Raw genomic sequence first — 71,599 nt, 5'->3', positions numbered from 1 at the left:
CAGGACAATAAGCCATTTCACTAATAGTAAAGAAATTGACTAGACTGGTTAATGGATGCCCAATGTCTAAACCCTCTTCTTAAATTAAACAATAAGTTCAGAACAGATACAGTTATACAATCGCATTATTTATTTCCTGATGCGGTGGACTAATAATAACTGAGAGGATGTCACATATCAAATGCATGATGAAAAAAAATAAAGACTAGCCTGATCATTGCCTTCTGTTGCTGATGTAAAAAGTGTCCACGTTGCTTTTCCAGCCAAAAATCTGTGTCACTGTGTGGCTGTGGCTCGGGGTGCGGGATGCTGTGCCAACAGCATGCATTTATAGTCCTTTGTGAGGCACCTCATTATGTGTGAGGCCGATTCATTAAGTAATTGGTCTTCAGTTGTTTACATGACTATTAAGGCGTCCCATTCAGCAGCCTTTGAGAGACGCATTGTTTGAATGTTTCATGTTATGAATGCAAAATGAGATTCTAGCGGGTGAATTCTCATTGGCCAAACACTGCACTCCACTGAATAGCGGGGGCAAGGCATTGGGTGCCGCACTGCATAGCAATGACTGTGGTGTTAAACAGGCCGTACGGATTAAATGCACACTTTCACTACAAAGAGGCACTCTCTGCACATTTATATGTGCTCATTTCACATTTATGGGACTTGTTTTTCAGAAAACAGAAGTGACGGCTTCCATATTTGTTTCATACTTGATGTAATTTGTAATATCTGAATATTTAATAAAATATATCATCTGGATTGATAATTTAAAGATCTCTGAGCATATGTAAAATTATAACTGAGTACATTTTCAAATGGTAGTGTTTTACCGTATGTGTGTGGGGTTTTTTTTGGGTGCAACCAATAGGTTGTACTAGTTGTAGAACCTGTAGTAAATGATTGTTTAATTAGTTTCTTATGTGCAATATCTGTATATAAATCTACTCTGTACATATATACACAACTATATCCTATGTGTACATATGTACAGATATTTATCTAAGCTTCTATATACAGATATATACATTTATATTTTATTATACACTAATCCATATTTAAATTTTCCATATCCAAATTTATAATTGTTTGTAAAGTGTACATTTATACTGTATTGTTGGTACAATACAGTACAGGATAAGAGTACACAATAGAAAGTGGACAATACAGGATAAGAGAACCAAGTATAAATAGAATAAAAACTATTCTATTTATACTTGGTTCTCTTATCCTGTATTGTCCACTTTCTATTGTGACATTGCAAATTTCCCACTCATGGGACTAATACAGGATTATTTTATTAGATTTTTAACAGGGTGCGATTACTGTGTCACAAGAGGTACAAATTATGACCAGAAGAGGGCCCTCTTCTGCCCCAGGGTATCAAACCCCAGTTTATCTCAAACTTAAAACTCAATTTGTCTTACAAAATGTATTATAATTCACTTCTTACATTATAAAATATATATTGGATACATGATTACATATTTATCGTTTAACGTCATAATTGATATGGCCCACTGCCAAAAATAAGGCTCTGTGAACATTTTTCAAGAAATGAATGAAAAACATTTTTAATTAAAGAAAAAGTACAAAATGTATGAATTTTACCCCTTTCATTTTCTCTTGGATAACTAAAACAAACTGAATCAAAAATCTTCAAGGAGTGAAGTCAAGTATCCTGTGGACCACTAGGGGCCAGTCAAACTTTGAAAACCAAACTTGGCCTGTGGCTTCAGATGCTTTGCTGATGACAAACTGTTCACTGCGTTACTGTACTGTAAACAGCCTGTGCTGTAAAGAGGTACAATTTAAATATGCACTGATAATGCATGACTCATAAAATTGTGAATCTGTGACTAACAAGAGGAATTAATATTCATTGCATATAAATGATTTTCAGCCTGGTTCAGCACTGAATGTTGCAGGGAGCATATGTTCTAGCTGTAGCTCTTCGCAGTGATGATACTGAATCCTGCTCGCTCTGAAGTGAGCCGACTGATGGCCTGTTGTCCCTGAAGGAGAAGATGCGCTGGGGTGAGCGCTGTTTTCTCTCAGAAACATGTTGTTACCACAGCTATCATCACGGTGCAACATGTTGTTATTGGCATAATCTTTGGAAATTGCCCCGGATGTGTGAGACACATTGAGCTGAGATTGCACTTCTGTGCGTAATCACATGTCCTCGAAGGGCCCGTATCGTTTAAATATCCATCCAGTGTGCTGCTGTACAATCAGATTTATGCCTTTTTGGGGAAAAGAGTGGTCAAAAATATTATAAAAGGGTTAGCAAAAGAGGATGTGGACTTGATGATGCAAACATCTGCACTGAATTAATAAGAGTACATTAACGTAGCAAAAACGGCATCAAATGCCTTGTTCTGTGCAATGAAAAGGACCCACTGCAGTTATACAATACAGGGCTTGTGTCTTCAAGAGTGAAGAGTCTATAAAGGGATGAGCAGACTGCTGCATATGCATCAAGCAAGATCAAAGGCCATTTGGTTTAATGAAGAGCTTTATTTTTCCCGGAGCATCTATTTCTAATTGAGTCCTTGTATCCCAAAGGGGCAGAGTCTTGGAAAGTTTTTTTCAGTGGAATCACTACATCTGAACAAATGGAGTTTGCTTGGAATATTCAAATATCAACTCAGTTGGTGGAGCATTTTGAAAAACTCCACTACTTATATACAAAAAAGGCCGTTTATCTGCATATCTAGGGGGGGGGGGCATTCTAACATATTAAAATCATAAAATATTAATATGTTGTCCACAACAAAAATATAAGGAACAGTTGAAAACCCACTTATTTAAAAAGTATTTCAGATGAGTCTAACAGTAACACACGCACATGCACACACTGCACAAACTCTCTTTTTTGTGAATGTGCTTGTAATCAATAATTCGAATCAATAATGTAGTTGTATTTACAAATCCACCAGATACTTTAAAATTGCAGATTTATTTATTTGCTGTAATATTAATGGTTTTATGTTCAAATATAAATTAGCCAACGATTGTCATGTGCATTTAAGAGATCACAAGTTATTATTTCGCAAACGGTCGCTGTAAAATACATTATTAAGAATTTAAAATCTTTACATTTACTTCCGCGTGATTGGGAACGATGACCCGGAAGAGTATCTGCGCACGCTTTAACCCGAGCTAGCTAGCTCGCCGAGGTTTGCTTGTATGCGCGGTGCTTTTCTAGCTTCCCGTGCTTTTGTTTTTTTTTCTTTTATCGAAACGCTTTTAATCAAGTAGCCGCCTTGTTCGTCGTATTTTATCGGATATGGGGGTTCCAGCATTTTTTCGTTGGTTAAGTCGGAAGTATCCTTCCATTATTGTGCATTGTCTGGAGGAGAAGGTACATGCTAATCCTAACAATAACGAGCGAGGCGTAGCGCGGCGGCTAATGTTGTGAAAAACGCTGTTAAATGTTGTAAATCGCATTTACAACATTTACCAGAGCGACTTGCGATCAGTAGTCCCCCCGGAGACACTCGGGGTTACGTGTCTTTCTCAGGGTCACAATGGTAGTAAGCGGGGTTCGAACCTGGGTCTTCTGTAGGCTACTACAGCCCCTATAATCACACTACCAGCCTAGAATCACCTACGTTCAGTGTCTGATTACGTTTCGAGCGTAGACGTCAGTGCAGGTGAACTCTGAACATAAAATTAGAGTTTTAAACCCAGGACGATATGTGCATGATGTGCTTCATGCAAGTTGCTACTGTTCTTTGATAATATGCCGCATGTGTTTACTTTTTGAAATGATGCTCACTGCTTCTCTGTTGACAGTCCAAGGAATGCAGTGGGGTTCGCGTGCCCGTCGACACCAGCAAGCCAAACCCGAATGAGGTGGAATTTGACAACTTGTACCTGGACATGAATGGAATTATTCATCCTTGCACACATCCTGAGGACAAGTGAGTTCGATTTCGTTTCTGAATCGACTAATGCAGACGGACTTCACCGTTTACAGCGGTTGGATCTTTTTTTGGTGGGGACCTGGGGGAATTGAATCGTTTTGTTTGTTTTTATGTTTTTGTGGCCATGACATGAATGCTGGGAAGTCAGTGATATTGTCTGGATGGCTTTCAGTACTCTGTGCCACACATGCTGAAGTTAAATAATTGTTTTTGAACCTGACAGGCCAGCCCCCAAAAATGAAGATGAGATGATGGTGGCAATTTTTGAGTACATGGACCGGCTCTTCAACATTGTGCGTCCTCGGAGAGTCTTATACATGGCCATAGATGGAGTTGTAAGTTCGTTATTTACTTAAACATCATCATCATTATTTTTTTTTTCTTGGTCGTCGTCTCTCTCAACCTCGCCAGTTGTTGCAACGTAATAACTGACATGTTTTCTATTTAGGCACCTCGTGCAAAAATGAATCAACAACGTTCTCGCCGGTTTCGAGCCTCTAAAGAAGGAGTGGAGCTAGCAGAAGAGAAGCACAAAATGCGTGAAGAAGTCATTCAAAGAGGTGGAGAGAGAATTTTCTTTGAGTTTCACATAGATTTATAATTAATTAATATTTCAGATTTATGTTAAGGTAATAAAATGACCTCTTCAATAAACCAAATAAACTTTCTTGGCTTGTGGCATCTGTTTGTTTCAGGAGGTTATCTTCCACCTGAAGAAATCAAAGAGCGCTTTGATAGCAACTGTATCACTCCAGTAAGTAACTTCAGGGGACATGAACATTTTTTTTTTTTTTTCATGAATTTGTGTGAGGTATTTATCATAGTAGAGAGAGGATATTGCTTAAAAAGATGATCTTCCCAGGGAACTGAATTTATGAACAATTTGGCCAAATGTCTTCGATACTACATCGCAGACAGGCTTAGCAACAATCCAGGATGGCGAAATATTACAGTAAGTACTACTCTCAATTTTGATTGCAGCGTGTGGAGTTTTATGTATGGCAATGATAAACTAATATTGTATATATTTGGTTAGGTCTTCTTGTCTGATGCCAGTGTTCCTGGTGAAGGCGAACATAAAATTATGGACTTTATTAGACGCCAAAGAGGTATATATATATATATATAAAAAAAAAAAAAGTCCTGTATTTCTTTTAATAATTAAAAATGTAGGGTTTTTTTTTTTTTCACAAACTTAACTTTGCTGTTTTCCACCAGCCCAACCAAATCATGACCCGAACACCCATCATTGTCTTTGTGGAGCTGATGGTATGTCTTAATTTTTTCTTTCTTGCTCTGTCACTCACTCGCACACACAACCTCCTGTTTTAACAAATAAGGATAAATTGCTGGATTGGGTTTATTTACTCTTTTACGGTTATGAGTAATTGAAATTGATGTACAATGGATGCATCATTTTGTCTTTAGTTTAGTTGACATGTTAAATGCAGTAACATTAATACAATGGAAATGCAACCTAAACTATTGAACTTCACTGCTTTTTATGATGCACTTGTTAGACAAAATGGACCTTCACGCTTTTTTTATTTATTTATTTTATTTTATTTAAACCCTTTTCAGTTTGTTCATTAAACTGATGTTGCTTTTCAGACAGGAAACACACGGTTTAATTTTCTGGCATGTAAATGAGTTAATGACCTATATACCTTTTTGTACACACCTGAAGTCTTGAGCTTAATTAATTACATTTTTTCTATCTGCTAGTATTGCATGTTTAGGCCCACCTCTGTGTTTGACTCGTTGTTTTGGATTTTAATAAGAATTACAAGCGGCCATTGAGGATGTTCGACATCTTGAACATTTGTATTCCTTTCGTATTGTAGCGGACTTGATCATGCTTGGCTTGGCCACTCATGAGCCCAACTTCACAATCATCAGGGAGGAGTTCAAACCCAACAAGCCGAGGCCTTGTTCTCTGTGTGGGCAGATGGGCCATGAGATCAAGGACTGCCAGGGCATGGCAAAGGAGAAAAAGGGCGAGGTAAGTTTATTGGGCCCTGCTTATCATAATTAGCCAGTTTAGAATCATTCTAACTGCCTTTTCTGTCATTTCCTCAGCATGATGAATTTGCGGATTCCATTCCTGTGTCAGAGCAAGAGTTCATATTTATTCGGTTGTCAATCTTGCGTGAGGTGGGTTGAGGTTGGGTGTTTGTTTTTTTTTCTCCGTCCCCCTACCCCTCCTTTCCCCTCTTTTGACTTGAGCATTTTGTGCTCTTACCTTCTCAGTACCTGGAAAGGGAGCTCACTATGGCCAGTCTCCCCTTCCCCTATGACTTTGAGAGGAGTGTTGACGACTGGGTCTTCATGTGCTTCTTTGTTGGCAACGACTTCCTACCACACCTGCCATCCTTAGAGATCAGGTTAGTGTGTCTAGCTGTTGAAGGCAAAAATCATTTTAATCAGAGAGGCTTCATGTTTTTATGTTCTCACTTGCCAGAGAAGGGGCTATTGATCGATTAGTTGGCATTTACAAAGATGTTGTCCACAAGACCGGGGTGAGTATTGTAGGTTACTGTCTGTATTCAGGCTGTGTGTCTGGTTTATATTTTTTGTCTGGAACGTTTTTTTTTTTTATTTCTCCCCCCATCCAAAGGGCTACCTCACAGAAAGTGGGTTTGTTAACCTGGAACGTGTGGAGCTCATTATGCAGGCAGTGGGAGTGGCTGAAGACAACATCTTTAAAAAGCGCAAAGAGGACGACGTAAGAAACCAAGCTTGATGGTTATGTAGTCTGAAATGAGGGAAATTACATGGTTGTGAAACCTTTTTAAATATATCTGCAGGAGGGCTTCAAAAGAAGAATGAAAGAGAAGAAAAAGCGAATGAAAGTATGTAATATCTGTTCAAAGCATTTAATGGTAAATTGGTTTCGACAAACATGGTCTGTCATTCTGTGCTACTTCAAATGAGCTAGAGTCATTTGAATATCTGTTTCCATCTGGGTTATGGCGAGCAACTCTACAAGCCATTAAACTGCCTACCTATCTAGGCTCTGTGCATTTCTGTTTTTCCACAGTTAATTAAAAAAAAAATTCTCATTTTAAAAGGCAGAACAGGGCCCAGCTTACCTGCCCACTGGCCAATTTGCACCTCAGGCTATTGGGGGTCAAGGCAGACCCCATGCAATAGAGAACGCACGCCACGCCGCATATGAAATGAGGATGCAAGGCATGAACCAGCACAACATGGTAATGTTAACTCTGTGTGGTTAGATAAATGTTATTTATTTATATAATATTATGTGAACTTTAAGAGTATTATTTTACACGGTTAAGACATTTCCATGTGTTCTCCAGAATGCTGCACAGTCTTTGAAGGCCAAGATGAGGAATGGGAATAAGGTATGCACATTCTGGGATTAAAAATATATAAAATACGATCTTTTATTCCCCTCTCTCTCTGAATTCTTGGACCTTGCAGAAATTCTATTTTTCTTTCCCCGATGAACAGGCTTCAATTAAAATGTATGAATTGTTAGATGTTATAGTACTTCACCCCCCTCCCCAGCGTGCTCCATACATGAGGACAATAGCAGAAGTTGTGATTAGCACAACAAAGGCAGGGGTTAAAAGAGTAAGGTCTGTGGTCTTTATTTTTTTTCTGTGGGTTTTCCTCAATATCATGTATGCATTAGTAGAGCACACATAGTGTATTATATCTGTTTATTTATTGTTGCACACCACAATGTTTAAACCCTTTGAATTTCCACATGAATAGCTCCTGAAATTCACATTTTTGGCAATGAATAGTTTTACATTTATATTAAGCACAGTACTGAGTTCTAATTGAATTTGACCTGTTCGACCATATAGAGCTGCGCTTGGTAAACTTACAGTATATCACAATTGGAAATACAAATGAACAGACAATATGAAAAGGTTGGGGGGGGTGCTTTGGCGCTGGTCCAGATCCACCGTGAATGTAATAACTGGGAGGAAATCACGTGTGTGTGTGTGTATGTGTGTGTTAGTGTGTTTTTCCTTTTCACCCTCTTCCTTTTCCTCATCTGGTGGTGTGGCTTTTCCTTTTTTAGTCTTCTGCAGGGCCTGGTGACCAGGACAGTCGTGGAATGAAGAGGAAAGCGGAAGACAGTGACAGTGAACCAGAACCCGAGGACAACGTCAGGTAACTGCTGCCGTGTTTTGGTGGCTCTGTTCTGCTTGCAGAACTTAAGGCATGGAACCAACTCCATAGGGCAGTGGTGGCCTAGCGGGTAAAGGAACGTACCTGTGCTCAGAAGGTTTCTGAATACCGCAAACCTGCCACTGAGCAAAGTTCCATCCCTACAGACTGCTCCCTGGGCGTCCGTCATGGATGCCGACCAAGGGTGATTGGTTAGAAGCAGAGGACACCTTTTGTTGTGTGCACCGTGTTTCACTTCACTTTCTAAGATGCCTAACACCCAGACATGCTTAAAATCTGTCCAATAGTGACATGGCACCTCTGGAACATGCTGCAGTGGTACCTTCTACCACCACTGATTAATATGGGAAGGGGAAATAGTCTCACCAATTCCTCAGTGACGCGGCAGCAAAAGCTGTTAAATCCGACTGGCTAAATTGGTATTCATGGAAGCTTTTCTTTCCCCAATGGGACATGGGAGGATTGGGCAGACAGATGCCGTTGCTCCTTGATTATGTGAGCGAAATGGCACTGCGTCTCACTAGCATGTCTGAAAATGCTGCCGCTGGAGCTGCAAAAAAAAAAAAAAAAGTTGCACTTCTCTGTCTAGCCGTTATGTTACATTTGAACCGTTTAATAAACCATCCCATCCCAACAGGTTGTGGGAAGAAGGCTGGAAGCAGCGCTACTACAAAACCAAGTTTGATGTTGATGTGACTGATGATGAGTTCAGGAAGAAAGTGGTCAAGTCTTATGTGGAGGGCCTGTGCTGGGTACTCCGGTACTATTACCAGGTAGGTCTTCATCTCACTGCAGGCATCTAGAACTTGGCTAGTTGCTTGTGTGTTTTGCATGTGATTGGTCAGGACTGATCAGTAATGGGTCACATGGGTATAGTCTAGCTAAACATATTTAAATCTTCATAATTATTATATTGTATTATTATTAATATTAATTAATATTCACACATCTCCAAGGGGTGTTAAATATTGATACAGCAATATATCGGGATATTTTACATGGTGATATTGTATCGATACAAGGACCTCAAATATTTTTATATACAAATTGTCCAGTTATTTTGGCTAAATGTATTAATTTAATGTGATTCACACCGATCGTAAACTGCATCTTGTATATCAGCTTTGTTTTTACATTTTCTGTACATAACTGTAGAATATCTACAATATCGCAACGCATCATGATTTAATAGTCTTGTGACCCATGATGCGTATCATATCCTGAGACCCTTGCCAGTACACACCCCTACTATCTCCATATTCCCTCGATTGGTGTCACTGATTGCACCTGTTGCCAACACATAACTTAAATTTTCATGTAAGAATAAAAACACGTTTTATTCTAATTCTTTTTACATAAGAAAAAACACTTTGCAGTTCATCTGATCGCCACAGCTGACTTGTTGTGGGCCTTTTGTCTGTAAATCAACAGCATCCAGCCAACGCTTCCTTTTTGTTTTTTTGTTTGCTCTGTCATTTCAAACACAAGTGCGAGGTGCGACGCCTCCGCTCCATCCATCAGGTCACAGACGCAAGTCTCGATCTTTAGCTTTACATTCAATAATTAGCCCGGGGTTCTCTCCAGTAGATCCCTGTCTGATTAGAGACCGGCTCAGGGATTTGCTGGAGGTAATTGGGAGCTGTGTTTTGCGGGGCCCGTGTGTTGACTCCACGTGCTCGGCCGTGGAGAGCCTTCCCCGGGGAGGCCTGAATGGATTCATTATAGAGTCCACACAGCTGCTGCAGAACGTGCCTGTTCCCCTCCACCTCAAATTTTCACATTTACCGCCGGGTTTTGCGCATGCTTATGTATGCACACACACTCACGGCCACATAGCACTAGATAATTCGGCTACATGGCGGGAATTTATTTTATTTTTAATTCCTGTCTACACACACCCATCCCTCCCTGTGGTCTTCTGTGCATGCCTGACTTGGGTTCAGCATTTGAATTGTTTGTGTGGCCCGGCGTTACTTGGGGGGTCACGCAGTAACAGAATTGTCACATTAGGTTTATTAAGACACATTGTTGAAGGGTTGTTGAAATGGTTATAATGAAAACACAGGCCCCCAGAGCACATTATATACTCTTCTGTGTTAAAGTGAAGGTCAGCCCTTGGTAAGGAAATGGCAATTCACTAGCGCAGCATCCACTTTGTGGGAGGTTAAAATCATTTAGGCTCGGGCATATCTGTGCAGAAGGCATCTTCAGTCTGTTTGCAGGGCTGGAGGTCAGGTGTGCTTTTGTATGGTAAAGGGTTGTGGAGGGAAAGTGACCTTTCTTTACACTGTATTGGATAGTGGCTTAAGCCCATATATTCCTAATTTTGAGGGTTTTTTTTTTCTCCCCAGGGCTGTGCTTCCTGGAAGTGGTACTTCCCCTTCCACTATGCTCCTTTTGCCTCTGATTTCAAAGACATCAAAAACATGTTCACCGACTTTGAGAAAGGGACTAAACCGGTAAAGTTGTTAATTTCCTATATCTTTGTTATTCTTATTGTTCCTTATATGCATGTGTTATTTATTTTAACTGTGTGTGTGTGTGTGTGTGTGTGTGTGTGTGTGTGTGTCTAGTTCATGCCTCTGGAGCAACTGATGGGAGTGTTTCCTGCTGCCAGCGGTAACTTCCTGCCAACATCATGGAGAGCGCTGATGAGTGACCCTGTGAGTAAATAAATACAGGGTTAGACTGTTGTAAATATGGTTCATGAATACAGCAGGAGTTCTTTACTATAAACTGTCTAGCTGTGACCCGTTGACCTTTCTTCTGCAGGATTCCTCCATCATTGACTTTTACCCAGATGACTTTGCCATCGACTTGAATGGAAAGAAATATGCATGGCAAGGTAAGCAAGATGCTGGGGTTAATATACTGGTATTGGTTTGAGTCAAGGTCGATTTAATTTTTTTGTATATATGTATGTCCTTTTTATTTTCTTACAATGATTCGCACAGCCCTGTGTGTAACCCGTACTAAGCAAGTTGAACTGCAAACTCCCACTGCCATATAATAGGTGTAATATATAAGTTCATATGGGTTCTTAGCCTGATGTATGTGTGCTCACTCTCTCCTTTTTCTTCTGCTGCTGCTTCTTAGGTGTGGCTCTGCTCCCGTTTGTGGATGAGCGCAGACTTCGGGCTGCCCTGGAGCAAGTCTACCCAGACCTGACGACTGATGAATGTAAGTGTTCCAAACTGTGCTTTGGATGAGTCTTTCAAAAAACGTTCGGTCACCCGAATTTGTGATTACTTTCTTAGGTAAAGGCTGTTGGTGTGCATAGCTTTGTCCCCTCAAACCAGTTTTGATGAAATGTTATAAGTGATGATGAATGTGACACCTGCCTGGCCCTTGCAGTAATAAATTGCCTCTTGATAGTCAGTGAAAGTCCTTGATTTTAATATGTTGAAAGTGTCTGAATCACAAAGGGAAGTTCTATGGACCTGGTTACTACAGCAACTGCTTGTATTTTTTGCAGCCAAAAGGAACAGCCTGGGAAGTGATGTGGTGTTCGTGGCGAAGTCCCACCCTCTGTGCGACTTCATCATTGAACTATACCATGCAGAATCTCATGAGGTATGAAACATGAACAATTGCTTTAAAAACGGAAGCATCCTTTTCAGAATTAGATATTTATTCTTTTCCCCCTCTTCTCAGGGCACTGAGATCCCTGCTGAATTATGCCATGGTATCCTGGGGACATTAAATCTTGATGACGACCCTATTCTACCCAATAAGTAAGGAACAATGTTTTTTTTGTCTCCCAACAAAAAAGGGGAAATAAAACCACTTTAATTGTTTATAAAATGTTCGCGACAACCATTCTTACTGATGTGGGTTTTGTTTCCATTTAGACCAGTGGAGTCTCCGATTCCAATGCTGCGAGACATATCCCAGAACAGTGCGGTTGGGTCAGTTTTGCTTTCATTGCTTTAATCATTTTTTGGAAAGAGGTAGGAAAGCTGCGCCACTTCAGTCGGCCGCATGTTTTACCATCTGGCCGCTAATCCTACTGGTGCTGTAATTACATGCTGCGCCCTGCGGAGGCCGCTCTGCGGGCAGCGATTTGTAAATTTAAGCGTGGCTGCAGCCCAGGCGCTCTACCGGTCATTATCTACTTCAGAAGCAGAATAAAATTGATAGTAAGTATATTGTTGTGTGAAACGGCGCTTATATTTATTGTCTCCTTTTTAGAATCAAGTTCATGGACCCGCAGTACAAGGAGGATTACATTTTTAAGGCTGTGGTTCTTCCCGGGGCCAAGTAAGTCATTCCTGCTTGATATGGTTCTTGGACATGGAGTTCGAAGCTGTGATATAATGAACAGAAATTCATTGTCTCTTGTTTTCTTTTGTTTTTGAAGAATACCAAACAAAGTCCTGAAGCCTCATGACTGGGAACAGTCCAATCACAGACCCTGGAGACCCCAGCTAGGGTTCAACCCCAACCGACAGCAGGCCCATTTGGATCAGTCAGGGTTCCGTGCTCTCGGGTATATTTCTTACTAAAAGCAGCATCTTTCTGCTGAGAGAAAACTAGCAGACCTTAAAATGCTTTAAGCTTCATCTCTGGGCCAGCAAACTATTTTCGTCCATTAACGACTGCTCTCCAGCTAGTTTTGAGCTGTTTTGTACAGCCGTAAAAGTCTTGGGGAAAATTGGACCCCGATACACGTGTGTAATTACACATCTGTGCTTTTCCTGTTCTGGCTTTCAGAGGGTTATTTTGTCCCCCCACCCACGTGATTCATGCAGATCCACAGCCTCCAAATTCCTAATTCTTTTAATTAAAGCCCTTATTTGGTTTGATTAGGCCATACGAGCAGGTGTTCAGGGAGCCCTTGTGAAAAGGCCAATACGGCCTCTTTTGCACCACAGGGTAGGTGCACATGGCTGGAGCCATGGGTAGAAAATGAACAGTTCTCAAAACTTTCAGATATGAATTATGTCCACAGTCCTGTGCACCAGTCCTGTGATATATATATTTTTATATATTTAATTCTGGCGTGTTCTTCTTTAGCCATCATGTGAACAGAAATCGAGGCGGTGGCCAGTACGGCCATGGCCCCTCCCAAAGCCAGCACAGGGGTGGCCCTTACAGCAACGCCCCTCCTCCCAGCAGTTATCACCAGGGCAACTTCCACAGAGGTCAGCCCTCTTCCTATTCATGTAAGTGATACATTTATTTTAAACTACGCTCTCTACTACTTTCAGTATAATCGGATTATTAATTATTCTGATCAAAACACTACTGTAAAACACCACACTCCCCCCAAAAGAATATTATATGGCTATAAAAAAAGTGATTGTATATGGATTTGCTTGTTCTGTCTTTCTGAATGAGGTGCTGCATTTTGTTATGCCAAAAGTGACTCAATAAAAACAACGCTGGAATGGAATCTGTAGTTTGATGATAAATATAAGTGATTTTGAATACATTTGACAATCAACTTTTAAGAGACTGAAGGGGTTTAGCAGATTCCCAGTAGGAAGCGAACATTTAGTCAGTATGTGTCTCTCTCTCACGTGCTGTCTATGTGGCTGGGCAGCTGCGTGAAACATCAGGATTGGCGTGTTTCGATAATAAGCCTCAGGATTGGCAGCGCCGGGTCTCTCTTCCTTGGCCTGCGTGGTTCATTCCGGATGGTTAATTTGGCAATTACAAACTCCCCGACTCCCATCTCTCCTACCTTCACTCCCGTGCGAGTGAAGAACATTTTGATTAAGGTAATCAATGTAAATATTCCAGACCACTCGTGTTTTTAACGCCTTTTTTTTTTTTTTTTAAATACATCTTGAAATTGGAGAATTTTTATTTATCTGCTTTTAGTGAAAAGCGCTGTAATTACTAAATTCTAGATTAGGTGCTTGGTGTGGTGTGTGTGTGTGTGATTTTTATATATATATATATAAGTAAATTTTAGTCCAATTGAAGCAGAATTATATATTTCTCACAATTTGCATGTTAGTGTGATTGCCAAAACCTAGATATGCAGTTAATCATTGTTAAGAAATTAAACATCTGGCATTCAGGATGAAGGCTTAGCAGGCAAACAGTCTAATGTAAAGTGGTAGAGCCACTATTGCTTGTCTGATGTAGCTTTTATTATGATGATGGGTCATCCTAAGTGGTGGCTCTTAAGACTATCCTCTACAAACTGTTTACAGGTATAATTCCATAACTTCAGTCTAAATCAGTTTAACACGTTTTTGGCAAAAGGAAAAATGAACAAGTGTAAAATGCATCTCAGAATTTCATCGGAGTTGCGCTTCCCTCAGGTGCGTAAAGGTAGTCTGGTTTATGTGTGGGTTTGTCACATTGGTTAGTCTTATGTTACACACGCGGAATGTGTTTTCCATTCAAGTTTTTACAAAAGCGCAGCGCAGTGCCGTTAAGTCATTTTAAAATTAATCACTCTACCTCTTCCTTTTGGCACTTTGTTCATTTGTTATTACGTGGGCTTGTTAGAATATTTCATATGTATTGCCGATCTTTGAGCCGTGTTCCTGTACCGTGTGACTTCAGGCAGCTGGGGTAGAGCGTCGTCCTCTGACAAAAGCCTGTTGGTGACAGGAGGCCATCGGGGCGGGTGGGGGGGTTGCGTTCGTCGAGTGGCCGCCGTCCACTGTGACGTTGAGAGGGAGCCGTAGCCAAAGTTAACTTCCCCTTTCTCTCCAGGCCCGCGCCCCCTGCAGTGACCGGTCAACACGCCACCTCGCAGACGCACTGCTGGCTATTGTGGCTGCTAATCAGAACAGCTGGTGGTAAAGGACCCCAGTGTGTGGAGTCTGTGAGGTGGCCGTGGGCATCATGGGGTCCAGTTAGCTTGAGTTAATTAGTCTTTCAGGCAAAACTTTTATAGCTACATGCATCTCATTTTCAAATCGTGTGTATTTATTTATATTACGTTCACAAACTCCTCCCTATACATTCAGCACATAAGATATATATTCTGTTCTTGTTCGGTAAACATGTGTTTCAACTTTCATTTGCCAATTTTTTTTTTTTCTTAAACTATTCTTTTTAAGCGGGGACTGAACTAAAAGTAAAAAAAAAAAATAATAATTACTCTACGCGTTTTCAGCTGTACGTACAAGTGAAGGGTTGGTAGTTTCCCAAGGTGGCGTCGGGTCCAGGGGCTTGTCCGTTCTGTCTCTTCTTGACTACCGTTGTAATCCTTGTTAAGTTAATGAGCAGACAGTCTGTGACTGGATCTGTTTTTCAGCCCCCTCCCCTTTTATGTAATCCTACTTGGCTTTTGTTTGTGTGTGTGTGTGTGTGTGTGTGTGTGTGTGTTCATGTAGTATTACAAGTTGTCAGCTACAGTCTGGCGTTATTAAAGAGGATGATTGTTGCCTATTGTGAAGGCCTGTTTAGATGGTCCGTCTGTCCGCTGGCCGCGTAACAGAGGGGAGATGTCCGGGACGAGGCGGGGATAATTGGTGTGGAAGTGGGTGGTCCCGCTTGTGTTTCTGGCCCCGCGGTCATTAGGCTATGTCTTTTGAAACCGCGGTTGTTGATTTGAGGAGATTATTAAATGTCAGATTAGCACGTCTTTAGCCGCAGTTAATGAAAGTCATTCAGCGGGGTGGGTTTCAGCCGGACGTCCACACAGCAATTTGCCGCAATGAGTCTGAAGCCGTACCACCGCGCCCACGCACGTACGCTTTCCAGAGACCTGGCAATTTTACGGTGGTTTTGATGGAGCCATTTTTGTCGGGGTGGAGATTTGTTTTTGCCTGATTTGACCCATTTTGTGATGTTTGTGTCTGAGGAAGGCTGATCACTGTACATTTTAACCACGTTCATGTATGTCAGCGCTTATAAAGGGTGGCTGTTACAGTGAAATCAGCACCTACAACCTGAACCACTGTGAACATCACCCGTTTATTAATTTATCAATCTGTACCAGTCATTACCAATCCTGTAAAATTCTGGGAGAGATTTACTCCTTTTCCAGAGGTGCTGGACTACAATGGTAAACCGCAATCTCTGCAAAACAGTCTTTTTATCTTAAATAGTGAAGGTTTCTGGGTTTTTTTTTTTTTTTTTTTTTTTTTTTTTTTTTTTTATTTGGGCTTGTTCACCTAGCTTGCCAGGCTAGGCTTCGGACTACATTAAACCCCGACCTGCCATTAGAATCTGGTTAAGATAACGGATGTTTTTTGCAATGTTTATACAAAGCATGAACCAACGTTTAAGAATCAATATGAAGAGGGGAACTGAGAGACGTGGGCATATATATACCACATATTTTAATAGGGAGGCTGAGGGCCACTTTGATCTCTCTGCGGGCCACATTTTGACCAGGGCCGTACTTCAAACGTCACAGACGATTTGCTGATGCGGACCGGTGTAAAATCATGTAAAAGTGTCCAGTTGTCCATTTATACTATAGTAACACTTAAATGTGTACAATGTCTGGATTTTAAATGACCGTTTATTTATTGTTCATCAAACCGCGAGTGACTTTCAGAGCCATTTGCTTCTTTCTGTTGCCTTTTTTTTGAAGACTCTGTGTTCAGTATTTTGGATGTCGCCTGGTCACACTGCGTGTACCCCTGCCATCATCCGTTCTTAACACTGGCCGCAATTTTAAGTTTGAGAGTGAAGACGACTTTTTTTCTCTCCTCCCCCCCCCCCCCCCCCCCTCTTCACTCTCCTACCTTCATCTTCCCCTTTTTAAATTTCCCATTCCTTACTGTCTGCCCTCTCACTCCCCCAAAACCACTCACCGCCGCTGCCCCTATAAAGAAACCAAGCCTGAGGCTCGCAGCTGGTCATCGCCTTGGCAACAGCAGATTGGGAAGAAGCCGCGTTCGCTACTTTTTTTAAAGTGTGGCTTTGTGAAGGGCTTGTAGCGATGGAACCAGGGGTACTTGAGGCCGTCACAAAGCCGCCAGTTGAATGCTTATTTCATTTTCAGCAGAGGAAATGCAAATGCAGCACTTTTTTTTTTTTTTCCCTCCTTCAACCCCCCCCCTCTTTTTTTATTATTTATTTTTAAATAACCCAAATCTTATTGGGATCTGATGCATTCATATAACAAAATGGGACTTAATTGTATCACAATTGAAATGAGGGGTGGTGATCTTGGGGTTTGGTGTTGAAACGAACTGAGGTTAATTAACATTCATGTTTTCGGGCCCTGCCATTCCGCACCACAACTTTGCCGTTTTCTTCTCAAAAAGGCCTTTTTTAGGTTTCAGGTTTCACAATAAATTAATCGCTTTATTATGCCACTTTATACACTTGAATATTATTGATGGTTTCTTTTTATAAAATGTATTTATTTATTTTGCCTCCTTAGCTTCCAGGCAGCCCGGTTTCCCCCAGAATCCTCCACACTATCAAAGGTAAGATTCTCTTCATAACTTCGTCTGTATAACGGCACTTTGTATGGATACGCGGTGATGTTCCTCGCTTTCCCCTCAAGCTTTTCTTGCAGGTTGCAGCACCCTGGGGGGGCTTTCACTGGAATGAGTTTCTGGTCGGGCTAAACAAATTTCTCTTGAAGAGGTTCGCAGGACTTAATGAGGCAGCACTAACGCAGTTCCAGCTCTATCGTTTCCCTGCCTTGACCACCGCGGGCCGCACAGACCGGCCATTGACGGGTGGCTCCAGACCTCTTGAGGGACTAATCAGCTTCTTTTGGTCCAACTTTTCAGGCCTGCCAGGCCCATTGTGGGCCTCTGTCACCTTAGGTCACTAGTTATTAGCGGTGCCCGAACACAGTTTCTTTAACTGCCTACCAACGAGGCCGACTGACATGCATAAGCAACTTGGATGAGGGATTATGGATTCCAGGGCACTGCTGAAGCAGCCACAGGGGAGGATGTGACAGGATTCTGTAATGAGGGATGGACGGCGTTTCGCGTGGAGCGTAGATTACCTCCTCCGGTTCCGAGTGACCGCATAGTTGTATACATGCACACAGAGATCGGCGGTAAACTTTGTCGAGTATTTATTTATTTATTTATTTAATCACAGCTTTGTACGAATGCATGATTTTTGTCGTGTATTAGTTGAGTAGCCTGAGGTTTCGCCCAATAGCTGTGATGTTGCCGGGTCACTGCAATCCATTGAAACAATGGTTCGATGGGACTTGATGGGACTTGAAGAGACGAGCCACCCCACCACACACACCGATCAGATGGATTAATAAAGGGCTCCTACAGTGTGGGTGGTTTTAGTTGGATGTGAATCTGTTAAAACTGCTAAATTCAGTTTTTAATTATGCTCACGTTCCAGACAGCAGTTTGGCGGCCGTGGCGGAAGCAGCGGCTGGGACCGTGCAATGCAGTCCCAGAGTAATGCCTACCAGCAGAACATGCAGAGGGGTCCGAGAGGGGATCACGGGGGCCACATGGGCCACAGGGGATTCCACCAGCACCGGGACGAGCGCAGAGATGACCAGAGGCAATCACAGGTAACTCCTCACGTCTCACCACCCCCTTGGCACCACTCCTGTTTTTCGGGCTGGCTTATACATTTGTTATGGCTAATTGTTGAACTATATTGACTGGGAGACTTATATATATATTTTCAAAGTTAGACATTGTTGTTTTGACCAATAATTGAGCCGCTGTTATTTAATCATTTAACACTGTTATGTTTTTCATCTTTGCAACTTTAATTTTTCCTTTTCTTGTTTATTTTTTACAGGGGTATAATTCTGGACGAAATTATCCTTTGCCAACAACTACAAGGCAGTACATGTGGAAATAATTTTTTTTTTTTTTTCCCTCAACCAATTTTTTCCATTTTTATTTTTTTATGTTTATGAAACTGGGTGGTGGTCTTAATTGGTTTAAAAAAAAAAAAACAAAAGAAAAAGAACCTAAATGTTTTACTGAATGTTCTTATGTATGATTTTTAAGAATATTGCTTGTAAAACCTGTGAAATACAAGTGGTCCGAATCTAGTTTGTGTGTTGCTGAGTTATTTGTATGTCTGTGTGGGTGAGGCTCTTATTTACGACTATCTCTGAATTCATAATTGAACGAATTCAGATAAATAGAATGAGCATCACAGCATTTTTTTTTATCTGTTCTTCTCTATAATAACTCGTCAGAAATGTAGATGGATCATTTGGAAGGTTTCTGGGAAACGGGAACCAGACAATGGCTGGTTTGTTTTAATTTGTTTTAAAATAGCATCATAGGGTTATTTCAATAATTATTCTCATAAGGATGGAAGGATTGTAATTTTTCCAACAAAAAAATTCTGTATGAATTTATTGTATTTTATATAAAATATATAATTCTCCTTAGTTATCCTAAAGTAACAATTGAACTACCAAACTTTTCGTTTGTAAATATAAAAAATGTTTCCTGTGCTTACATGATATGGAATTTGCATGATTCATGAGTTTTTACTTGCCTTTTTTATGGACTATTTTGGGATTGAATTTTTATGCTTATGGTCGCTGAGAGTTGTTTATTGTAATTATTATTGAGGATTACTAAAATATAGTAATAGTCCGGTTTAATATTTAAAAAAAAAAAAAAACTTTTAATAACCGCAAATGTCAATGTCTTATTAAAACACATTTAATTTGTCGCATCTGTTCAAAAACAATCGGAAATAAAAGTAATGAGAAACATAATAAAATGGATTGATTTTTTTTTCTTTCCTTTTTATATATATTCATATAACGCAGCAGCAATCGCATTTATGATTAACAAAAAAAAATGAAGTAAACACAGTTTGCATTTGAACCAGAGTAAATCGTAAAATGCGTCCTTAGTTTTGAGGGGTACAGTCCTTCCCTTTATCTCGGATTCTTTTTTTTTTTTTTTTTTTTTTTTTTTGTCTTCAGGTACGATGAGGGGTGGGGAAAAAAAACAGTTTTCGGTTGGTATCCATTTCCAAACTTCAGATATAATGTCCAGCAAATAAAAAAAATAAAATAAAAAAAAAAAAACGTTCCCTTGAGTAATAAAATGCACGCTTATTTTTACGGAGAACCTCGCGCCTCGCGTCCCTACCAAGTTCTGCCGTAGAGCAGGTTCGAGCTGACCATGCTGTTGGTGTACTCGATCAGCGCCGCGTCCGTCTGCGACATACTGTTCATCTGGCCGTGCAGGACGGGGGGACTCGGCGACATGTCGTCCAGGTCGTCGGCGGCGGCCAGCGCGATGGCCTGCTGCTCCTGCACCTGCACCTGCACCTGCTGGCCGGACCCGTTCGGACACGGCTTCCCGTCCTTCACCAGAACCGGGACGGCCACCCGCCGGGGCGACTGCTGCTGGGGACACAGGCCGCCGCCCTCCTGCTGCAGCTGCTGCGCCACCTTGTCCTTCGCCTGGCGCTTCATCTTGTAGCGGTGGTTCTGGAACCAGATCTTCACCTGGGTCGGGGTGAGGTGGATCATGCCGGCCAGGTGCTCCCGCTCCGGCGCCGACAGGTACTTCTGCTGCTTGAACCGCCGCTCCAGCTCGTACACCTGGGCCTGGGAGAAGAGGACGCGCCGCTTCCGCCGGGGCGCGGCGTGGAGGGTCACCATGGACTTGGCGGCGTCCATCCCCGCCAGCGCGCCCATCCCCGCCATGTTCATGGCCGGCGACGAGCCCATAAATCTGGAAACTAACCGAAAAAAAAGCACATTAATCACGATTAATCGATTAAAAACCATTTTAGAAGTGAAATTACTGTTTCTATGAAATTGCTGCAATTGGAGAGATTAAGCATTTCATTGCATATCATACCGTGTATGACTATGTATGTGACAAATAAAATTTGAACAACCAATCGAAATTCGATTCGCACTCACTTGTCGGGTAGCGGGGCTCCGGGTTGGCTCCGTACCACGCCGTGGCGGCCGCGCCGTTCCTCATGGTCTCCTGGTAGGACGGCAGGTCGCCCCCGTTGCAGTACCCCCCCACGGCGCCGTGCGGGAACTGCGACACGCCGTGCGCCATGTGGTACGCGCCGGCCACCGCCGGGTTGTGGCCCACGGCGTGGTGGTGCCCGTGGTGCCCGTGGTGCCCGTGGTGCCCGTGGTGCTGCTGCGCGCCGCCCTGAGGCGCCTGCGGCTGGCGGTACGCGGCCAGCGGAGACGCGAGGCTCCCCGCAGCGTCCATGGCGCCGAACTTTTTGTACGTCTCCTCGATGGGGCTCAAAATGTCTGTCACTGAGAACGGAGTTGAGTGCTTGGGGCTCAAGGACATGGTGCAGCAGCCCGCAGGTGACGAGTGGGCCTCGGGTTTTTTTTTTTTTTTTTTTTGTTTAGTCGGGGCTCGCCGTGGGTGCCGGTGCGCCTCTCTCCGCGGCAGCACGGGGAGGAGAGGTGCTCGTCGTCCGCGCCCGAGATCCAATTGATCGCCGTGGAGGAGGCGAGCGGCGGACGCTCTTATCTCGGGGTTTATTCTCGCCGGGCGCCGGGTTTACGACAGACGCGCGGGGGGGCGGAGCCTCGTCCCCAACGAGCCAACAATGGCCATTGACATTTTTACCGGGGTGATCGGAGGGGACGCTGCTTCTCGCGACAAAGACGAGCAGGACACGGTGCCGGGTTCGAGTCTGTTGCCCGAGTAAAATAAAAATAAAGAAACGTTTATTCTACCTGCACACGGCGGACTTCTGTTCTTCGATGAGAGAAAGACGTGAAGAGAACAAGCAGCCGCTTCGAATTCATTCCAATTCATTTTAAATCCTTTCGTTCGTTTGGTTTTGGTCGATTCACCTCTACGAAATGCACGCCGGGTCATTTTTTCCACTTCGCCGTGGGAAAAGTATATATATATGAATGAATTATGCGTCTCTCTATACTTCTGTGAGGTTAATTATAAATAATTACTCATTTAAAGTTATTTATAGACCCCCCCCAAAAAAAATAATATGTTGTATTTCCCCATCATATATCACAATTAATAATACTTGTAATGCCTTACAAGCAGATCCTTTCAATCTATCAAATCAGTTCATATCTAGAAATAATGGTTATTAAGATGGTTATTAAATTTGCAACCACGTGACTCGCCTGATTTCTAGCAGGATGAGCTGTGAACGCGCGAAATTAATTTAGTGAATAAAACCCTGAAACAGCGTCATGTGGTGGGTTCTACAGGTCTGTAGACCGTCTTTACTGGTTTTAGAAGATCCGTTTCGGGTTTGGACCAAGTTTGGTCGGATTTTACTTTCTAGACGTTTTTTTTTACGTTTTACTTGCGCGCTTCATGATCTTCGGAGTTTGGCGTTTGTGACGATCCGTCACCGTTTTTGCGCGATATAAACACGGTATGCAAATGGCGAAGCTCTCAACCCCGTGGACCATTAAGTCAGAGGGCATGGCCACGGGCCACAAAACGCGCCACGGGAGTGCCAAACTCCCCAGAGCGCACGGGACGAACCGGCCGTTTAAAGACTGTCCACGCGTGGCGTTTAAATTCCATATCGGAGAAAACAGCAAGGTAGGATCCGCGTCATCAATGCAGGTAAATTATTCTGCTGATTAACAATTAATCTATCTATCTATCTATCTATCTATCTATCTATCTATCTATCTATCTATCTATCTATCTATCTATCTATATACTATTTATCTATCTATCTATCTATCTATCTATATACTATCTATCTATCTATCTATCTATCTATCTATCTATCTATCTATCTATATACTATTTATCTATCTATCTATATACTATCTATCTATCTATCTATCTATCTATCTATCTATCTATCTATCTATCTATCTATCTATCTATCTATCTATCTATCTAGATAGATAGTGTGTGTGTGTGTGTGTGTGTGTATCTCATATCCACGCTGACCACAATGGCGCGGTTTGTAGATGCAGTTCTAGTTCTGGTCTGGTTCTAGAAACACCGACGTTTTTTATGCGCCGTTACTGGGAAGACTTGAAGGACGTTAGAATCAAACATCTCCCGATCAATGGGGCACTTGATCCAGCCCGGGAGAAGCGACGTGGAGAGGAGGGCCCGGGTCCTGAACTCGGCCCCTCCACCGGCGCGGCTGGAAATGAAGCAAATGAGCCGCACGCAGGGTGCGAAAACGTCCGGCCCGGGTGCGCGTGGGTACGCCCGGGGCTAAAACGTCTCCAAACGTCTCCCGTTGCGCGAAGGGTACCTGCCCCGCGTGGCTCTACTTTGCGGCTCAGTGGGGCGTTACGCGCTGCTCACGGTCCGATTCGAACGGGAAAACGGCACGGGCTGGACGTCGGGACGCGCGTAAAGTGTACCGGCGGCGCTGCTCGGGAGCGCGCATGCCTTCCGGCGGAAGGGTGAAAGGTCCCGGCGCGCGCCTCTTGAAAGCCCCCTTTCTTCCGAGCCGCCCTTCTTTCTCCCGCAATTAATGTTTGTCGGGGACTGAAATGACGCTAATAGATCGCCGATAACGGGCCGTGCGTTCAGCTCGCCAGGTAAAAAAAAAACGTTTCTTTTGCATTTCTGCTCCCGACATACTTTAGTTTTTCTCGTGCGGTTTGGGGAGAATTGTGAGTGGAAGTGAAGAAAGTTGAACGAAATGATCCGGGCACGAAGAGAGGAGACGCGGTAAATGTGCGCAAAAAGCCCAGTTCCTGGTGGAAATTAATTTCACAGGTTCTAACTACACATGATAATCATGTTTTTCTGCATTTGGTACAAATTGTTTATAGTGTATCTCTGACTTTTAGATCCAATTATGCATGAATCAGATTCCAGATATTATTGTTGTATGAACTCGATTTATTGCAGAATAATAAATGTTAATAATAATCATTAACACTGTTAGTAATTGCTATTTCAACGTTAAATACGACAGAAAAGTTCAATTCAATTCAAGTTGAGTTTATTTCGCGCTCGTTGACGTCAGCGTTACGTAAATAACTTGGTATATGGACACGTAACCATTTTATAGCATTTTTAAAATTACAACCAATTTACGTCAATTGCTTGAATATTAAAAACTTTTTTTTCTGCCGTCAACATTTACCAGAGACAGAACATTAAGTCGATTCCTCCAGATAACTCGACGCTTGTGAGTTACATACCTTAATATCCACATTAACACCTCATATTACAGAAGATCTCGCGGGAATAGAAGTTATTTTGGGGGAGATCTCAGTGGGTCTGCAGTTGCAGTCAAGTGGTTTTGTAAGACAAAACAGAGAATATAAATCATAACCTCCCCCCGAAAAAACAGATCCCAACAAAATGGAATTTAAACGTTTTAAAGTGTTTAAATGTTTTGGCCTTTAATCAACACGGTGCAATTTTATGTTTCACATTCATTTTATTGTCACGTCGTCTCCTCGTGTAAATTTGGCTCAGATTTTCAACATTCTGACTCCAGTGAACCAAAAAAACAGAAGTAGTTGCTCATTTTTAACCGGATTCACCTTTAAACATAAAATACATTCATACACCTACATTTTCAAAAAATTTTTAGGCTAAAAGATAACGATTGAGACAAATAGATAGATATATGTTCTTCATATGTTACAATAGATTTTAAATATATATATTTTTTACCACCAATAGCAAAAATATAAGTTGAGTATAAGCTTAAACGTGATTATAGAAGTAATGAAATTCTTTAAACTATTTCCAATGCTGACTTTTCAGAGCTCCATCCTTCTACAGGGTGTGAGGACCATTCGCTGGTGTTTGCATCTTAGTGGCTGGAAGTGTTGAGGACTGCTGGAGCCTGACCACATATTCCACATCTCCAGCAGGATGGGCCTGCTGGAGATTTTTGGTCTATGCTGATGTGCTGACGAACGACGTCATTCCGTCCACTCTCAAATTCGGATGTTCGCCATCCCGTCTGCAGACTGGAACGGCAAACACTCTGTGTGATTTAGCAGCGCTCAAGAGCTCCATTATTACCGGCGTGGACAGTTTGTGGGTTTCTGTGATGTAACTGCAATCGCAGAGGAGCCGGACGTCCTTCAAAAGTTTCAGAATTTCAGGTTTAGCCCTCCGCACTCTGAAGGGTGGTGTGGTGGTCTGGGGTCATGTGACCCAAAATCCGGGAGACAAAGGGATCATGTTCACCGTGGGCAGCAATGTAATTCCGGGAAGCCGAGGCTCTGGTCTCACCGGCCAGTCTCCAAAAAGCTCCAAACATGCAGCGAGACGGCCAGAGGACAACAACGTCACACATTCACTCACTTAACCCCGAGTGTCTCCAGGGGGGGGACTGTCCCTGTAACTACTGATTGTAAGTCGCTCTGGATAAGGATGTGTGATAAATGCTGTAAATGTAAAATAAATTAAAAAAAAGCCAAACGGCCGCCAAATGCGAATTAAACGCACAATCAGACCTGATCATGGAGATTAATTGATTTTAATAAATTGAGACGTCAGTGTCAGTTCGGTGGCACTCCTCTCCCTGCGTATGTCACCCGCATGCGCCAAACAGGAAAACGCAAAGCTGTCTTGGAAAATGTTTATGAGCTTACGGTCTTATTCTGTGCCAGGAGAATAAAAAACAGATGATTTGTTGCAATGTGACCCAAGCGGGAGAAGAGCACTTCACCCGTTTCTCCTCCATTTGCCTCTTCTGGGTGGGGTGGGGGGGATTAACAGCCATTTTAAAACTGGAAACCTGGGCCCTTACTTGCTTCAGAATCAGTTCCCACAGAAGGTTTTAATGAAGATGACTCCAGAGGTTAAAGGTCAGATGAGTAGTCTTCCTGTGTACGTGGCAGGGTCTCTGTCGCATACGAAGCCATTACTGCTGCTGCATGCTGGCATCCGGCATCCGCTGGAGCTCATTGTTTATTTGATATTTCCTACAAATGTTTCATATTCAATGTCTTGTTCATCTTTTAATAAAAACATTCTAATATCAGTGAAGGATTCGCTTATTTGGGTGGTATGTCGGTTAAACAGTTTTTTAAACAGTCATGAGTGAGATAAAGTGCCTTAAAGACAAAAAAAAAATGAAATGTCACAAACGATTTGGTTTTATTTTATTTGTACGTTTTACTCACAGATGTTTTTGTCATGTAATATGCATCACAAACAGGAAAAAATATTTTTACTAGAATCAGTACAATATCATATTACTGGAATTACATTGTTTACATTTTTAAATCTGAATTATTGTCCCACAATTTTTTTAAAACAGTATCTTATCTTATCATGAAGTGTCTTATATAATCCAAATATAAAATGCAGCATTTCTCTTTCTCAGGGGAGGATACATCTTCCTTTTTTAATTTCAGTTTACATGCAGTGTGTTACGGTTCTGCCATATTGTTCGCTCGTGGTTTGATCAGTGAGACAACGACCGTGTGTTCCTGTGCCCTTGACAAGGCAGGACTTTCAGAAATTGTCCTTAATGAAGAAAAATGGAAAGCAAACATGTTAATTATGAATCACGTATGTGACCTTAAAAAAGTGCAGGAATAAAAGCATGCGCTCCTCTTGTCAGAACAGAAAAGAAAGATGCCTGTCCGGGGCTTCGCCATTGTCATTCAAATGGCTCCTCTGTTGATCTTGGTGTACGATGGCGACTGTTAATCCACCGCTTGACAAAATGGAAAACCTCAGCGGGAAAGAAGGCTGAGGGAGAACAAACAGGCAGAGCTCGTATAATTAAAGCGCCACTTAATCGAGCATGAATATTTAGTTAGATGTCCATCTCGGTTACCAAAGATCTTGGGTAAATTTTTTTATTTATTAATCTGTTTATTTGGACAGGAAAGGGGGGGGGGGGGTACTCCAAACTCTCTTTGTTCATAAGTGCATCGTACTTTTCCCCTGCAATTTTTAATATTCTGTCACATCAAATTCAGCACAGAATGTACGTTAGCAAAAAAAAAAAAACCCTCCTTCCCTTACTTCAGATGTGGCTGGAGCTTGACTTCCTGCAGGTTACCTGGTTATTGAGCTTCTAATTAACATGCCCATGTACTGCCTTATGGTCTCTTAGCCACCTAGGACAATGGGTACAGGATCCACCAGCCACTGTACTAAACAGCCACAACATTAACCCCACAGACATAAGCAGGTTACGCTGGCACCTGTCAGGCAGCCGCAGCATGTGACACAGGTTCTTAAACCGCCGCTGAAACGCTGCTGGGGTTCGTTCGTGGAATTGTTTAGCAGGGACTGTGGTGGCCCAGCGGGTAAAGTAGTGGACCTGCGGGTCCTAGGACCAGAAGGTTGCAGGTTTAAATCTCGAACTGCCAAGGTGCCACTGAGAAAGGTAACACTGCTCCCCGGGTGCCTGTCATGGCTGCCCACTGCTCACCAAGGGTGAGGGGTTAAAAGCAGAGGACAGCAGTCACTACACAGTAGTGACTGATCACTGCACGTCCGTCTCTGGCAGGGCAACTCCAACCTTCCTGCTTTGTTTTATGGAGGAGAAAAGATGTTTCTTACAATTTTGCCCACGACGGCACATAGGGGGCAGTGGTGTCCTCTAGCGGGTAAGGAAGCGGACTCGTAACCGAAGGGTTCAAATCCCGATCCGCCAAGATGCCGCTGGCTGGCCACTGCTTGCTAAGGGTGATGGGCTAATGCAGAGGACACAGAGGTGTGCACCATGTGCTGTGCTGTGTACCACAATGACAGATGACACCTTTACGTTCAGCATATGTAAGTGGGTCTGTGGAGGCAGAAACAAATAGCTTGGGGCAGTTGTGGCCTAGCGGTTAAGGAAGCGTCCCCAGAAGGTTGCCGGTTTGAATCCCGAGCTGCCAAGGTAAAGTAAAAAAGTGTAAAGTGAAGTGATACACAGCACAGCACACGGTGACACAACGAAATGTGTCCTCTGCTTTTAACCATCACCCTTAGTGAGCAGTGGGCAGCCATGACATGCGCCCCGGTAGAGCAGTGTGTAGGGACGATGCTTTGCTCAGTGGCACCTTGGCTCAGGATTCTGGCAACCTTCTTATTAAGGGGCCGCTTCCTTAACCGCTAGGCCACCACAGCCCTGGACAATCGTGGCCAGTACTGGGTTCAAACCAGCAACCTTGCCTAACTGTGCTAACTGGCCTTAATAAAGTGTGTTTCTGCCCGTGTGCCACTGAGGTGTCACTGAGGTGCCACTGAGCAAAGCACCATCCCCACACACTGCTCTCCAGGCACCTGTGATTGCTGCCCACTGCTCACCAAGGGTCAAAATGATGGCCAAGAGCAGTGTCACCGTGTGCTGTGCTGTGTGTCACAATGACAATCACTTCACTTTCACTTACACTCCAGGTTCTATGTACTTTCAGCTCCAGGCCGGGTCAACTCGCCTGCTTGTTGACTGCTTGCGCTAAGGCTTCAGGGGAGGGACAGGACAGCATTGTTCACAGCGTAGCACAGCACAACAGCTATGCACAGGCCATAATTAGTCTAGTGGTAGTCATCACACACGGTAACAAGGCTCCATTGGATCTGTCAAGAACAAAAGCCATTACAGGCATCTCAGAAGCTGCTGAACGGTCTCCTGTTGCTCCGGTGTGATGCATGGCCCGGTAATATTTCTCAAAAACGATTTTTACGATGTACATGGCACAAAGGGTCTAACATGGGGGAGAAGCTTTACTCAAACCCACCATGAAGCACACCACAAATGTAACCAGGCTCTGGAAGGGGAACCCATACTCTTCTATTTGAAAGGTATACAGAGTGATGCCAGTGTCTAACATGTGCAGGCATCAGGAGAGGAAGCATCGATTCAGAAGATGGTTCGGTGTGCTGCAGGCACATATAGGTCCAAGGTCACATGGAGGTCACACCAGTGTGCCATAGCTGTGGTATTTCCCGAGAAGTGGGCCTCCTCACACCTGAATACTTTTTAGCTTTAGCTTTTTGCTAATTTTTCCAGACAAGCTTAGCAGTACGGTACTTTTCCGCATTGTAGACCTAACCGGAGTTATATTACGAACACTTGAAGAATCTTTCTGATTTGAGTTTTTTTTTTTTTCTGTCAATGCAATTTTCTGCTGTTGCTTATTTGATTTGGCATCCGTGCCACTCAGGGAAAACACTGCAAGACACTTATTCTCCTTTTGCCGTCAAAGTGCTCATTGCTACGCCAAAGCTAAGAGGTAATTTGTAATGCTGGTATCTCAATCAAATTTATTTTGCAGGGCTCATTCTTTAAAGTCACAATTCATTTGCCAAACCAGATAAACACTCAACTCGGCGAATGCGATAGCCTTTTTATCCAAAAACGGCAATTTCTGTGTAGAGGACAACTTGAGAAGATTACATTCAGTGCATTCCGAGAACTCCGCCAGTGAGGTACAATGGAGGAAGAACAGAGGGGCGGAGCGGGGGGGAGGGAAGACATGAGAAAAATAATATTGATTTTGTTCTTTCCAGTGTCAGCATGTCTGCGCTGCACTGCCATTGAATGGCCGACAGAAAGAAAATGGTGAACTGAATTAAATGACCTCAGTTAGTTATATAAAAAGGCCTTAGAGGTTATATATTAAATCCGTATATACATATGCAGCAAAACATCATATATGGTATAGCAGTACATCATTTATGTGGCATATATTTATTCCTGGGGATTCTTCCTATTTCCATATTTTTGTTGCATTTACTGTACAATAAGGCATATGTACATGATGTATAGTATTTTTTCTTCCATTTAATGCCATAATACATATTTTGGAACATAAAGGCCATTGTCATCGTGATTATCTCCATGACATTCATATTCATTCTCTGACAGAAACACCTCTTCGCTATTTTAAAAATTTCTTTCTCCGCTCCTGCCTACCTCTCTTGTTCTCCGCCCCTCATGTGCACTTTCTCTCCTTAACCTCCTCCACCTCATCTCTCTCCCTCTCCCTCTAATCCTCTGCCATTGTGAAGAGCAATGGGCCGTGCAGCTGTGCTCCCGTGGCTCTTGTAGAGGCGGCCACTCTACCCCCCGCTCCCAGGAGGGGTCCAGACCACCTGGCTCCGGGGCAGCTGACCTCCCATTCAGACGAGCGCGCAGGCAAACCCACGTCTCATCTCATCTGGCGGAGGCGGGTGTGTGGGCCTTCGGCGGGGACCCGCGTCCCCGTGTGCGCCGTGAGAGGATGAGTGACCGTTTACAGAAGCACGTCCACGGCCGGACGTCAGAGAACTTTTTTCGAGTTACTGTTGACTCCTGTCGACAAACGCGAAGCCAGCCGGCTCCAACAAAGGTGGATAATCAACTTAGAGGTCATTTAAGGAAAATGATGTGTATTGCTCTGAACATGAACTTGTCACCTTAAACAGTCACACGGTGTTTATACAGACTTTATTGTTCACTAATAAACATGTGACTTCCAAACACAGTCAACTCACTTCAATCTTAATCAGATATACACGTGAAGATGTTCTTTATAAAGCACAATAAAGGAAACCTCCTGTCTGTACTTAAATATGCGTGCGATATATGTAGAAATGTGTATAATATGTGTATATATATATAGCCCATTGAGTATGTGATTTTGGGCTATATAAGAAATAAATGTTGTTGTTGATATATGTGTGTCTGTGTGTAATATATGTATAGCGTTGTCTAGGACACACACAGTTATACAGACACTTTTTTGGTGGGTCGAGGTAATTTAAAGGTTCCAGAAATCAATTTTCCGTTGATTCTGACATTTAAAACACACACATATGCAATCAGACTGTAATATAAAAGAAGCATGAATGTTATTAGAACAAGATGGATGTGTTCCTCGCAGCAGATTTGGACGCAAAATTAATTAATTGCCCTTTACCCTGAATGGTCAAAGGTACTTTCCAGACCTTTATTTTATTGCGCTGATTATTGTCTTGACGCCCGTTTCTGCTGAGCTGATCTTCAGCCGAAGTCACGAGGACCAGTGCGGCAGATGCTACGCCTGGAGCAGAACTTCATGCTTTTGCACTTCAGAGTGTGTTGCTTAATGCGCGTCCCACTCCAGAGAGCGCTGGATCGCCTCTCTTAATGCTGCATGCTGAGGTAAGCAGGGTGCAGGTTTCTTAAGCAGGTCACTCTTCGTTTCGCCTTGCAGCATCAGCAGAAGGGCTCTTGAGAAGGCAGGGATTGCACTCAGGTGAGACCGCAGACAGGAAGAAAACACAAAGGGCCCTCTGAGCCACGGCCGGCTGCGGCGCGCAGGGGATCTCGGTGACCCGGCACTCTTGTCTCTCGGTGTGATCGTATCAGGGTGCGGTTTTATTAAAGGGACACCTGACCAGAGCAATGAACTTATGGCATGAAGAGGAATTTCACACACTTTTCAATGTTGTTTCCCACTTCTGTGAAGTCTCGGTCAATTTTAAACGATTTAACCAATTTGATAAATTTCATTACCAAGGCAATATCTTACAATATTTTATGAGTCGAAGGCAAAATATGAAGGCATAACCATATAATTCAGAGCTGTGAAGATCCAAGGGCATAAAAACATTACATATTCATTTCAACTAGGAAAAACAATTATCTGATTGTTATCACATGTTGATAAGAATCAAAACATGAGTACAAATAATAGAACATCTCTGATCTATTATTTGTTATGCAGTTAACCCAGCCTACAGGGATGGTGTGTTTCTTAGTACTTGTTCCAAACCCGGGTAAATGGGGAAGGTCATCCAGTGTGAAACATTTGTCAAATCAATTGTGCGGACAACCATCCGCTGGGAGATCCACCCCTAATGGGAGGAGCTGGAGAAAGAAGAAGATATCAGTCATGCAGCTACATAAGCAGTGTGCGAGGAGAATCCAAAAGTGGAACGTGTGGAATCCAAAGCTAATAAATCCACAACTAATATTGTGCAAGAAGTCCCAAGCAGCCCTGACCTGTTCAGACATGGACTCCACAAGACCTCTGTAGGTGTGCTGTGGCATTGTCAGTGGCAGATGATGGTTTGAGATCTGGAGAATGTGCTGACCAGTGTTGCAGGGCTCATGATCCTGCTTCATCAGCAACCGTGCTCAGGTATGTTTCAAAGTAAAATCCAGAACATTGTCCAAAGGATTACACTGTCTCCATCCGGGTGCCACTCACATCCAGTCATCAAATTAATATAAAAAAAACAACAACCACACAATTCAACCAGGGGCATGGCCACAATGGTGGCCAGGGGTGGCACCCCCACCAGAGCTGTTCATCGATTAGTTAAATTAGAGTAGCGTTTCAAAATCTGACACGTCTTGGGGTGTGTTAACTGTTGTGTGCAATATGTTGTGTTTAATGATTTCCATATGTTGACTTGATAAGTTGATAAGTAAGTTGTGTAGAGTTAGCATAGCGCCACGAAGCTAGGGTGACCAGATCTCCTCTTTTCCACAAGCATGTCCGGCCGGGTTTTTAGACTTGCCACACACCCCCCACCCCCATCCCTTATATACTCTGGGCCCCTGTCTGCCCCTCCCCAACAAAAAAGTCCAGACATGGACCTGAATTCATCATGCCAGGACATTTTCTTCCAATGCTCGGGTTCCAGTTTGATGCATGAGTGTTTTTTCTTTCTATCTATCTATCTATCTATCTATCTATCTATCTATCTATCTATCTATCTATCTATCTATCTATCTATCTATCTATCTATCTATCTATCTATCTATCTATCTATCTAGCACCACACAGACACTAATTTGAACACACCATAAATGGTGCTGTGTACCACAATGACAGTAGACACTTTCACATTCAGTATATGTAAGTGTGTCTGTGGAGGCAGAAACAAATAGCTTGGGGAAGTGGTATATAACTAACTGTAATCAGAGGGTGCCACTGTGGTGCCACTGAGCTAAGCACCGTCTCCATACACTGCTCGCCTGTCATGGCTGCCCAATGCTCACTAAGGGTGATGATGGTTAAAAGTAGAGAACATATTTCGTTGTGTCACCTTGTGCGGTGTACCACAATCACTTCACTTTCACTTTCCACTTAAAAATCTTCTAATGCCACATGCACGGATGCATTACATTTTACCTGCTGGTTTCTTTACTATTTCATTAACAATAAGACATGTGTCGAGCAGACGTTCATGTTGGTTTAACCCTACATGTCGAGCTGTGAATCTGTATTCTATGGACTTTATTTGACATTATTTATGTTTATGAATACTTTATTTCAGTGCAGTGCATTAAACTTGACGTGTGCGAGAGGCTGTAAAGAAGCCTGTGGATTCAGAGATCTACGCGAAGCTCTAACAAAGAAATTTGTTGGCTAATACTGCCACCTTGTGGTTACTTGTATATTGAGCAAGAAAAACCACCGCAGACGCGCAGCGGCGGCTTTAAATATTTTTACGGAAAAATTCGATTTCGTCATTTCGTAATTTCGTCACACAGGTGGTCGGTGAGGATGATAAAAACCAGAAACATAAACCAAGAAACATAAATATTTACAAAATTAACTGAAATTTAATAACAGGCGGTATTACATCATTTTAAATCGCCGAATAAAGTAAAACATGTTTTAACTAATTAATTTGTTTTTATGATTTAAAAAACGGGTAAGGTTGAATGCATTTCTCACGTCCACTCTAGAGGGCTCCTGGTAACAGAACAGCACTTGTTCTTCAGTAAGACCATCTGTTCGAAGCCTATACTGAGGGCTGGGCTGACAGGCCCCTCAAACACACGATTCAGATTCCATCATCAGCCGAGGTAAAAAAAAAAAAAGGTCATAACGACATAAAACACGCCAAATAAACCGTTATCTGTCGCTTTCACTATTCAATAAATAACCGTTGTCTTGCAGCGACAAGGACGGATGCCTTCCAACCGGGATCTACCGGATAAAAACAATACAACTCTTAACTACAACACGAGAGCAGTTTAAATGTAAAAGTATTAATCCTTTTACTGCTTACAATAATGGATTCACTTTCTGCATTGGCCAGTAAAAAGCAGAATCGAACACTGCAGTTCAAAACCACGCTGCATTCTTGACCATTTATTCTCCGTCGGTACGAATACATTTGGTAAATATACAAATTGGCGACGTCAATTTAGACAGCTTGTACCGATAATTGTTTTTTGCAAATTTGCGTTTGCAAAGGCGGATACTCAGTTTTACACTGAATTCGACAAAAAACGAAGTTAAGCCACATTGCTGACGTTTTATTAATATCAATAAATATTCAAGTTCAATGTACAGTACAAAGATCACAAAATAAAAACTATTTTCCAGTCTTCACTCAACTACGTCAAAATATGCAACTTCGAGAGCACAAAAAAAATAAAAAATAAAATAGAGTTCAGAAAAAAAAACCGCGAAGTGAAGTCACCACGTCCACTGCTGCACGTGCGCCAGGTGACGCACGGCGGAAAGTCGCGACAGGGCGTCGGCCTGCGCCCCGTAGGGCGCGAAGGGCATCACGGCCACGTCCTGCGGCCGGAACGCGTGGCACGGCTTCCCGTCGCGCACCAGGATGGGGATGGCCACCTGGCGCGGGGACGCGGCGGCCGCCGGCTCGGCGCGGGCCCTCTTCATCTTGTAGCGGTGGTTCTGGAACCAGATCTTGACCTGGGTCGGGGTGAGGCGCAGCAGGCCGGCGAGGTGCTCCCGCTCGGGCGCGGACAGGTACCGCTGCTGCCGGAAGCGGCGCTCCAGCTCGAACGTCTGCGCCTTGGAGAAGAGCACCCTCCTCTTCCTGCGCTTGCCCGCGTCGCCCGGATGCTCCTTGTCCAGGTCCGGCGAGTCTTCGCTGGACAGCTCCGGGGACTTCAGGTCGCGTCTGGCGCCGTGTGCTGTCAAATCAACACGTCCAACTTAGACACGAAGACTAGCACTCACATCCAGTGACACACTCGCCTATGAACCAGAAGTCCCAGGTTCAAACCCCACTTGCGACCATTGTGTCCCTGAGCAAGACACTTAACCCTGAGTGTCTCCAGGGGGGGACTGTCCCTGTAACTACTGACTGTAAGTCGCTCTGGATAAGGGCGTCTGATAAATGCGGTAAATGTAAATCTACTGATCTGACTCTCGGTAAACATACTTATACTTACATGCTTATTTATGTTATTACTGATTATCTTTAAATTTTTGACAAAACTTTTGAAGAGTAATAAAAGCCTGATTCCAGTAGCAAAATGGCCAGAAATAAAGCCAGTCTATTAAACAACACATCATAAAGACGCAGTGGCCAGAACTAAACACGACTCACGTGAATACTGGAGCGCGTTTGGAGAGGTGAGCCACCTCGGGCAGGGGCTTTCGGCGTGGACGCGTGACGGCTGCGGCGGCTTCCTCTCCGGACTCCGGCCGGCGGCTCCGGCCGCCTCCCCCTCCCCCGGCTCGTCGTCACTGTCCTCGGCTGCGGTGAACTCCTCGCTCGCGTCGGGCAGATCCAGGAGGTCCTTCACGGAGAAGCCCGTCTTCGTGTTGCGCAAAGTCATGTTGGTGGAAGGTAGCGGAGTCCCGGATTTCACATGTGAAGGGACGGCCGCAACTTTAATGTCTCCTTTTTTTGCTGTCCTTCTCTTTATTATTATAATAATAATAATACTAATTATTATTATTATTACGGATGGCTCCCCGGAAGCAGCCGTGGCGCACGGTGCCGGATCTCAGCGCCGGTGGAGAGGAGGGCGCAGCTCATGGGTGCAGCGCGCCTGAAACAAGCCCAGAGCTGGAGACCGATCGGTCCATATAAGGTCGGTGTCCACAGTCCGGGACGCCGCTGCGAGAGCGTCCCCATAACGCGCCGGAGCGCGCGGACGCGTGTGGGCGGGTCTTCGGAGTCAAGTGGATGGGGACGTGAAATCGGGGCCGTCCAACACCCCCACACCCCCCCCCCCCCCCCCCGGCAAAGGTCCACCGGACGCGACACGGGACGGTTTTGTGGCGCTCGTTCCATTAGATTTGGACAGGTCCAGAGAGCCCGTTTTTTTTAAAGTTGACTAATTGGCTGGACGGCATTAAATTATTCAGTGGTTTCGAGAGGCAAGTGGCCACTTCATGAAATCCGTTCGGGTCAATATTTTGCTTCGGGCTTAAGTCAAGGAGTCGCAGTTTTTTTTTCTCTGTTTGAGAACAAGAACAAACGGGGTAATAATATTGGACGAGCCGATACAAATCCTGTCAAGTACCATAATAAACCAGTTGACGACTATTTCACGCCTTGTCTTCAAATAAGATACCACACATAGTAAAATGTTTGGAAGGTCGCTGTATACGTTGAATAAAGGGAATTTGTTGGAATTCTAACGTTTAATCAACGTTTATCGCAACATTGTCTCCCGACTTTGGCCAGATTGAAACCTCCGACCTTCCCGAAATTTCCTGCATGTTATGTAGGACCAGGTCATTTTCCAGCCAGCCCTTCATCTCAGTCTTCTTCCTCCTTTTTTTTTTTTTTTTTTTTTTTTTACGCGCCCGTAGTATGTGACGTGGGTGACAATGCGTCCCGGTTTTCACCCGGGCTCTGTGCGCGTCCTGGGTGGTCGGGCCGAGCAAACACAAATACAAACCGATTGCTAAGCTGCGGACAAAGGGAGAAGTGCAGACAAATGTCCGGCTCCCGTTGGAAGTTTTTGTGCGGGGCCGAGTTTTGCATTTATTTCGGGGGGCGGAATAATGGGGTGATTGACGCCCCCGCACAATGCGGCCGAACTCTCTGGAATAAATCTGAGCTCGTTTCCAGTTGTCATGGAGTTCGGCCGCATTCAACCTCTTCATCCGCCTTCAACTTTCCCATATTCCCATATTTATACATTCGCACGGTTTCGATAAAGGGAAAAAAATTGTTTGTCGACGTAATGAAGGCGTGTAATATTTCTGCATAAATGATGTGACTATTCTCAAACACGAAGGTTCCAGGAATCGAAAATTCGTATTTGACGATGATTCAGAGTGGCCTCGGATCTTTGGGGTTAAAGACAACGCTCATCACTCCAACAAAGAGGCGCATTTTTTTTCTTTGTTAATTTCATTTTAAATGCATTTGAATTCGCTCGTAACACGTTTACGTTGCATAATTCGTGTAAAACAAAGAAGCCAAACGTAATTCCTAAATTATGTAAATTAATGAACAAATGAAATAATTACCAAGCCATTCGGGAAGGCTGCCGGTTTAAATGTTAATATTCTTAATCTGTGATGATTGCGTCATTAAATGTCAGTTCAACGCGCGGCCTGACCTTTTAAAGTTAGGAGACAGCGCCCTCTGCTGGGATGATTTAAAAAGACCATTTTTACGCTTGTGCACGAGATTTCAAATCCCAGTAAGAATATTTGTCATCTCTGACTTGAGGTCAGATATTAGTCTCTTGAAGAAAAAAAAACAGAATCTATTCATCCATTCATACCTCCATTCTGTAAAGTTAGCAGTTTTTTTTTTTACTTTTTCTCCATTTTCTCAAGCACTTTAGACAAGATAACTGACCTGTTTTGCTTTAACTCATTTCAAATGTTTGTACATTTTTCTTCTATGATCGTGTATAGGTAATGAGCAAAAAACACGTTTTATATCTGTATATGATTAACTTTCACAATGTTCCAGCGAAGGAACATATTTTTGCCACGAGGGGGCGCCGCTGCTTTACTTTTGAATGATCAGACAAGCTTTATGGTTTTGAAGAAATCTGTTTGTACAAGATGACGTGGTGGTGTAACGTCCTGTGTGAAGAGGGACAACGTGAACCCGGCTGTGATGCTGCAGAGTCATGTTAAGACGGAGGACAGAACAGCAAATGGGGGTCTCCCTTTGTTTACCGGAATGGGGCACCATGATAGGCGAATAAGAAAAGATTAAAGACCTTAAAGTGCGTCTGATGCAATTCAGGTCAAAACCCACAGACGGACGCAGCAGAGACGTAAAAAATACACACAGAGAAATAAAAGTACACACAAGGTAGAATATTAAACTTCCAGGTACAAAACTGTTCCTTACTGTTTGTTGTACATCAAAAAGACACAACTGATCATTTGTGGTACCATGTTGTGCCGTACATGAAGCTACGTGATTTGGGAAAGTGCATATTTGTATCCATGAACCTGCACCACATGGAAATGATCCCAATTCCCCCGACAAACCCAAACAATGTTTGTAAATGGCCAGATTTCCGTTGCTCAATGGTGATAGAATGGCTACTGGATTTGACCAATTGTTTTTCGAAAGTGGCTAATGTTCAAATAAATACAGTACAGGCCAAAAGTTTGGACACACCTTGGACACATGTGTTTTCTTTATTTTCATGACCATTTACGTTGGTAGATTCTCACTGAAGGCATCAAAACTATGAATGAACACATGTGGAGTTATGTACTTAATAAAAAGTGGAGACCTGACCTCCACAGTCACCGGACCTGAACCCAGTTGAGATGGTTTGGGGTGAGCTGGACCAACAAGTGCTAAACACCTCTGGGAACTCCTTCAAGACTGTTGGAGAACCATTTCAGGTGACGACCTCTTGAAGCTCATCGAGAGAATGCCAAGAGTGTGCAAAGCAGTAATCAGAGCAAAGAAACTAGAATATAAAACATGTTTTCAGTTATTTCACCTTTTTTAAAGTACATAACTCCACATGTGTTCATTCATAGTTTTGATGCCTTCAGTGAGAATCTACCAACGTAAATGGTCATGAAAATAAAGAAAACACATTGAATGAGAAAGTGTGTCCAAACTTTTGGCCTGTACGGTATTTGTAAAAGTAAACTGGATTGGAAAGTTGGAAAGTTGGCCGGTTCAAATCCCGGTCTGCCAAGGTGCCACTGACAAATTTCACTGTGTGCTGTGACAATCACTTCACTTTGAACATCCGTGGCTCCTTGTGGAAGGTCTTTAACCCCCTGCTCCCCAGTGTGCTGCTCGTTGCAAACCTCTACATCGTATTTATATGTAAATATCATTTTTTGGTTACAGAAGAAAGCACCTGCGAGGACAGATACATCCGCAGCGACGAGTGGTACTTCCACGTCTCTGTGCGTACACCAGCGCAGCACCACAATATCAGCACCACATGAACAGTCACAGTGCGTCAAGCATCGCTTCAGCACTGCAGCTTTTTTCATTACTTTTGGTTGCAACGTCAAATGTGATGGATGCCCCCCTTCCCGTCTACAGCAGGATTCGTGTAACGTCCTGACAGCAGCGAGCACATCCAGACTAGGAATGTGGAAATTCCGCCTGGAGCACGAGCCCAGCTCTTGGAAATACTGCCAATGGGAGGCCTTCGCTGGCATGAAATGAGTGACATGGACACGGAGACCAATGAAGTCATACTGGGAGCAGCTGGTCCCACTATATATAGAAAAAATTACCAAAAATAAAACACTTTTTAATACAAATTCCAAAGGTGAAAGGAAAGTTTTGGCAAGATGTTTAAAACCTGCTGATTGGAGAAAGTAGAAGGTCTGCTGGGTTCTTGCTGGGTTCTTACTGGGTTCTCTGTTTTTTTTTACCTTCAAGCATTTTGACCTTTTTTTTTTTTAATTGAAGGTTGAATCGCTATCTTACAGAACAACGCGGCAGTGTATGACCATCATGACGTGGCTCGACAAAATATGCTTCCATAGAACAAATATTGAAGATATTTGGTTAATAAAAATATTAGCATAACATTAGCAAAATTATTAGCAAAAATATTAGATCCATAACATTGGATCCTGGTTCACTTCTAACAGCAAATAAAATTCAGCCTCCGTTGGTGAACTATCACTAATTTCGATTGCGAATGGTTATTGTTAGTATTTTAACAATAGAAAACTGCAACAATATCCCGAATAATTCCCTTTTTTAATATAAAATATCTCATTAATAAATATGATAACGTATTTTACTCATATTAACAACAATAGTAACTACACATTATAAAGTCGCGTTCTTCTGGCCGTGTTCGCGACAAGAGGAGCAATCCGTCCTGAAGTTCGTAAACGTCGTAAACTGGAAAAATATCGAATATATCTGAATGTTTATGGTGGATTCAGGGCCCTTCGATAGCTCAGTTGGTAGAGCGGAGGACTGTAGAGGCAGTGCTGGCATCCTTAGGTCGCTGGTTCGAATCCGGCTCGAAGGAGGCGTTTTTCTGCCCGCGTGTGTGTGTGTGTGGGTGTGCGCTCCTGGGTGCTGGAGTGAACTTCCAGATGTTCGTACAGATGAGTGACGTAGATTTTTGTGGATTCCGTTTTAGGAAATGCTTAGATTGCATTGTGCTCTTTTGTATATATTTTTTAAAATTGTGCGTTATAATAAAAAAGCTTTATTTTCTCAGATCGGGTCCTACAGTCACCCAAAAGAGGGATTACAATCTTAAAGCAATTACATCTTAAAACATTTATGACAAGAGCGTCTGCCAAATGCTGAGAACGTAGATGACACGTAATAAGAGATTCTCTTCTCTCCGTGCGAACACGGCAAGCTGCCCGAACGTGAAGGAAACGGTCGGACTGGAGGTGAAACGTTTTCCGTTTCGACCGAGAATCGACTTTTCGATGTGAAAAATTGCGAAACGCTCACGGAGCACATTTTAGAATTATTTAACGACTTACGTTTTTTCTTATTATTCATTTTTAAACTATGACGGTAGAGAATCTTTATAAGAGAAACGAGAGGTAAAGCCATACATGAAATATTAATGTGGCTGTCATCAAAGTCATCGTCATGTTTCGTTATTAAAACGACCCGCTCCGAATTTCAGGACGATTAGAGTGGAGCACTAAAAAAAAAAACGCGAACCAATCTGAACGTGACATTGAACCCGTCCTGTAATGCTGCGTCCTGGATGATGATATATATTTTTTTAAATATACGTTTTGAGGTTGATTAAGAATGAACGCCACGAAAGACGATGTCGTAAAAAATATTTTAACGCGTTTTTTTATCGCTTTTCTTTTTTTATGGAACAGTCTATGCGTCTTCGACGTACATCCAGATGCGCGAAGATCTACAGGAATCGGCACGGGTACCTTCTGTTCCTGGTGTTTTCTGGGAGATCTTCTCGTCTTCTGCAGTTCCCTGCTAATCCAGGAGGGGGCTCTCCACCAGAAAGAAAACCAAAGAAAAATGATCATTAAAAGAAACGGTCATGATGTTATTAATGATATTTCGGAGGACAGTCTGCGCGAAACCGTCGCCGCACGACGCGGACGCGCGCGCGTGTGTGTGTGTGTGGTGTGTGTGTGTGTGTGTGTTTGTGTGATAATTAAATCCGGATGTTAATGTCCTAATGCATGAGTAAACAGAGCGGCGCCAGCTCCCGTTGGACTTGACCGCAGTAAAAACACACACACACACACACACACACACACACATTTACATATACATAGAGAAATTAACGAAGATAGAAGTTGCACGTCATCGTGGTGCATTTGTATTTGAGTCAGGGGAACCTTTTTATAATTAGCGCGGAAATTAAATAAAATAATTAAACGTAATAACTGAATTATAAGATTTTTAGGATAGTTTAGGATGATGAAATCCGAACTTCATCTCAGCTTTCTTTTTAAGGGGGTGGGGGGGTATGAAAAAAAAACCCGGAAAGGACGGCGCGCGCACGCGGAAGCGGACCAATAAAAAACCGAGGCGGCCGCGACGTGACCGCGCGTCAAAAACTCGAGCGCGGGTCCCTATACCAGCCTCCGAGATGGAGCGCGGGTCGCCGTAGTCTCGCCTCCTCTTCCTCCTCGTCCTCCTCCTCCTCCCCAGATGTGCAGCCAGCGGGGTCGGCGCGTCTCCGCCGCCGGGAAATAACCGCGAGTCGCGTGGATCCTTCACGACCGCGACCAGATGGGTGCAGAAGCGCAATTCTTCATATCCAAATTCATATCCGTGCGATATGTTCGTTGTCGCGTTGTTAACCGCCGCTGCGTGTGACTCTTGTCCCATGTCGCGCAGATCAGACCTACGGCGAGGTGAACCAGCTCGGTGGCGTGTTCGTCAACGGCCGGCCGCTGCCCAACGCCATCCGCGTCCGGATCGTGGAGCTGGCGCAGATCGGCATCCGGCCGTGCGACATCAGCCGCCAGCTGCGCGTGTCGCACGGCTGCGTGAGCAAGATCCTGGCGCGCTACAACGAGACCGGCTCCATCCTGCCCGGCGCCATCGGGGGGAGCAAGCCCCGCGTGACGACGCCCAACGTGGTGAAGCGGATCCGGGATTACAAGCAGGGCGACCCGGGAATATTCGCGTGGGAGATCCGGGACCGGCTGCTGGCGGACGGCGTGTGCGACAAGTACAACGTGCCCTCGGTCAGCTCCATCAGCCGCATTCTGCGCAACAAGATCGGCAGCCTGTCCCAGCCCGGCCAGTACGAGGGCGGCAAGCCCCCGCCGCCCCCGCCGCTGTCCTACAACCACGTGTACCCCTACTCCGTGTCCCCTCCCGGGGTGCCGGTGGCGGCGGGCCACGTCGGCCTGCAGAGGGCTTGGCCCTCGGTGCACACGGTCAGCAACATCCTGGGCATCCGAGCCTTCGTGGATCCCACGGGTGAGTAGACGTGTCGACTAATCGACGAATCGTCGCGATGATTGTAAAACGATACACGCTGTGCGAATACAGCTGGTTGTTCACTTAAAAATAATAACAAATAATAAACGAATCGATTTTTTGAAAAGGGAAGTGTGCATTGGGAAATTAGAACTTTAAGCCCCATTGAGACAGTGTTGATTAAATGTTAATATTTCAACCATCTGTGATAAAATGTTGATACAGTGGTATCTGTATTACTAATTGTGAATTTTGCAAAAAAAAAAAAAAAAAAAAAAAAACGTCTATCTGATCACAATTCACTTTCCGATCGCTTTTCAGTCGACTTGCAACTTTTTAAAATAAATAATTGCTGGTTTTTCCACCAAGGCTGTAAAAAACAATCATGTATTTGTGCTGATTTTATATTTCTAGAAAGTTTAGAAGTAGCATGAGAATATGAACTCGCTGTTAGTCGTTCGCTCATTTGCTGAAATTTAAATGGCCTGAATGCTTATCTTAAAAAAAAAAGTATAATAAAAAATAAAAATAATAAAAACATATATAAATATATATACAGCAGCCATCACGGGAGCCGACGGCTACCAGTCGAAAATGGAGGACTGGACGAGCGTGAACAGGGGCGCGTTCCCGTCAGCCACCGCGGTCAACGCGGTGGAGAAGGCCGCACTGGAGCCGGACATCAAATACCCCCAGGTGGGCTTCCTTCCCGCCACACCGCCGCTGTCACCGTCACTGCTCCCGTCACCCCATTGTTCCCTTTACAATGGCCTGTGTACCCAAGCTAATGAATTCATATCTGACCATTGATGCCATGAATAGGGCAATTATTACCAAGCCTGGGGAATAATCAGTCCGAACATCTCAACATCTTTTTATGGTTATTTTATACATATATACGTACGTTTACGTATATTATATTAGATTATATATCGTCTGTGTGTGTATGTATGTATATGTAATATATATATATATTAATGTTTACGGGTGTAATATATATGTATGTATATGTGTGCGTGTTTTATTCCTGCAGTCTTCGTCCAACTTGTCCAGTTACGTCCAGGCGTGCGCCTACTCTCCCGCCAACCAGTACGGGGTCTACAGCGGCCCGGCGGGGAACTACGTGGCCGCGGGACACCACTGGCCGTCGCAGGGTGCGGCGCTGACCCACTCCCACACCGGGCCCAGCTCGGCGCTCCACTCGGCCGTGGGTCTGAAAGGTGCGTCCCGGAAAACCACGAAAATTAACGGAGCGTATTCCGATGATATATATTCTACAACATATATTAATAATAAGCAAAGAACTAACGAACTTTTGGGACTGAACGACGTGGGTAATTTTACCTGCAATTTAACGCCCGCTTTCCCTCCGTAGACTTCTGTGGTTAACAAATGGAGTTCAAATATACCTAAATATATAATAAATATATCTCGTTTGGTGGTACCGTGTTGAAATGAATAAAGGGCGTGTTGCGAGGTGCGTCATAAACGTCTGTGATAAGGGACAGTGTCGCGTGGCGTGTCATGTTGCAACCGAAAATGTCACGGAAACGTGATAAAAAACAGATTAAGTTTATGGTTAGGTTTGGGTTTCAGGATATTGATGGGACGCGATGAGGATTTCAGTACGAGCGCCTGCTTTACGAACTTCGTACGTGACACGTCCGCAAACTTTTAATCGGCGACTTTTTTTTTTTGTCTCTAATTTGGTTTTAGGGGAAGACCGAAAACCCCCGAGTTCCCTGAGCAAACACCAGCACGGGGTGCAGGGGCTGTCCCTTCCCACATCCTGACACCCCTGCAGAGGTACGACGGGATGTCAGGTGAAAGGAAGAAAAAAAACGAATCGCAGGAACAATGTACGAATATGGGATACCTTGTCTTAATTTCTGCAATATTTGCAGCGCCGTTGTCTCAGTATCTCGTTTCTTTTGAGAGACACTCAAAACGCACCATTCGAAACAACAAGGTAAAATTTATTTTTTTTGCCACGAAATGTAATATTTTTGAAAAAACAAATCACCGGGGAAAAATTCAGATTTCCGCATTGAACTGTACCGTTGTTCTATTTTGTTATGTTATATTTTTATATGTACGTTTGTAAATAGGCTTAATAAAAAGGCACGTCAAGTCCAGAACTGTCTCATCATATTTAATAAAAAAAAATCTCAATTTTTTTTTGTACATGCGATCTTGAAGCATTGCCGGTTTATATGTAATATTTTGTCTCCAGATATGCTATCTGGCCGCGATAAATCTCGTTCGACGCAACCCTGCTAATGGAATCATTAGTTTTTTTATATTAAGGTATGTTTAATGCTTTTTTCTTTCTGCAGCTATTCCACTAATCTATTACAAAAATATAATATCAAATGTAATCGAAATATTCATGACTAATGCGGTAGGGTTGTAATAAAAATACTTTATTTAGTATTAGAACAACAATTATTTTATTGACGTATTGACGCATTTGGAAATATCCAGGTTAAGGTTTGCAAGCAAATTAGAGAATGGACAGAACGGCGAGTTGCGTTTTAAAGCGTCGCTACAGACATACAGTGATGGCTGTGATGCACGTTGGAGGACGTTCAGGCCAGAGCTGAATAATAATTTATACAGGAAACCCCCCCCTCCAAAAAAAACAGGCATACGTCCACATCCCCCAGGTTAAACAAGAAGGTGGCGCTGGGATTCACGTGACTCCAGGGACCCACTGGTTCCCCCCTTTATCTGGCATTTACCAACCCTCACATTTCTCGTAAAAGGCTTAAAAAGAACAGCCACCCTCCTTCTACCATCACTCTAAGGACCTTTTCCCAAATCCCCGATGCCGGAACTATTATCTGCATTAATCCTTTAAGCGACAGGTCATGACACTAAGTACATTTAACGTCGCGGTGATTTATAAAAATGCATGTTCCGAGGCTTGGCAGTGACATAAATACTGTATTTAAAAAAAGATGTTTTGGGGTTTTTTTTGCTGCCACACCAAACAGTTGACGAAGTTCCAACACAGAATGAGGAGTAAAAAAAACAATTAATAATTTTCACAGAGGTGACTTTTATAGGCGGTTACATAATGACTTTGTTTTACTGCAACAGCAGAAGCGTAACACTGGCGGTGTTTCGGTGCTCATTTCGGTCCTGCGCTGCTGGAGCATTTGTAACATGCTGCTGTGGCTTCTCTGGCCTTCCGACAGCGCAGGGTGGCTCAGTCACCATCGAGCATGGACCTGTAAAGGTTCACAACCTGTCACTTTCCTGCATGGACCTTGTCACCACGGCGAGAGGACGGTACCATCGTTCACGCTTTTCGTAATGTGTGCTATTGAAACACCCACACGTTGGCATGTAATTACAAGCAGGAGGACTCGCAAAGCGGATCGGACAAACTGAACGCTTTCAGATTGTGACCTGGTGCAACGTTTTCCTGTTTAATTTCCCATCCTTGGTAAAAACGGTCCTAAAAAACCATTACAGCACAAAAATCTGCAATATATTGCGTTTGATTACGTGAAGCTGCTATTTGCATTTACATTTACAGCATTTATCAGACGCCCTTATCCAGAGCTGTAAATGTAAATGTATTTAGATGTTCGATTGAATCAATGAATTCTCTTAATTGTCGACTTGAGCAGTGAGGTAGGGCTCCAGGTAGGGGTACAAATGTCAGCGCTGGCAGTGGGAGTAAATACCAGGTTTCCGAAGTTTAAAAAAAAAAAAAAAAAACCCTCTCATTGTCCCGAGCTTGGGCTTGAGCCGGACTGAGGTTTCCTCTAAAAGCTCCTCTTGTTTGCTGAGACAAGTCCGGTAGCTCGAGCCAGGTAATGAGAACCGTAACGCGATCCGACGGCAAACAGTTTCATCTGAATGGTGGCATGCCATTACCAGGGCATGTCTCGGCCTCCCTGAGATATGGCCTGACAGGGCAAATAATGACGGGGAGATGAAGCACGCTGCCATTGTTTACGGGTGTCTGTATTGGTGGGGAGTCTGGAAATCTCCGGTTCCGACCCCCCCCCCCCCCCCCAACCCCTCTCTCGCCACGGCGGCTGCCGGATCCTTCTCATCCATGACACGCCAGGTTCTTCACACTGTAATGAAAAGCTTCTGATTACCCTGGACACACACAAACACACACGCATGATAATAGAACATACTTCGGATGTAAAACTAGACATTATACGCAATTACAGATCTGTAAGCTTGCGCTTTTCATGTCATTCAGTACAAGGAGGATTTGTCATTCTGCAATTACGGTGACGAATTGCTTGAAATGGCAGACAATCATTTTAATAGCTGCCATGTTGATGCGTCAAGAGTTCAAATGAACTAGTTTTGACTTGTGATTTTTTTTGTGTGTGTGTGTATTGTTTTCTCTGCCTCAGCATTTGACATCATTTGTCACTGCCAAGCCAAATATGATTAAATGGCTGCAGACGCACACCTTCTTTTCGGAACGTGTTCCTCAGGGCAGCGCAGACCGTAGGCGCCGTAAGGTACACAACTGTCGGAGCGTGAAACCACAGGCAGCTGTTGGGTCTCCACGTCTGTCCTGCAGACACACACACACACACACACACACACACGTCCTTCATGTCCCTCATCCTCTTCACCGGCTTTTTACCACCAACAACCCAACACGCGCACATCGACGTCCACTGCTGCTTCAATCAATGGTGACCATGGTGAAGAGGGTCATGGAACAGACAGAAGGCCCGTAGTTCATATAAATGTTTGAAATAGCTGTTTTTGTAAATCAAATATATGAAATTTGTTAGGGAGGGTGCCCCTAAAAACACCCCCAGGCCGTAGTAGTAGAAGCAGCGTGGTGTCTAGAGGAGAGTGGTGCAGGGCCACATCAGGTGCATTGGCCTCTGGAGTCACCTGGGATTGAGAACAGCATATGTTGAGACTCCAAGAATGTCGGAAGACCCATGTACCACAAAGGCACCTCCTCACCCTGATAGGCAGTGAACCCACCTTCCACTTCTTCCTATCAAATTAATTATTATTTTGTTCAGAAGCTTGATTCCTCCCTTCTATATCACTTATGAGTATGAAAATTCTAATGAGAGTAAAGGGTGTATTAAAGGGTCCCTTTTATGAAAATTTCACTTTGTGAGATTATATAATATGGACCTGTAGTGTCTATGGACCTGCAGTGGCTAGAAATAGCGTTATGTATGAAGAGCGCTTTGGCAATTCTGCTTCGCCATTCAGAGAGCGGCAGCTCAGATGGCCAGATCTGGAATTTGTCCCCTTATGTTGCCATCCCCCCAGAGAATTTCCCACCCCTTTCCTGAAAAAGTTGCTCTACCAAAGGTCATGGCTTCCAAAAGTGTGAAGCACTGCAGTTGCTCGGTGATTGGATGTGAAAATGAGCAGAAAATGCCTATTTTAGTTCTGTCACTCGGGAACCAGTGGCTTAATTGATTTATTTTCTGGAAAAATGCAGACACGACTTCCTGTCTGCACCAAACATTGTGGTTGGTGAATGGTGTTGATGACGTCATTTCCACGAATGCCCGCTCACTTCTATAGGCCGCTCTCCACCTCGTCCCGCCCCTCTCCTCCTCATTACCATTTAAAGCTACAGACACCGAAACGCTCCGTCCCGGGGAATCTCATTGTGGGACTGGTTAAAAGTGGCTGTAATTCTGCACCACGGCTGAATTTTGGAAAGTGACTTCAGAAACACAAATGCAAATGCAAAATTTCATAATAGGGAACCTTTAAAGGATACAATATAATAGAAATATTTTTATAAACATTGAACAATTTATACCACGTAGTGAACAATTCTGGATGTGTTTCATTTTTTAATAATAACTACTGTGGTAGAAAAAGTGGCCCACACACACAAAGTAAATGGACTCACCACCAAAACCTGGGAGAAAACAGACCCTAATGTGACCCCATAATGTGCCATCTTGGTTCTGTTATGTGGTCCACAAAAGCAGTATGTGTGCCTGGGGAGGGGGGGGGTGGATGTAAGTACATGTCAGGTGTCTTACGGAAGCACGGTCCACCCCATCCATCTTTTCCCCTCTCACAGTCAACTTGGCCTTCAAAGGCAAATAAACACAGATCCAAAACCTCCAAGGATCATGAAACCACTCACCTACAATACTCCGTCAAGTTGGCAGCTTCCTTTTGCTTTTAAGTTGCTTTTTAGTCTTTGCAAATAACATCTTGCCCATTCAGCAGATGTGGCTCTGATTTCAGTGGATCTGAATAATTTTTTTCAAAGTTACCAGCGATATAAAAGAATAATAAGATAACATGTCACAATGACGAGGACTATTCTTTTCGGAATTTATGAAAAAAAATTCACGGCAGTAATGGGGATGTTCATGCAACAAAAATTGTATTTTATTCAAATTTATTCAAATACCCATCCCTCCTGATATGATTCCCCAAATATCTATGTACACAGATGCAACAGTACGCTGAAAGCATTTTTCATGTTCAAACAGCCCTCCGGTGTTTGCACAGGGAAAGGTCCGCTGTCTAACTTTCCAACTTCGGCTAACGGGGGCCAATTAAGTGGGGCTGTGTGGGCATGTGTGTTCAGTCACTGATCCAGGCGTGACTAAATGGTAGGATGTTCTAGCTGAATGCTTCACTGGCCGGAGTCTATCCCAGAGGCCCACGCTGCACACCTCATGTCTCACCTCAGATGTTATAACAGCACCTTAAGCGAGCGGAATTCGCCTGTGCTGCACGTAGTAATCAAACATTAGCTCTGACGTCGCCTGTCGTCTGATCAAAAGAAGATCCGGGCTTTTCAACAATGGCACCCAATCAAGCCGAAACTTGTGGTTTACTCTGCTCATTTTCTTTCTGTTTAACTGAATTGTGCATAATCTTTGGCAAAATAAATGAGTGCACTATTCCCAGTAAATGCAGTATAAGTGAAAATGAGCGATGAGAAAAATGCAATGTATCGTGGCTTTACGGCCCGGGTTTGATGTAAAACTAAACCGAAAGTTATAGTCTGTGCTGCACAGCAGCTGCACAGTCTTTAATCTTTCCCCTCCACTTGTACCCGCCCGGCAACACCCCCTCCCTCTCCTCCTATCTGCGTTTTAACCGAGGGATCCACCTCTGAGACCCATGAACGTGACATCACTTCCTCTCTCAGGCCGAACCCGAGAGGATTTTTTTTTTGTTCTGCAGCAGTAGAACGGGTTTTCCTGAACTGCGGTGTATCACACAACAGCTGACGCATGTTATATGTCCATTTCCTTATGAAACGTTACAGTTCATCCAAACAGCTGGATACTTCATCTTGCAGCTTGTATCTTTTTCTGTGATATTGACACTGCAGGGTTTGGAGTGGCGCGTGGTCGTTTTGAGAAAACATATTCACAGTTTTGGTTAGATTTTGTTTGACACATGATTGATGTAGCTACACTGTAATATGGGTCATAGGTCGAAATCCAACAATATGTACAACTTGTACATCTAGGGTGGTAGTATCCTATTGGGAAACACACCTGCCTATTAATCAGAAAACCACAAAGTCGTAGCTTCAAACCCCAATTACAATCATTGCGTTCCTGAGTTGTATCCCACTTAACCCTGTGTTGTTCCATTCCTGTAACTACTGATAGTAAGTGGCACTGGAAAAGGGCATCTGACAAATGCTGTAAATGTAAATGTTATTTGCATATCATTAATAAGAAGGCTAAATAAAAGTGGACCGAGTAAGGATCCTTGTGGGAGGATCAGCGAATTTATGATTATTTTTACATATTTGAGTTACGGTCATCAGGCAGTAATAGATAGGGTTGCCAACTCATTCATTCCATGGACATGATCATTCGATTTATAGGAAATTGACTCAACCAATGCACTGGACAAAGTGTTCCGTATGACCACCTACAAAATGCTAAGAAATGATACGCAGGCAAACAGTTGCCTGCTCAAAAAAAATCCAGAGACAGATTACTGCCAAGCCTAACAACAATTATATATTTCCATTCCATTATTAATATGGATATCACAATAAACTATGTATGAAATATCAGTTGTGTTGGCAGAGGTTTGAATTCTTTTAAGGCTACTGGGATTTCTCAACATCTTGAGCCAATGCTCCAAATGGAATACAGAATGGACATCTGCATCACAGCCCAAGCCAGGGCATCAAAGGGGCCTTTGTGCAGCATTATGACTCTGGCACCATATTCTGCTCTACATGAGTGCATAGCATGTCACCAGTCAATATTCCCACGGATATACCAAAGCTGTCCTATCAATCAAAACCAATACAATTTTAGGTGTAATGATACATACAATGATACATTGCAATGAAAAACAAGAAATATTCCAATGTATGACAGAAATGTATGGCAATTCGTAATCTGAGAAATGTCTCCCTTTACATTTGGTGACCCACACCTGTAGCCTTATTCACACGACACACCCAAAACTCCCCCACACACATTCAAATGCTTGCTAGGATTTGCACCTCCTGGCAGTTCTTGTCAGGTTACCCATCCAGATGCCATCACACGCTCTATGGTCTGAATTTTTATACACTATCCTGTCTGTGTTTGGAAAGGTTTTCCAAAGTACATCGTGGGTGACCTCACATATAGAGGTCTTCAGATGTTCAAATGCTGAGTGCATGGAAAACGCATGGAGACAGCAGTTCACTGACCCAGGACTAGCATAACATTGTCTTTTAATGCTGATGGGCCAACAGTTGGTGGCTAAAATCTCTGCTCCCCTAAAAATGTTTCCCTTTTGGCCATGGATTCTGAAATTACCATCGATATGCCTCACTTTTGGTCAGAAAACAGTGGATGAATTATAGAACCTAAAACCATTTTGTTAGCAATTGTTCATTCTAGGATCTCACGCAGCCAGACTTGTTTTTCTGCAGAACAGAGAATCACAGGCTTGTGTGGGAAGTAAAAACAAGTGACGTGAGGATCGGAGATGTGTTCCATTGATCTCTCCTTGCCCAGTGCAAATGAATGGCTCCTGAAATGCCTTTGCCAGCTGATAATATCTTTAATGAATAGCTGTGTGCACGCTCTTGGGCTGACTGATAGGCATGGCCCTAAAAGAAGGGAGCAAGTTCACGCTCCTGCTGGAAATCTCAAATTCCATCTAAACTGTTGGATATCATCCACAGTGCTGCATACACTGCCAAAATCTTCTAATCCACCTTTTATACTTTCATCCAGACACACCCGAGGGGATATGCAGAAAACACATTATTCAAATTACACTTTAATATGTTAACACATATAAACATACATTTAGAAATGCAGTTGCATATTCACAAATACACAATGCTGAAAACTGTGATATCATCGGAAGGGCCAGAGGGTGCATGCATGGACATGTTTCCTGTGGCTGAAGAGGCAGAGGAACTTGGAGACGAGGAACGTGGTGAAGTGGGGCGAGGAAGAGCAGGGAGACAGATGTGCAGGGGACAAGAAGTAGTTCGGGAGACTACATGGCCATGGGGGTGGCACACGGTGCAAGAGAGGGCACAGCCTTTACCACGGTTGGGGGTAGAGGAATTGACAGGCGTGGGTTGGCAACAGTGAGGCAGAAGAGGCATCGATTTACCCCCTCCACGCAAGGACCAGTTATTGATGGGTCATGTGCAGTGAGGGCTAATGTCATGGAACTCCTGAAGCAGGGCCAGAGCGTTCTTCTGGCACAGTTAATGTAGCATTGAAGGCCCCTACCCCTCAACTGGACATTGTGGAGCCTGTAGACAGTGTAGGTGTGGGCACAGTCCACAGGCCATGAGGGTGAAGACATGGGATAGGCGTGGTCAGTGGAGTTGTCAGGACTTTTTTTCAGGAGGGAAATGTGGTATTTTATGGGGTTATTTCGGTGCACAGCGGCTTGATCAGTCTGTTGATTCATGGCCTCGGCTGATCGGTTCAGTGGCAGGTGGATGAGGGTCCAGGTGTTGCAGGATCCCAGGCTATAAGAGGCAAAGAATTGGAACCTCATGATAAACAAGGCCCACCTGGCTTGGTGTGGAGTGAGGCAGCCCGCCTGAATTTATGAGTGTGAACGCTGTGATGAACCATCACTTCAGAGATATGAACGCTGCCTCTGTTTGGGGGCTCCAATTGAAACGGGAGAGTTTGCCTTTTAACAGATCAATCATGGATCAGTTTCCTGTAATTACAAACGAATCTTGAAGTTGCTTGATAAAAGCTGAGGATGGTTGTTTCAGGTCTTCTCAAGTTTCACATACAGGCGATTCTGCACAAGTGAAAGAGAAGTGATTGTCATTGTGATGCACAGCACATGGTGACACAACGAAATGTGTCCTCTACTTTTGACCATCACCCTTGGTGAGCAGTGGGCAGCCATGACAGGCGCCAGGGGAGCAGTGTGTGAGGACAGTACCTTGCTCAGTAGGACCTCATTGGCACCTTGGAAAATTGGCATAAATGTATATTTATATGTGTTAATTGGATTCGAACGGACAATCTTCTGATTACGGGTCCATTTCCTTTTCACTTTACTTTGACGCAGTGTCAATTATAAAGTCCCTAGTTAGGCTGTCCTAGTTAGGATACCGGGTCACTGTAGCACCAATAGACCACTATAACCACATATTTCAGCATCGGTCGTACAGTGCAACCGTCTGCCTGTTTTCTGTTTGTTTTCTCCGAGACATGGAATCAAGCACACAGACTACTGGCAGACCCCAGTGAAGAGACCAGCAAATAAATCCTGGTTCCTGACAACTGCTAAACAAGGACATACAATGAAAAGAACCAGAGGGTCACCACAGCCACCACCACAGTTACAACTACAGCTTCAGGGATCTTCAAGTGGACCAGTAACATCATTGTGGACACGTAATCTAGACCATGACACTGGACTACATTCTGGACTTCTCCAACCCTACAACTGTAGGACTTATTATTATATCATCCCCAACCCTGCACTGACACCATTTGCAGGCTCACTCTACCCTGGAAGGGGGTCCCTCTCTGTATCACTCCTTCCCAACGTTTCTTCCTTTCTTTTTTTTCTCTCTCCTAGTTTTTTTTTTGTGTGGAGTTTTTCCTTGTGTGCAGAAGGGTCAAGTGTGGGATGTGTCAACTGTAGGGCCTGTCAAAGCCCATTGAGACATACTGTATGTGATTTCTATATAAGAAATAAATGTTGTTGTTGTTGTTACCACTAGGCCACCACTGGCCCTATAATAACAAGGTGTGTGAACACTGTGAGGACATGCATCACATGGGTGTCGGGGTCAGGGGAGAAAATCAGATGTTAAGGAGCCCCCAAATATTAAGGAGGTCCCAAAGCACATCTTTAACTAAGGCCTGGAAGGCAGTGAGGCTATTTGACAGACCGAATGGCTGGACTGGATATTTGTAATGTCGTTTGGTTGATATGAAACCAATCTTCCACTCGGACAAGGTGATAACACATTTTGAAAGTCCATCTTGGTCAAGAGCTGAGTTCAGGACTGGAAGGGGGTATTGATTTCTTTTTAATTGCCAGTAATTTGTGCCGGGTCTGACACCCCTGTCATTCTTACCAACACGGGGCCAATGCTGGTGACGTGGAGGGTCAAATTATTCTGCTGGTGAGTGAGACTTCAATTTAATCTTCCATGGCTTTGTGTTCTGGCTGAGACGGGGAGTACAGGTGACTGTGAGGGGAAAATGCCACCGGATCATGGTAGCAGATGGGGACACCAGACAGGGCAGCAGGGGGCGGTGAAGAAAATGGTTCCTTAGTTCTCTTTTTTTTGTGCAACCACAGTGGTGCGGAAGTACATGTGGCCAGACCCCAGGGGACGACAATAAAGTTCCATGATGATTGCACCGAAGAACTGGGAGGTAGAGATGGATGGCCAGATCTTGATCCATCAGGTTCATGACTGCCCTAAAGTCAATGAGGGCACACCCCTGGTGTTGTGCTTTGGGATAGTGTGCCAAGATGATGGCTACTGGGATGGGTTTTCTGGTGGCCAGGGAGCATGGCATTGTGTCCTGTCATGGTGTCCCACTGGGTTAAATGCAGAGACCACATTACATTGTGTGCGCTGGGTGCTGTGCTGTGTCACAAGAGACAACTATACACTTTCACTTCACTTTCCTGTAGCAGCAACCTGCTGGGGTTGCAGCGACCCTGGGATGCAGCTGGATCGCTTGTTGCTGGCTGGAGAGAGCGATTTAAAGGTACTGTAGGGCCTGCTGTTGCTGCAACTGGGTCTGCTACTGTTGTTGTATGGACTGCTGCTGCTGTAGTGTGGACAACAGTTGGTTAATGCCGTCCTGCAAATGTCCCACTCTTACTGTCACTGGAAGGGCCAGGGTGTGAATTTGTGGACATGTCTTCGGCTGCTTAAGAGGCATGGGAACTGGGAGATGATGACTGTGGTCATCAGAAGACACAAAGTGTGAAGTGGGACGAGGCACACAGCGAGGCACACAGTAAACCAATCAGAGACTGTGAAGAGCGGGGCCCGCCTCTGATTAGCCGGGGTCCAGGAACTTCTGTACGTTTGAAAGTGCGCATGCTGCAGTCAGATAGAGAGAGGTGAGTAGACTGGACCTTTCAAGTAGACAGAGAGATGTAGCCACAGATTACTGTGTTAATTAGACATTAATAGTTAGACCCGCAAGTACAGAAGTACAGCTTAGCCGGACATGTACAGATTTTTAAAAGCCCGAAACCGACATTATTGACGCCGGTCAACATGACTGTACCAACATGACGTAAATTTTCATGGTCAAAGTTTTTTCCCACACCTCAGACTTTGCTTTCGTAATCATACTGGCAAAGTATCCGCTCTCCCCTCTGCCATTCAGCAACAGGCAGCAGAGAACAGATCATCAGGCTGAGATGATAATCAAGTTCAAGCCCTTAAAACCCTTGCACTTTTAATTTATATTTTCTTTTGATTTAATTTATCTTAGAATCTTTAATTTAAGATCACCAACACATTTTCAGTAAGTTACCTTCCCAATAGAACTGGGCTTCAAATAAAAAAAAAATTAACTTTATATCGGCCCCGTGGGTGGCAGGGCTCCCCCTGTGGGCAGGGTGTTGGAATGGGGGCAGAGACTTCTGAATATTTTATCCAGACAACATTTTCATTCAAATATTTGTTTTGATTTTTTTACTTGGTCAAATAATTGAAATTTATTGATCATGCATTTTGCAATGAATTAATCATGTTTACCCATTTAAGCCAGCTATAACACATGTTCAAAACTATGACAGAGGGAAAGAAGCTCAGATGGGGAATAAAACATCCTGTAAATCCTGAGATCAAATAAAAGTATGGCAATAAGACTATGGCAACTCTTTATTTTTTAAATAAAAAAAAAACTAGGCTGTGAACCGTGTGTTGCCTGGTACTGTGTGTGTTTATCTGGTCACGTCTGATTTCCACCATCTGCGCACGGTGTGTCTCTATTTGAAAATAATGCAAAGGATGTGTCACCTGAATGAGCCCTAAAACTCCTTCACTTTCCATCTACAATTTCATGTAGGGATCGTCTGCACAATATGAAGCTGTCTTCATTTCATCTATTTTAACATGTTAATTGTCTAACATTAATCACAATGATTTAAGTGTTAATTCTGACAGTTATGATCTTTAAATTTTTCGCATAGCATAATAATCCCTCCCATAGCAAATATTTCAGTTCCGCAACAGACCTAACCAAGGGATTTGTTTGTGAGCAACATTTGATTTGGCTCAGGATTTGGGGTATTTTAAGGAATCTTGAAGCTTTGCTGTATTCGGTGTGTCCCTGTGGGCTTAGATGACCAGAGAGTTGGACTCTGGCACACATGTCCGGAATGCCACCAAGGCAGTCTACCAACTCCCTTTATCCTCCCGAGAGGGGCATTTATCACTTGTCTAGGCCGGACAGCGTGCACAATTAGCAAAAATACTAATTACTAATTCTAAACCTAGGAAGGGGTACGTGCCCCCTTCATGTTAAAATGTGCTATGTCGGTTCAACCGATTTTTCAAGCTGAAAGACGGTCTGACCAGTAGCTACATGTCGAGTAGAGGTGAGTTGCAAAGAGGCCTGTGTGCACATCTACTTAGGAGAAGAGAGTTGAAAAGACATGGAACAGATGGTGGAATGAGAGCGAGCGAACGAGACAAAGAGAGCAGGTACAGTAAGAGAGAGACGGGCCTTCGTTGGAGGTGGCTCAGCGATCAGGAGTTCGTGTCTGATTTTATCTGAAGGAGATTAGTCTCTGTCAGCCAGGTGCAATCCTCTTTCTCTATACTTTCTGAATGATTATTTATGCTCTCAATGGAATTGTTGTCCACAGAGCACAACTGGTTCCTTGGTAACAGAATTCAGAAAGTTTAACTTTCAGACATATAAAAAAAAAAGAAAAAAAAGTAAAATGTCAAAAACCTTGTCACACCAGTTAACATGTACGTGCAGTTCAGATTTAATGGTATGTAGGGCGTGGATACATTAGTCTCTAGAGAGCAAGACCAAAACCCTCATCCCAGCCACCAGGACCATGAAACCCGAGAATCATGGTGAAAGACCCCCTGCCACCCCCCCGTCCTCAGATGGGCGCTTTCCCCTTATTTAACATCTCACTTCTTAATCCCTAAAACAAATATTCTCTAGTTCAGGTCTTCCAGTCAATCCCGAAGATTAAAAGATCAGCGGCCTCAGCGCAACGCTCAGGTGGGCACACCGCCCGGAATGTCAAAAGGGTCAACAGCACAAAATGACAGATTGTAATCCTCCTTTAGCACATTTACCCAAATAATCCTTATTTTGGAATCAGACCTTTTAAGTGATTCTCCAGACAGATGATGGAATATGCCAATTCTCTCTGATCTAGATGAATGTAGTCAGTAGGGCGGAGTAATTCGGCACCTTTATCTCCATTCAGATCCCTTTTATATCTAAACCACAAACACATAGCACCAACGATTATGCCCGTTTGCTGTTACGTGTGGCTAGATGTCACCCATCTCTTCTCAGCTCCGTGGCCACACAGAGCCTGAGTGAAGGCTGATGGGATGTTTCCTCTCTGCCTCTGAGGGTCTGAATAGGCTTTTTGTGTACAAAAGAGCAGCGGGTAGATATATCTAGATGAGGGTGCATTCAGGACGTGCAGCAGAGTGGGATGTTTGCGTTTGTGCCCGGCCCAGTTGGGTGGTACAGTGGGAGAGGTCCAGATGTGATAGCTTTGTAATTGTAAAGAGAGGCAGCGCAAAACTAAAAACCGCAGAAGGAAGGGATGAGGGTGGCCTCAAAAAAAAAAAAAAAAAAAACCCAGTAGGACACCTATGGAATCTGGGCTGTATCGTATCAATATTTTGGTTTATTGCACAACCCGTGAACATGCAGCAGTCCATGACATGGTGACTGCAAAAAATTAGTTATTCTAATGTTATTGGGAGTAGGGAACGCAGTTCCAGACTCAAACCTAGGTCAGAAACTGCACCAGAGGTCATTCACAATGGGTAGCACCTCTGAAAAGCAGGGCTTTATTCCTAATATGAATATTATTCATTATTGATAATTGCCTGCTGCCAATACTGCAGTCAGACATACAGGATATGAACTGTACTACTGTGAGAATATGAAAACTGAGAGCAATTAGGGGCTGAAATACTATGAAATCTGAATCTTCGACGTCGGTGGACCATCTATGCACAGTAGACGTCCCCTCGACGCGAACAGGGTCCTGTGCGACCGTACCCAGCACATCCACAGCTGCGAGTTCACCCCCTCTTCACCCCCGTCTGTCCTCTACAGGGGACACTTCCATGTGTACATATACTCCATACCCTACAGCCTGACCCTAACAGATGTCCACAATAAACACACATGTCCACGGTGAATTTTTGTCCATGACATAAAAAAAATCACAACTTCCACACGCTAGGGGTGAAAGGTTACCTACAAATTTATGAGCTCAGACAGCAGCAGATTGCACAATTATGTCTAAATAGGGTGCATGAGGCTTTTCTTCAGGAGTCTGTAAGAGCCTTGCATTAAAACAGCACATATGTCCTTAAATCTCCCTCTGCGGGCAGGAGATCCTATCTGATAGTTTCATATCAGCACATCAGTCTGTTCAACCGCTAAAGGCGGAAAATGAGGGACAATAAATAAGCGGCACAACAGGAAGCCATCTCCTTCCCTCTGCAGGTGGTCCCTTTCAACCACCACGCTTACTCTGGTGCCCGTTCGGCAGGCCGGCCTTCAACCTGTAGGAGCTAAGACACCACGGCCCGGCGTTAACAGAGGTGATTCCCCAGACAACAGAGGGACATATAACTGGATGCACGGATTCCATTCGCTTCATTTTTCCCCTTTATGAAACAGCATCTAGTCTGTAGGGAATATGTAAAAGGAGTACGGAAGGGGTCATTACTTTCAGCCCGTGTGACCTAAGGACATGTCCAAGCGTCCCATTACGGGGAGGAAAAGTCCCGTCAGTGCCAGCTTTATGAGTTCACCTCCAACATGGTAGTTAAACGATCAGTAATGCGATTCATCGTGACATTTCATAAAGCACTTTAAACTCAAAAGTACTTTCGATCTTTCTTGTTTAATTACCTTTCCATGCACCAAGGCACTTCATTGTACTTAAAAGAGAGCGCTTCATATGTTTTCCACACTTGTAACTTTTGAACTATTGTGCGCAATTACAGACTTTTAACGCCTATCCAAACAAACAGATTGGCAATCGGACACTGTCACGTCCACCGTAAATATTCCGCCCTCGCAGAGTCTCGTCCCTGATCAAAAGGTCTGGGGCGATAATAAAAATTCCTCTGCTACAGTAAAAGGGTACAGTGGCAGCGGGCAAGACGAAATAAAGCAGATTAATGGACGCGCTCATTGCACGGGACTGCAGCGGGCCCGTAACGCCTGCGCCAACGCGCTTCCCATCATGCACCGCGCCAGGGGTGGCTTTAATTAACACTTTAAAAAGGGCTCATTAACGGCCGGGTTAATGGGGATTATCCGCCATTAAAACGAGGATTAAAATGGAAAAGCCGTGTCGGTTCATAGCAGGTGTAAAGCTCACGGACGGACGCGGCGGGAGGGAGCGCGATTAAAAAAAATTATAATAAAGTAAAAATAAGAAATAAAAGACACTTGCAGTAGATGGGACGGCGCTCGGCCCCGGGTTCCAGGAGGCCGGTAAGGGGCAGAGACACGGCGCCGCTGACGTCGTGAAACAGCCGGACGCTGATTAAAGCGGTCAAGAGGAATGTAAAGAAAAAAATCTTCTTTTTTGTAATATATACAATAATTAATTCCTGTTTGTTTAATTGTTATTATTATAATCTATCATTTTAAATACAAAACCTCGCTTAATCTGTGAATGAAATTTGTTATGATTATAATAATAATTATTATTATTATTATCATGAACATTAACTTATTGCTTTGGGTCATGATTATGGTCGCGTATGGACATAAACGTTTAATAATTGTTTTCAATCACAGTCCGAAGACGGTCCTGACTGTTACGTCGTTGCTTTACGCATGCGCGTTAGTTAATAATAAATCGTCGTCGCATTACGCATGCGCATTAGTTAATAATAAATCGTCGTCGCTTTACGCATGCGCGTTAGTTAATAAATAAATCGTTGTCGGCGCGCACGTTTTAGTGGTTAAATAAATAGAAGCGTAAACTCGTCCATCCCAGGCTTGAATATTTAAGGCATTGCACTTTGTTGTTTATCTTCCTTCATAACGCACAATGTAATGTAATGTATTGCAGAGTTTGAGGCAGACCACCCACCCCTAATATGTTGAAACAGGGTCCACGGAGGGCAATTACACTGTTTCCCCAGGTCACTCAAGTCCTGCTCGTTAAAGCTGTGAATTTAGGGAGGATGGGGGAGGGGAACACGCCACTGGCCCTGGCCCAAGAACTTCAGGCCGACAGAAAGGAACTTGGACCGGAGGGATCTGTGCCTGTTAACAAGAACCGGACGTTATGGATCGTATTTTCCTTTCCTTTAATGTGCTATTTATCATCATTGTATCGCATCTGTGCCACGTATTTATGGATACATTCTTATGTGCCATATGTGCAACCTGTCTCCAAATGAACCAAGTCATTTAGAAGGGACGAGGCTTTTCAGACAACTCACGACTGTGTTCCACATGTGTTGCGAGCCAGGCCTAAATCAGGAAAATCAGTAGCATTGCATTTTTCAGCTATATTTTTAGCTCAGAGGGGCCTGTAAGGACGCAGAATGGTCGGTGTCAGGGTTTGGCTTATGAGAGAAACAGATACATTGCATTAATCTTAACCTTGTGCCGCGAAGAGAGTTGTGGAGCTGCCAAGTGATAATGACAGCGCTTCAGCGTGAAATCCACATAGTCGTCATCACCTTTTTGCCTGACAATCATCTCACAAAGCCTTTTTTTATGTTGCAGGTTAAAAGGTGACGGCAGTGCTGTCCAGAATGCTGTAAACCACCACGGAACCAAATGTGGACGTAGAAAGCATAACAAAATGGCTGCCAAGTTGGCCTTTGAGCTACATCAGTCAGCAGTTCTGACGCTCTGTGATTCGGTCCCGAGGTTCAGAGGATAGGAAGAAGTGATTCACTGTCTGGGATGAACTGGAGAGGTCGACCGCACACCGTGAGGATATTTCTCTCTCTTTTATTTTGTCTATGACTCTCATGGGTTCCTATCATTGACTGGACTCTCCATCTTGGGTGATGATCAGATGGCCCATAGTGTGTGAGACGCCCTACTGCAAATGTGATCAAAGATGCCTTTTTTATCCCTATAGTTGCAACAGGAGCCCACAGCAGCAATGCACTTTGGTGTGGTCTCATACATTACACCACCACACGCTGTACAGACATATGCAAACACAACAGCGATGACAGTTTTTTAAGATGATCTAATTGGCTGAATGCAAACAATTTTGCAATAGTTCAAAGGCTTTGTATTTTTTGGTGCTGTGTGCATACTAGACTCCCAAAAGAAAAGACCTGACATATCTTAATATGTGAATCCTCCCAGCCAAAACCTCTTTTTGCAGTAAAATCCCAGAAAATACCAACAATCTGTATAAATATTCATATTCTTGTAATCTTTTTTTATTCATATCCTTGTAATCTTTTCCATAATCTTTTTCAAATACTACTTAAAAAAGATTAATATCATTTAAAATGTCAACATAGTTGTAAATCTTTTTTTTCAGTACTTGCCATGCAAGAATTTTATTAGCGTAGTCACTTGTACAAGATTAACAAGCACAATGCATAGTGCTGCGCATACAGCTAGTTTGAAAGCAGTGGCCTGAATCACTTTTCAAAAGATCAGCAACAATTTAGTCATGATATAGAATAAAATGCTATTTGCTGATCACAAAAGAAACAATATGGCCTAAATTGTCTAAAATTTGTGAAAAAAGGTGAAAATCATTCAAATCCACAGCACCTGTTGATTCCACTTTCACTTTACACACATTTTCAGGAAACATGCTTAAATGCATTCCGCGTTTTCATGAAATTCTCTTACAGAGAACATTCCGGACCAGTAAAATTAATTGTTATCGGGAAACACAGCCCTGGATAATGTATTTTTTCTCCATTATTGAAAATGAAATGGTAGGTAGCACACTAGCACACTGATCAAAATAGACTAACTAGCAGCCACATCTTGTTTGCTTGCATTTAAAAAAACTTAAGATACGTGAAATGACATTGGCTCTTGTTTTACAGCTTATTTGACTTGTAGCACAGCTAAATAATAGATTCAAAGGCTGGTGTTTAACTGTATGTTTGGTGAGTTTCACTGTGTTAGCGTTCCTGTACAGACAGTTGAGAGTAAATGAAACACTGAGCTGTCACTCAAATATTTAACCTTTTTCCCCTCTAAAAGCGATGTACCAAAACTGGTTTATCTCGCACCTTGACATTATTGAGCCTATTGCGTTAAGAAAACATCTTTCCTCTCAAACAAAAGGGGTACTGCATTCGTGTCAGGCATAGCTAGATTACAGTAGTCCACGTTGCATTTCCGTGTTTGGTTACCTGAGGAGAAATCACTTTTGGTTCTGTTGAGACGGTGAATTAATTGAGATAGGAATAATAAATAATGATATCCAGAAGCTGTGGTCATAATTTACTTTTAATAAATGCTTCAGATGAGTTTAGATGAGTGTAAAATGTAAATAAGTCTAGTGTTTGTGGGACAGAAATATGGAATAATGTGCCTAAATCAGTATAGGCAACAGGGGCTGAAGTCTATTTTCCCACACTCACACTATCCTCAAGCTTCTTTATCACTCTCTCACACTTATCACTTCATCATGTGAGGGCTTTGGCTACTTGACACTGGAAAATACATCCATGCACAATAAGCATGATGCAGCCAGTGATATCTGGGCCTTAAATCTTTATCCAATGGAAAGCCGCATATAGGCAGTTCCTAAACCAAATTAAGGTGTGTGTGCATTCTGTCCAAAGCATTTAATGGACAAACACTCAAATATCAAGAGCAAACATGTAAAGCCTACATCACCTCCTATTGTGCTGCATGCTGACAGCAGTCTAAAAACTGGGAAAACAACTGTGCAAAGCCAACTGGTTTAGACTTGTGTTTGCTAAATACAGCCCACAGTATGGGAGGAGACCAAAATATAAATGCTATCTGGAGAGGGGAGGTTGAGAAACCATACTACCATCATCGCACTCTTGTTTGCAAGCGAGAAGTGGAGACAGATAATACGACCGAGGTAGCACGCTGGGGGCTGTTGTAAAATATGGACTGATAAGGGTGAGGCTTTGGTTGGCCTCAGTAACTACATTGTAATTATCCTTAGTGGATTTATGGGTAATATTCTATTGTTAATGATTAAATATAACACACCCATACACAAAATAAAATACATAAAACGAATTATTACTTTAGTGAATAAATTAATGTACATAATATACATGCATTAAAATGGTTTGAAAATGTAATTGTTCAAGATTAATGAATATGTACCTAATTACCTGTGAGATGATTGTTTTTCTATATATTGTTGTGAAAGTTGTTGTTAATATTTTGCACAGTCCTGTGTGCGTGCGTGTGTGTGTGTGTGTGTGTGTCTGGACAATAGGGGAGACCACCGTCACCTTGTTCATGGGGTAGCCACGTGAAAAGCGTACCGTACACTTCAGCAGCTTTTCTAAAATGATAACAATCTGCAAATCAGCATTCGTTTTTTTACATATTTGCTGCTTGCAAACTATTTTGGGTGGGAAGTGTAGAGAGGAATCACAACGCAAATATGCTAAAGCTCCTTTTTTCATCTGCTTTTTAAACTGTGCAATTTAGCTGAGATCTTTTTAAACAACCTGTATCAGACAGTCAACACTACCGTTACAGATCAAAGCAAATAGCTGATTCAAGATTGCTCCAATTGCTGCAATTAAACCACTGTGGCCGGCTGATAATATCTTCATGTCCTCCACCCATTACAGAGCAAGACCCAAGCATTAAATAATTCTGCTATCAGGGGAAACTTTGATGTTTTTGGTTTTAGAAAATGCCAGGAATCCATAAGGGGTAGGGTTAGGGCCGCAGTCTGAGCGGGCAGGCGCCAGTTGTTCACAGCACTGGACAGCGGTAAGGCCAGCCAAACGCTCGCACACGGCTACAGAATTTGCACCACTGTTGAAATGATGGGATGTAAGCACATGGCATACTCAGATCTGAGCGATTTTGTTTAGCCAAAGTGGAGTCGCGATGGGAAGAAATCAAAATAGTCACACATGTAAATCTAACATGAAAGACAAATTCAAGCATGAACATGGATGAAATTTAAAGGGCAAACCCATTACATCCATGACATATAATAAAGTTCGGCTATTATATGCCTTTTCAACGCATGATTTATGTCTTTGACACATTCTGTGGTCTCGTCCTGGGAAGTCGGTAGCGTCTCTAACATTAGAGGAGTATGCTCTATATATGGCTGCAGCTTGGCAGCACGACGGCGAACTCCCAGTGGCTCATAGACGGTTGAAGACGCAGTGATGCGCGCCACTCAGAAAGACTAATCTGTGCTAGAACTGTAGTGGAAAATGGGTTAAATTATGGGATGGAACTAATCAAGGACGATAATCGTTTTCCTGCTGGCTGCTAGAGCTAAACAGATATTTCTACCCTGAGCTGTTCAGTCAATGCCCAGCCGGACGTGTACGTGATCATACATGATCATTCTAAAATTAGAATTAAAAAGGTTGAATAAAGACATTGTCAGCTTCTGGTTTCCAGCTAATTTGTTGGGCATAAAATGGTGTGGAAATGTTCTAAGAAAGTTTACATTTTAACAACGAAGAATAATCATATTTAAACTGTCTTCAAGTATTTATTAGCATTAGATCATCATCCTCAAATCCTGCCGATATAACAATCATGCTGTCAAAAATTTTAAATGAAAATGGCACAATTTGTACCCTTCCAGTACTGTGGCAGAAGCAACAGTAAAATAAGTTGGCAAATTGGCTCCCTGATCAGGATTAGGAGTAAAACGAGGGGGTTTGGCTGTGACGTGAACCCCTTTATTATTGCAGTGGTCTGCAGTTGTAATCTTGCAATCTGCAGCATTGAGGCTTCTGGGAATTCGCTGCAGCGGCTACTGTAAGGAGAAAATGTTGTGTGGGTGGGGCGGGGTGTGGGGTGGAGTGCTGGTGGGGGGTTTCCAGAACGATTTTGGCCACGTTTACATAACCCCAGCAGCCATTCTGGCTTGTTTATGTCCGCGCCAACATGTGGTCGCAGCACTAAAGCAATGCAGCCCTCTTAATTGTATAATGAAGTTATTTGAAAGCTCTGTTTATAGTACTCAGGTCTTATCAAACGCTTTGAAAATAATTATGGCTAAACATACAGCACATTAGATTTGAACCTACATTGGTAGATAAGGAAACATTTGGGGAGGAAAATGGCTTCAATCGTGGGTGGCTGAGGGTTAAAGGCATACATTCAGCAAAATAATATATGCTGCATATTTTATTACAAGCTACTTATTGTTGCATAACTTCAAATAGCTACTAAATAGATTGTGAATATTCAACTCTGTATGACACACATATACACAAAAAAAGCCTCATTAAACTATTACAAAAGAAATTTATCTGAAGCTTTTGTCTATATACATTTATACATCATATACATAATATTTTCTTTGGAAATATAACTGTTTGCTGAAATAAAAGTGGTCTTGGCAGATCACATATCAAAAATATGCAGCTGACAGTAAATCCCAAGCTTTCTTTATCTTTTAGTAGCTTGTAAAACCATCTCCATGGCGTCCGTGTTCTGGGATCCATTTGAATATGATGAATAAGGTCTGAACACACGTGGCTTTCATTCACGTGCAGTTGGGTGCTGAGGTCACCGCTGGCTGGGAATAAAAAATGAAAACGTTGCCTGTGCATACCTGTATGGTTCCACACACTCATTTAGTGAAGAGCTCCTCTGTAACGCTCCAAAATTAGAAAACAAACCATGAGTTATAAGCGGTACATAGCATCCTGAATACATAACATTGCCCTTTTCACGTCATTTTTTTTTAAATTTTGTATCATTAAACTTACTGCAATTTCACTGGGTAGGCATGTCCACAACTGTTTTAGATTTACTATTGATGACTTCTGCAATTATGCATGTCCATTTACATATGAAACTACATAAATATTCACATATTTCTTATTGTATTCATAATTTCATTGATACCTTTATATTGAATTTATTACTACTAATAACAAATTATTACTATATAGAAACAGATAGGGAACAGTATCAATGTGTATAGAATAATTAAGTAACAACTGTATCAAGTAATAAATCTCTACTATGAAATATATAAATTGAATTGACAGTATCTTTATACTGCAGTACTAAAGAACTTTAAGTTCATTAAAAAATAGATTTTATCTTTGTATTATAATCTTTTGGGGTTTCTTTTATTCTCCTTTTCATGAAAGCAACAAGAAGCCTATTTTATTTCAGAGCAGAGATCATTTAGCAGTTTGTAGCGCATGCGTGACTTCACTGCTTTTAAGACCACATTAAATGAAAGTCGTCTGGCGTCGTTTTTATCCTGGGCACAGCATATGGCAGCGGGCTTAATGGAACAGCCCGGGCATAAATACCACATCGACAATCAGCAGAGTGATTCAGAGCTAACAAGGGATTTCAATTAGCCTTGAAAGTTAAAGGGCTTATGCACACTTTTTGGTCCAGGTTTCACAATTAGATGAGAGAAGAAAAAAAGAATAGTACAATAATTTCATATCATCGGTGTGACTTGTGTATGATGTATACTCTTCTCCACTTTATATTTCCAAAATGGCAACTGAAAGCTCCTATAAAGTTTGGATAAGTTTATGGCGTCTTATAATGACTGGGAAAGTCTCTTTTTTGTGGGCCAGGCGCATTTCTGGAGGACATTCTGGTTTGATTTAGGCCAGTTCTTTTTTGCATCTGGGGAGAAGGTCAATCTGGGGAAGGCAAAAGCTTGATCTCTGCATCTCTCCGAGACAGAGGTAACATTGTGGAAAGATACTACAGAGAGTCAAAACACGGATCCAGTGGCAGGGACAGTTGAAGAGCACTCATAACCACGCACTGTTGCCCATGAAAGGTCCATTTCCTTGGTGCTTAAAGACCCCGTTCTCTGAGGTAATGATATGTCTATGATTACATCATTTGCATATTATTAGAAATATAGTTTGTTTAATTGCTTTGAAAGCATTTTATATTTCTATACATAATATACATATGTACATGTTTCATAATATAGTTTTTTATGCTGCAAATTTAAGTTACAAATCTTTTTTTTTAATTGGCAAGTATGATAAATCTGTAAATGTTAGTAATAATGCACACAACCAAATGGATAATAGGGGAAATATCCGCATGCTGCTATGCTGTAGCCTGGTTTTAATGTATATTATTTTAAAATGAAAACACAGTCCCTGTGCATTTCGGAGCAGTCTGTGTAAAAGCTGCCACGCAAGCAAGTGCCTGGTGAGCCACAGAATGATGTCTGAACTTGCAACGCTTTTGTTCAACGTGGCGACTCGACTCTCGCCCCATTTTTCATGTCGAATTCAAAGACAGTCATGCATGGAGCATTGCGCTCTTTAAGGAAATATCCGATTCCATCCCTGCCAGCCAAAGTGCGCCATAGTGCACAGCAGAATGCAGAAGCAGGATCGTGTGGTGTGTACATCATCAGACTGGGTACGAATGACGAAACGTATTCAACATCCACATATAAAAAAAAAATCCTTTTTGACTTACTAAACAAGTTTGCCTCATTCACTGCTTAATTATATCAATTTTTAAATTCCATAATATTTCCATGTTGAACATACAATTGCAATAATTCCATTTAATGTATTTTCATTACATCCTTCAAAGTGTTTTTATTGTAACTATTCATTATAATCATGTATGTATCATAAATGCTGGAGGTGTGAAGATTTGGATTATAGCCACTGTGATGGCCTGACCAATGTGCCTAACAAACACCATCCCCTCGCCACACCATGCTGGTGTCCAGGCAAACAGCTCCAGGCCGAGTGCCCTCAGGACCCAGACCGGCACGCCATTGCCTGCTGTCGGCTGTTCCAGCAAGAAACGCACACAGACGATATATCTGCCCACTCTGGGCTGGTGGGCGCAGTGCCTGAGAAAAGAAATGATTGTTGGAAGAAACACAAAGATAGAAAGATAACAAACCTTTTCACAACAACGCTGCCACCTGTCGGCCGAAACATGATGCTGCGCTCACGCGTCGACCATGTGTCGCACACAAAAGCTGATGGCAGAGCTGATATGGGGCTGAAACTCCTCAAAGGACCACCTGGTTTGGAGCAAACAAATAAAAGCAAATATAATGAAAATTTGAACACTAAAAAAAAAAACAAATAGGGGAGCTAATGTGAAATAGACGTCTGATGTCAACTTGTCAGTGAATGACAGGAAGAACGCACGGACTTCATTAATATTGTAGGCAATTAGGCTCAACATTACAGACCCTTCCTCATAAAAAAACAGGACTATTCTACCAAACAGTCTATCCATTTATCTATCTATCTATAGGACCCACCAAATGTCCAATAATACTTAAAAATACACATCCATTAGTTTTATGCTTTATATAGATATATGTAATATTAATATATTGTTAATAGTGTATGTTGATGGATAGGTCAGTTTTAAAATTTTGTTGTGGGATGCAGTTGGTCTACTTGTAAGTTAAGGTGAACTAACTTGTATGGGTTCATCATGAAAGGCTGGCTTAAGGCTGCTGTGCACTTAAAAAAAGGGTCATTTCTTTTCCAGGCTTGATCAAGATGACTGGCAATAGTGGAACAGGTTTCGGTGGTGCGATCATGACCAGACACGAACCCTCGAGGCTCCAAGCTCAGCCACTTCGAGGCTCTCTCTCTCTCTCGAGGTGAATGCTCCTCTGACCCAGGTAAGGATCTGGAAAATCACTTACGCTCTCACAACGGTCTGGTCACACACCATAGCAGGACTATAAGAAATCATGGGTTAAAGCAACTTTTTACACATTGAAAAAAATGTATTCTAATTAGCATTCTAGTTTTGTAGTGATAATTTACTAATATACTTAATTAAATATGTATGTAGTGAAAATTGAACCATTCATTAAAATTAGAATCAGATAAGTGGATTTAGTGTGGTGCAATGCAAAAACATATATTTTTAGCCATGCCACGTTTCGTCTAATCACTCGGCATTTGAAGGTTTTTCGCTCTAACACACCTGTAGCTCTGGATTTTTTTTGGTCACTTTTCTGTGTATCATCTTGTGAGGCCCAACCAGCCTTTCTTCACATGCAGGCAAATGGTTGTTGAGGGAATTACATGGAAGTAGTAAAAATAGATGAAAAAAAGGCTTTTTTGGCTGCAGCAAGGGTCTCCCGTGGCCCCGCTGTACCGTCTACAGCTGAAATCACGGAAGATGTCTGTGTTTAGAGGAAAGTTTTCTTTTTTTTCAACTTCTATCATTCATTTGGTTGAATGAGAAAAGCTTTTAAAATATCTAGCAATAGATCATTTTAGGGTGGTAATATATTTGCCCATGAAGCAGGTGACCACAAAGTCACAGGTTAAAATCATACTTACTACCATTGTGTCCGTTTAACTACTGATTGTAAGTGGCTTTGGATAACAGTGTCTGATAAATGCTGTAAATGTGAATGAATAAGAAGATTACATTAACATTACATTACATTACGGGGCAGTGGTGGCCTAGCGGTTAAGGAAGCGGCCCGATATCAGAAGGTTGCCGATTCGAATCCCGATCCGCCAAGGTGCCACTGAGCAAAGCACCGTCCCCTCATGGCTGCCCACTGTTCACTCAGGGTGATGGGTTAAATGCAGAGGACAAATTTCACTGTGTGCACTGTGTGCTGCTGTGTATCACATGTGACAATCACTTCACTTTACATTAACAGCATTTTGTTGTTAGACGCCCTTATCCAGGGACAGGGAAGTTACAGGGACAGTCCCCCTGGAGCAACTTAGGGTTAAGTGTCTTGCTCAGGGACACAATGGTAGTAAGTGGGATTTGAACCTGGGTCTTCTAGTTCACAGGCGAGTGTGTTACCCACTAGGCTACTAGCACCCTGAGATAAGGCCAGTTTCCAAACCTATCGTATGTCAAAGGTTCAAAGAAGGCCATTGTTCACTGTGCTGCACTGTTGATGCTGCCTGATTTCCTAAATGTACTATTTCAGGGTTATGCTACACTTTATTTGTTGTAGTTCTACCTTGTGGAGCCCAGCTGGGCCCAGTTTACACAACTCACACACTCCCTAAACCTTTGAATTCCAATGATATATTACAGCACATTTCAGTTATTGTTCTGTTTTTTTGTGTATTATTAAGTATATGTTGGTGATTCCTGAAAAGCCGTTTCAGTGATTTATGCATGTTTTCCTCCATGTCTGCTAAAACTCCCCGCCTTGATGAATGTACTCGTGCTGCCTTGCCTGTTCCATAGATATTATTGGCCAACGTACAGGTCAAGATATGCTAACGCTAACATATGGAATTTAGCTCAGCGGCGGAAATGATTCCAACTGTGTAGCATTTATGTAAACATCAAGCCCAAAGCATGATGATTCCCAGCATGTATTTTATTTGGCCGCCGGTGGCGTCTGGAGGACAATGCATTTTATGTCCGTAAGAACTGGCGCACCAAAATGCGCCGAAACAAGCATGGGACGTTCCCAGCAGACCAAATAATCAATACATCCTCATTTCCAAACAGGGGCCGACCTCGCTGGACTGATAGTTGCGTCCAAGTCTGGCACGTCTGCTGCCGTTACCCAGCGTTCCTACTGTTTATCTGTCTGTTGGTGGCCTGGGCCTCCGATCACCTTGGCCTCCCTCCGAGGCCGTAAATTGCTCAGATGAGATGAAGTCCTTGTATTCTTTCCTCCGAAACTGCCAGGCAAAATCCGCCGGACCGTGTTTTGACAGACCAGGGCCCTAAATCATTGTTTTATGACGGCTGGGGAGCACGGGTCCGTGTTCCAGCGGCTGATTTATGCTCATTGGGGTCTGGAGAATATGATAATTTGGCCCGTGCAGATGGATAGAGAGATACCGCAAGGGCTTTCTGTCCCACACTCTCTCAACTGTTCGCGCAAATGGGATCCACATGCTCTGCACTTTGTACGTCCGCGGACATCTCTGTTTCGTGTGCGACTGTGGCTGGTTTGATGTACAGGTGTAAAACGGCGGCGCCTACATGCTAAGCAATTATCCAAATCCAGGATGTGGAGGACAGGGGTCTGACCCCGCCGTAAAATGTTGTAACGCAGAGCCCCGCCCTCTCTGCACAACACACACACACCTGCCCATACGTCCACCTGGGCTTTTACAACTTGGCAGGAAGGCGGCGGTGTCCGCGCTCCACTGCGGTGACATAATTGTGATATCCTCCCCCATAATGCACCGCTCTCGTGTGCCTCCGCGGTGATTAATAAAGACTCTGTGGGGTGATCTCTGGCAGCACAGGGAATTGGCAGTCATATTGGGTTCATTTTTTTTCCCCCTCAATATTTCCATTTTTTATTTTCTCGGCTGCACACATCCAAGGATGTCATGGGGCCAGATTAGTTAATGACCGGGCAGGCTGGAAGGCC

General features: G+C 43.1%; 4 protein-coding genes and 1 non-coding gene across 5 annotated transcripts; 3 read left to right on the top strand and 2 right to left on the bottom strand.

The window, feature by feature from the left end:
• The first annotated feature begins 3,148 nt into the window (after window positions 1–3,148).
• Window positions 3,149–19,020, top strand: xrn2 (5'-3' exoribonuclease 2). The gene is made up of 31 exons (XM_028953467.1): window positions 3,149–3,367; window positions 3,802–3,929; window positions 4,156–4,267; window positions 4,381–4,492; window positions 4,628–4,686; window positions 4,795–4,884; window positions 4,969–5,041; window positions 5,151–5,201; window positions 5,777–5,934; window positions 6,012–6,086; window positions 6,183–6,316; window positions 6,394–6,451; window positions 6,550–6,657; window positions 6,740–6,784; window positions 7,004–7,144; window positions 7,253–7,297; window positions 7,990–8,081; window positions 8,737–8,872; window positions 10,451–10,558; window positions 10,673–10,762; window positions 10,872–10,944; window positions 11,196–11,279; window positions 11,575–11,672; window positions 11,754–11,833; window positions 11,951–12,007; window positions 12,291–12,359; window positions 12,460–12,588; window positions 13,116–13,264; window positions 17,407–17,452; window positions 18,348–18,525; window positions 18,762–19,020. The coding sequence occupies exons 1-31, from the start codon at window positions 3,293–3,295 to the stop codon at window positions 18,822–18,824; spliced, it is 2,916 nt and encodes a 971-aa protein (XP_028809300.1). The 5' UTR covers window positions 3,149–3,292; the 3' UTR covers window positions 18,825–19,020.
• A 1,062-nt stretch (window positions 19,021–20,082) lies between these two features.
• nkx2.4b (NK2 homeobox 4b) lies at window positions 20,083–21,393 on the bottom strand. The gene is made up of 2 exons (XM_028953222.1): window positions 20,872–21,393; window positions 20,083–20,684 (listed from the first exon to the last, which is right to left on the bottom strand). Exons 1-2 carry the CDS (start codon window positions 21,266–21,268, stop codon window positions 20,083–20,085), a joined length of 999 nt encoding a protein of 332 aa, XP_028809055.1. The 5' UTR covers window positions 21,269–21,393.
• A 12,873-nt stretch (window positions 21,394–34,266) lies between these two features.
• On the bottom strand, window positions 34,267–35,623 carry nkx2.2b (NK2 homeobox 2b). The gene is made up of 2 exons (XM_028953429.1): window positions 35,153–35,623; window positions 34,267–34,733 (listed from the first exon to the last, which is right to left on the bottom strand). The coding sequence occupies exons 1-2, from the start codon at window positions 35,382–35,384 to the stop codon at window positions 34,267–34,269; spliced, it is 699 nt and encodes a 232-aa protein (XP_028809262.1). The 5' UTR covers window positions 35,385–35,623.
• A 4,295-nt stretch (window positions 35,624–39,918) lies between these two features.
• trnay-gua (transfer RNA tyrosine (anticodon GUA)) lies at window positions 39,919–40,004 on the top strand. Its single transcript is given in 2 exon segments — window positions 39,919–39,955; window positions 39,969–40,004. It is a non-coding gene; the product is annotated as a tRNA-Tyr (tRNA).
• Window positions 40,005–41,581: 1,577 nt separating this feature from the next.
• pax1b (paired box 1b) lies at window positions 41,582–44,517 on the top strand. The gene is made up of 5 exons (XM_028953212.1): window positions 41,582–41,717; window positions 41,822–42,412; window positions 42,972–43,108; window positions 43,446–43,632; window positions 44,129–44,517. Exons 1-5 carry the CDS (start codon window positions 41,714–41,716, stop codon window positions 44,203–44,205), a joined length of 996 nt encoding a protein of 331 aa, XP_028809045.1. The 5' UTR covers window positions 41,582–41,713; the 3' UTR covers window positions 44,206–44,517.
• The last annotated feature ends 27,082 nt before the right edge of the window (window positions 44,518–71,599 follow it).

Source organism: Denticeps clupeoides, chromosome 14, assembly GCF_900700375.1.
Source record: "Denticeps clupeoides chromosome 14, fDenClu1.1, whole genome shotgun sequence".
Classification (NCBI taxonomy): Eukaryota; Metazoa; Chordata; class Actinopteri; order Clupeiformes; family Denticipitidae; genus Denticeps; species Denticeps clupeoides.
Note: the sequence above shows the minus strand (reverse complement) of the source record. Positions and strands in the feature narration are given on the sequence as shown.

Coding starts and splice junctions, on each gene's coding strand:
- xrn2 (XM_028953467.1), top strand. CDS start 3,293: ATGGGGGTTCCAGCATTTTTTCGTTGGTTAAGTCGGAAGTATCCTTCC. Junction 11,280..11,574: donor AGACCTGACGACTGATGAAT/GTAAGTGTTCCA, acceptor TATTTTTTGCAG/CCAAAAGGAACAGCCTGGGA. Junction 12,008..12,290: donor TCCCAGAACAGTGCGGTTGG/GTCAGTTTTGCT, acceptor TCTCCTTTTTAG/AATCAAGTTCATGGACCCGC.
- nkx2.4b (XM_028953222.1), bottom strand. CDS start 21,268: ATGTCCTTGAGCCCCAAGCACTCAACTCCGTTCTCAGTGACAGACATT. Junction 20,685..20,871: donor GGAGCCCCGCTACCCGACAA/GTGAGTGCGAAT, acceptor TTTTTCGGTTAG/TTTCCAGATTTATGGGCTCG.
- nkx2.2b (XM_028953429.1), bottom strand. CDS start 35,384: ATGACTTTGCGCAACACGAAGACGGGCTTCTCCGTGAAGGACCTCCTG. Junction 34,734..35,152: donor AAACGCGCTCCAGTATTCAC/GTGAGTCGTGTT, acceptor TTGATTTGACAG/CACACGGCGCCAGACGCGAC.
- pax1b (XM_028953212.1), top strand. Junction 42,413..42,971: donor AGCCTTCGTGGATCCCACGG/GTGAGTAGACGT, acceptor ATATATATACAG/CAGCCATCACGGGAGCCGAC. Junction 43,633..44,128: donor CTCGGCCGTGGGTCTGAAAG/GTGCGTCCCGGA, acceptor ATTTGGTTTTAG/GGGAAGACCGAAAACCCCCG.